Source organism: Bufo bufo, chromosome 1 (assembly GCF_905171765.1).
Source record: "Bufo bufo chromosome 1, aBufBuf1.1, whole genome shotgun sequence".
Lineage (NCBI taxonomy): Eukaryota > Metazoa > Chordata > Amphibia > Anura > Bufonidae > Bufo > Bufo bufo.
The window spans coordinates 59,335,077-59,407,165 of NC_053389.1; positions in this window are offsets into that span (position 1 = coordinate 59,335,077).

The window sequence follows — 72,089 nt, forward strand, 5'->3', positions numbered from 1 at the left end:
TGGACTAGACATAACATAGCTAGTACCCCAGAACGGGGTACTTGCAAATTGTTCTTGATTTGATGTTTAATATTTATTTTGCTCATACTTTGTACTATGCTTGGTTTGTATTCCGAAAAGCTGTCTGTAGGTGGTAATGTTTAGTTAATTATGTCCTGACTCAGCAGAGGGAATTAGATTTCCCCTCTGAGGGAGGTATCAGCCACTTTAATTAAGCTCTGCTTGTAGTTCAGGGCAAATGCTAGTTATGGTCCAGGAGCAACATCATTCCTGTTAAAAGAATAATCCATGAGGAAAAGCTGGAGAAGACAACTCTCCAGGATCACAAGGCCGTGTGTGTTAGCGAGGTCTTCACTGTTTATGGCCGTGGTGTGGCTGACCATTTGCATCCCTCAGCCAGAAATTGAGAGCTGATTGGGAGACTTTTTACATGTGCATGGTTTATATTCTTTGGTGCCTACCACACTAAGGACACTCCGAGTACTATCAGGCAGTAGTCCCCAAGATAAGGATCTGCTCTCCTATCACTACCTGGCCCTAGGGAGCATTGGTGTGAGGATTAGCACTGTAAATGATCATTGCAGCCAGAGCCACTACCAATTCCATCCTCCGCTCCTGTTCCTCCGGGGATTGCGAAGTATTGGATTTTCAAGGAGTGTTTCTTTAGCAAAAGATAGAGAAATAAAGGGGAATAAACATATTGCACATTAGTAATTATAACCAATAATCAATGACCGTTTGCACTCTACACCTCCAAAATCATTAAGCATACTGCCACATAGGATAGGTGTAATCCTAAAAAATGCTTTTATGCAAATAAGTTTTGCAGTGCACCCTGGGCAGAGCCACGTCATCCTGTGCACCTGTCTTCCTTTGCTTCATAATAGAAGCACTCGTTAGTATTCGCCCTTTAAGACACACTAGCAATCTTCCCACACTTTTGAGTATGTCTTATAGGGCGAAAAATATGTTACGTTTTATTTTAAGTGTTTTTCTTTCCCTACAGAGAAACATATTAAAAACAGCTGCAAAAAAAACTATAGCTAAAACATGCTGTATTTAAAAATATAATGCCATGGACACAAAATATGCATCCCAATTAAAAAAAAAACATTATCAAAAAACACACATACCGCTAGTTAAAAATTTCCTACAGACTTTCAGCTAACCTACAGAGTTGCTGTTTTCTATCATAAAAAGTGTATTAAAAAGCATGTTAAATAATGCATCAAAAATGTAAAAAAAACTATAAAAACTGAATCAAGCCATAGTGAAGTTTTGATGTATTTTTTTTTTAGCTTTTTTTTCTCCAATTCAAAGAGAGATTTCCAAAGTGAGGAGAAGAATTAAAGTGCAAATTATATGCACCCAGTATATAAATAAAAAAGGAAGACTGCACTAAAACTGCATGGATCGAATGAGGATTTACAGAATGATTTCCATTGGGATAGGACGCAGTCTAAAAAATAATCCATAAAAAAATTATGCGTCAAATCAGAAGCAGATGGAGATATATTTTGGACAAATGTGTTGCTATAAGTTCTATGAATGCCAAACGGTGTCTGTACAACTCTGAACTTGTACATGGCCATGGCCATATACAGTACATAAGAGCAAAGATGCCTGAACCCACCAATTTTGATAGGACCAGCCAACTATGGTATCTTATATTTAAGGAGGTGTGCCAACTCTCCCCTGACAGATGATGCCAAGGGAAAGATGGATCAAGCGTGTTTAATTTCAGCATTTGTTTTGATCCCTTGTTCTCATTGGAGTCAAGAGTAGTGTTGAGGGAACCCGAACTGTAAAGTTCTGGTTCGTAGCAAACTTTGCAAGTTTGGGTACCCGGACCCGAACCCGGACTTTGCCAGAAAAGTTTGGGTTTCAGTTCAGTGTTTGGGCATTTAATAAAGCTTTTGAAAGACTGCAGGGCAGCCAATCAACAAGCTTTTAAGCTGTGGGCACTTAGATGCCATCACAGCCATGCCTAGTAATGGCATGGCTGTGATTGGCCGATGGATCATGTGACCCAGCCTCTATACAATCTGGATCACGTGTAGCACCGCCCATCAGCTCTGAGTAGTGCAGGGACAGGAAGCAGGCAGCTGAAGCGAAGGAGAGTTTCAGGAATCTCATCTGGCTATTTGTCTTGTGGGTGACCTATAATAATTTTTTCTGGGTACAATACACCAGCTTTGTACCCCTGACACAAAAATATAATAATAAATCTGGCTGTTAATTCTGTGGGTGACCTACAGCGATTTTTTGTGGGTGCAATGCACCATTTTTGTACTCCTGACACAGAATTAAGAAAATTAAAATACTTAAATATTTATTATAAATATATTCCCAAATACCTTTCATTAGTTATAATGGCTCTTTTTGTCTAGGGAGCAATGATTAGAAGAAACAAAATGGCCGCTGTCCTAATCACACAGGAGGACAAGTTACTGAGAGAAAGAGCTGGCTCATCCGCCTCTCTGCTCTGACTGTCAGGGATTATGATCCTGACTAGTGTTGGGCACGAATATTTGAATAGCGAATATTAATCGCGAATATCGGCACTTCGAGAATTCGCGAATATTTAGAATATAGCAATATACTGTATATTCGTATTTTCGAATATTCGAGATTTTTTTCCATCTGAACCCATGATCCCTCCCTGCTTCTTGCTTGTGAGCCAATGAGAAGGCTGCAATGTCTTTGTCTGAGCTTAGCAACATCCCTAGCAACCAATAGGAAAGTTGCCTACCCCTTACTATATAAGAACCTCCCCAGCAGCCATTTTCTGCAGTTTTTTTTAAAGTTCTGACAGAGACAGCAGTGTCATTGCTGTGCTCTGTGCTTTCCAGTGTCATTACATTAGATAGTTAGCTTATATATATAATACAGATAGTCAGTGGGAGATAGTCAGTGTAGGTTAGATCCTGATATAGTGTAGCTGGTTCCAGTGCAGGGTGTTAGGAAGTGTGATAGGTTCTGCTGTCCATACATACATGCTACAGACATAGTGCTGTGATGTCACAAGTCACAACAATACTTAGTGCACCAGTAATATGTAGTCAGACCTGCTAAAATGTGAAGTTTCACGTATTGCGCCAAAATATGTGCATCATTAATTGCCTATTAGCGCAATCACAAATATGTTGGAGCACTCTATCTGCATATAAAGCCATTTTTAATGTTCTGCCGTGCCAACCATTTTCTCCAGTCTCAGGGAACTTCTAGCAGTTTGGAAAATGTAGCAAAAGTGACCCACGCCTGTATTGCACAAGCTTTATTCTACAAAATATTAGTGAAATATTGCAAATTCGAATATTGCCCCTGCCGCTCATCACTAATCTTGAATACAGTTTAGGGTCCATTCACACGTCCGCAAAATGGGTGCAGACCCATTCATTTTCAATGGGGACGGAATGTGCTGTCCGCATCCGCATTTGCTGATCCACATCCGCATTTGTGGATCCGCACTTCCGCATCCGTGCTTCCGTTTCCGCAAAAAAAAAATAGAACATGTCCTATTCTTGTCCGCAATTGCGGACAAGATTATGCATTTTCTATTATAGTGCCGGTAATGTGCGGTCCGCAAATTGCGAAATGCACACTGCCAGTGTCCGTGTTTTGCGGATCTGCAATTTGCGGATCCGCAGCACACTTACGGACGTGTGAATGGACCCTAATATGATATTTAGCTGAATCTTTGTGGGAATGAAGTTCATCAGGAAACATTAAGTACAGAGAGGGCAGGCTGTGGCAATGGAGACTGCACACAAGTGCTGCTGCTTATTAGCCACATCTGCTCATGAACTTCATTCCTATAGAGATTCAGCTAAAAATCTTACCATCTATAGTCAGGATCACAATCGCTGACAAGTAGGAGAGGAGGATGAGGCAGCTCTTAAGCTCAGTGTTGTGAAGTAATTTTTTCTGCTGTGTGATTAGGACAGGTTTTATATGTACTAATAGGATGGCGGCCATTTTATTTCTTCTAATGATTGCTCCCTAGACAAAACGAGCCATTATAACTAATGTAAGGTATTTGGAAATAAATTTATAATGAAGTAATATTTAAGAATTTTCTTAATTCTCGGAGAACCCCTTTAATCTGGTTGTTAATTCTGTGGGTGACCTATAGTGATTTTTTGTGGGTGCAATGCACCATTTTTGTACTCCTGACACAAAAATATAATAATAAATCCGTCTGTTAGTTCGATGGGTGACATATATCCATTTTTGGTGTGAGATACACATGCACTTTATACGTGACAGGAAAATTAATATAGTTAATCTGACTGTTAGTTCGGCCGGTGACATATACCCATATTTGGTGTGAGATAAACGTGCACTGCATATGTGACAGGGAAATTTATATAGTTAATCCGTCTGTTAGTTCGGTGAGTGACATATTCCCATTTTTGTTGTGAAGTACAACTGCACTGCATACGTGACAGGGAAAGTAATATAGTTAATCAGTCTGTTAGTTCGGTGGGTGACCTCAAAGAATGAGGAGAGCATCAAATAAGGGACGTGGCCCCGGTCGTGGTGCTGCTGGTGGAGCTTCTGTTGCAGGGAGAGGACGTGGTCGATCTGTGCCAGCTACACGTCCAAATAAAAACACCTTCCTCAGGTGCACGTAGGTGACAGGAAGTTCAGCGCCATTTTGTAGGCCCGAATACCGGTGTACGAATGGTGAGGCCAGAACAAGTAGAGGTGGTAGTAGATTGGATGGCTGTCAGTGCCTCCAGTTGCTTCACATTGTCTCCCACCGGGTCCCCTGCTGAAAGAGTTGGCACCTACAGCCCATGGGCATCTGTCTTTAACCTCACCCCCTTGCAAATTAGCCAAGCAGTCTGAGCCACAAGTCATGCAGCAGTCTCTTATGCTTTTTGATGATTCTTCTGGCGGGGTTTTCGTGGGCCATCCACCTAGCCCTGCCCCAGAAGTGGATGAGATTGACTGCACTGGTGCTCAACCACTTATAATTCAGGATGTGGACATGGGAGGACCACCGCAGCACGTCTCTGATGATGATGAAGGTGCCAACTGCTGTGGCTTTCTGCCGTGTGCAGACCTGCAAGGAGAGCAGGGGTGTAGAGTGGGTGGAAGATGATGTGGAGGATGACGAGGTCCTATACCCCACATTGAATCAAACTCATGCGAGTGACGCGAGCAGTTCGGAGATAGAGGTGGTGGTCACACAGCGCCAGCAGCACAGCAAAAAAGGGAGCAGGGTGCAAAAGCAGAGTGGCAGTCCCCTAGCCAGTATACCTGCTACTGCCCACCGCACCCACGGTCTGAGCACACCGAAGCCAGCTCCAAGGAGTTCCCTGGCATGGAGGTCTTCAGAGAATGTGCTGACGACAAGACGCGAGTGGTTTGCACACTGTGCAATCAGAGCTTGAAGCGAGGCATAAATGTACTAAACCTGAGCACAACCTGCATGACCAGGCATCTAAATGCAAAGCACAAGCTGCAGCGGATTACAAACCTGTAAAACCACGAAAGATGTCAGGCTCCTCCTGCTCCCTCTTCTGCTCCTCTTCCTCCCCCTCTGGAGTGACAGTGGCACCTGCCACCCCGCAAACAAAGGATGTTAGGATCCCGGAATTTAATATGGAGGGATCCTCATGGGATTTTGATCATCCCAGGTTATTATGTGAGTTTTTTGGCGGTCAGGGTGGTTAATTTAGCCATTGGTGCTGGGTGAAGGTCAAGGGTCTGGGATTGGATAGTTAGGGCACCTATGAAGGGTAGTTGCTGGGCAGATTAATTGTTGATGCCCAGCAACAGTTAGGGCATTGGGTGCTGAATTGTGGGGAGGGGGATTGTTTGTGTATATATTGCGGTGGCTGACGGTGATTTAGCTGTCAGCCAAGCCGCAAGTGTGGAGCTGCACTCTACAGAAGTATTAGAATGCATTGTAAAAGGGATTAGACCCTCAAAAGTTGAAGTCCCAAAGTGGGACAAAAAATAAAGTCCCCCCCCCCTCAAAAATGTAAAGTTTCAAGTAAAAATAAACAAAAACGTCATTTTCCCCAAATAAAGTTAAAAAAAATTGGTAGAAAATAGGGAAAACAAAAAAGTTTACATATTGGGTATCGCCGCGTCCGTATCGACCGGCTCTATAAACAAATCACATGACCTAACCCCTCAGATGAACACTGAAAAAAATAAAAACTGTGCTAAATAAACCATTTTTTTTGTCACCTTACATCACAAAAAGTACAACAGCAAGCGATCAAAAAGGCGTTCGCCCACAAAAAAAGTACCAATCTAACCGTCACCTCATCCCACAAAAAATGAGACCCTACCTAAGATAATCGCCCAAAAACTGAAAAAACTATGGCTCTCAGAATATGGAGACACTAAAACATGATTTTTTTTTGGTTTCAAAATTGATATTATTGTGTAAAACTTACATAAATAAAAAAAAAGTATACATATTAGGTATCGCCGCGTCCGTATCAACCGGCTCTATATAATTATCACATGACCTAACCCCTCAGATGAACACCGTAAAAAATAAAAGTAAAAAAACGGTGTAAAAAAAGCCATTCTTTGTCACCTTACATCACAAAAAGTGTAATAGCAAGCGATCAAAAAGTCACACGCACCCCAAAATAGTGCCAATAAAACCGTCATCTCATTCCGCAAAAATCATACCCTACCCAAGGTAATTGCCCAAAAACTGAAAAAATTATGGCTCTCAGACTATGGAAACACTAAAACATGATTTTTTTCTTTCAAAAAAGAAATCATTGTGTAAAACTTACATAAATAAAGAAAAAGTATACATATTAGGTATCGCCGCATCCGTGACAACCTGGTCTATAAAAATATCACATGATCTAACCTGTCAGATGAATGTTGTAAATAACAAAAAATAAAAACGGTGCCAAAACAGCTATTTCTTGTTACCTTGCCTCACAAAAAGTGTAATATAGAGCAACCAAAAATCATATGTACCCTAAAATAGTACCAACAATACTGCCACCCTATCCCGTAGTTTCTAAAACTTTTTTGGAGTTTCTACTCTAGGGGTGCATCAGGGGGGCTTCAAATGGGACATGGTGTCAAAAAACCAGTCCAGCAAAATCTGCCTTCCAAAAACCGTATGGCATTCCTTTCCTTCTGCGCCCTGCCGTGTGCCCATACAGCAGTTTACGACCACATATGGGATCTTTCTGTAAACTAAAGAATCAGGGACATAAATATTGAGTTTTGTTTGGCTGTTAACCCTTGCTTTGTTACTGGGAAAAATGGATTAAAATGGAAGATTTGCCCAAAAATTTAAATTCAGAAATTTCATCTCCATTTGCCAATAACTCTTGTGGAACACCTAAAGGGTTAACGATGTTTGCAAAATCAGTTTTGAATACCTTGAGGGGTGTAGTTTCTTAGATGGGGTCACTTTTATGGAGTTTCTACTCTAGGGGTGCATCAGGGGGGCTTCAAATGGGACATGGTGTCAAATAAACAGTCCAGCAAAACCTGCCTTCCAAAAACCGTATTGCATTCCTTTCCTTCTGCGCCTTGCCGTGTGCCCGTACAGTAGTTTACGACCACATATGGGGTGTTTCTGTAAACTACAGAATCAGGGCCATAAATATTGAGTTTGGTTTGGCTGTTAACCCTTGCTTTGTAACTGGAAAAAAATTATTAAAATGGAAAATCTGCCAAAAAAAGTGAAATTTTCTAATTGTATCTCTATTTTCCATTAATTCTTGTGGAACACCTAAAGGGTTAAAAAAGTTTGTAAAATCGGTTTTGAATACCTTGAGGGGTGTAGTTTATAGAATGGGGTCATTTTTGGGTGGTTTAGATTTGCTTCTAAACTTCTAAGCCTTGTAACATCCCCAAAAAATAAAATATCATTCCCAAAATGATCCAAACATGAAGTAGACATATGGGCAATGTAAAGTAATAACTATTTTTGGAGGTATTACTATGTATTATAGAAGTAGAGAAATTGAAACTTTTTAATAACTTATTTTTGGTAAATTTGGTATTTTTTTTATAAATAAAAATGTTTTTTTTTTTACTTCATTTTACCAGTGTCATGAAGTACAATACGTGACGAAAAAACAATCTCAGAATGGCCTGGGTAAGGCAAAGCGTTTTAGAATTATCAGCACTTAAAGTGACACTGGTCAGATTTGCAAAAAATGGTTAAGCCAAGTCCTTAAGGTGAAATAGGGCTGAGTCCTTAAGGGGTTAAGTTATATTGGTACATGGTTTTAATGTTTATTTGGTTTAAGCTGTTCTTTAATAAAACTGGTCGTGGCCAAAATCTTCACCATATAAAGTGTCCACGTGTCTTATTTATTCATGTTTTGATTTGGGCTATTGGTAAAGAAGGGATTTGCTGTATGCAGAGCGGTATATGATCTATAATCCCATGTTAGGATCCCGGAATTTAATATGGAGGGATCCCCATGGGATTTTAATCATCCCAGGTTATTATGTGAGGGTTTTGGCAGGAATTTTCCCGCCAAAATTGGTGGTCAGGGTGGCTAAATTTAGCCATTGTTGCTGGGTGAAGGTCAAGGGTCTGGGATTGGATAGTTAGGGCACCTATGAAGGGTAGTTGCTGGGCAGATTAATTGTTGATGCCCAGCAACAGTTAGGGCATTGGGTGCTGAATTGTGGGAGGGGGATTGTTTGTGTATATATTGCGGTGGCTGACGGTGATTTAGCTGTCAGCCAAGCCGCAAGTGTGGAGCTTCGCCCGCCCATTTTCACGGTATTGTCGCGACTGTTTTATTAGAAGGAGGGGTAAAGTCGCCCCCTGAAATGGTGAATGGACGAGTTTTATTCTGGTATTTAGGCCGAGTTTATGGCAGGTCTAATCTGTGGGATTAAGCTAGATGGTCTGAGCTTATGGCTGGGCCATTATTTGGTTATTAAGTTATAGCGGTGCATGGTTTTAATGTTTATTTGGTTTAAGCTGTTCTTTAATAAAGCTGGTCATGGCCAAAATCTTCCACCATATAAAGTATCCACGTCTCTTATTTATTTATGTTTTGATTTGGGCTATTGGTAAAGAAGGGATTTGCTGTATGCAGTAGGGATCGACCGATATTGATTTTTTAGGGCCGATACCGATACCGATAATTTGTCAACTTTCAGGCCGATAGCCGATAATTTATACCGATATTCTGGGTATTTTTATTTTTGAGGAAAAAAAAAAATTTCCTACACAAATCTGCTGAAAATTAATGTTTATTGTTAACGTGTATTACTATTTTATTTTTTTTGTAAATCTTTTTCATTTATACTTAATATTTTTGTGTTTTTTTTTTTTTACTAACTTTTAGCCCCCTTAGGGACTAGAACCCTTGTCCCATTCACCCTGATAGATCTCTATCAGAGTGAATAGGATCTCGCACTCTCCCTGCTGCCCTGTGCTCTGTGCACACAGCAGCATGGAGCTGACTATGGCAGCCAGGGCTTCAATAGCGTCCTGGCTGCCATGGTAACCGATCGGAGCCCCAGGCTTACACTGCTGGGGCTCCGATCGGAGGAGCAGGGGAGAGGGGATCCTGTGGCCACTGCCACCACTGATTAGAACTGGGGGGGGGGGCGCACTGCGCCACCAATGTTTTTACTATTGGGATGGGGGTGGGGGGCGCACTGCGCCACCAATGACTAATACTAGGAGGCTTGAGGGGAGGGGCGCACTGCACCACCAATGTTTTTACTATTGGGGTGGGGGGCGCACTGCTTGAGGGGGGGGGGGCGCACTGCGCCACCAATGAAGATACCTCTCTTTCACATACAGGAGGCGGGAGCTGGCTGCAGAATCACATAGCCAGCTCCCGACCTCTATGAGCGGTAGCTGCGATCCGCGGCACCTAAGAGGTTAACTACCGCGGACCGCAGCTGCCGTTCATAGAGGTCGGGAGCCGGCTATGTGATTCTGCAGCCAGCTCCCGCCTCCTGTATTTGAATTAATGAAAGACTCATCTTCATTGGTGGCGCAGCGGCCACAGCCCCTCCCCTCCTCTTGTCTTCCGTCCTGCCACTGGAGGCAGCGGCAGCAGCATCACAGGGGGAGGAGACACTGCTTCCTTCTCCCCTGTGCTGCGGAGGGAACACAGAACGCGCTGAGAGCAGCGCGTTCTGTGTTCCCAATACGTTATCGGTATATCGGCAAAATAGATGCCGATACCGATAACGTTCAAAATCCTCAATATCGGCCGATAATATCGGCCAAACCGATAATCGGTCAATCCCTAGTATGCAGAGTGGTATATGATCTATAATCCCATGTGGCAGCAACACCACCACCTCCACCACCGTCACCCAGCATGTCCACACTGTCCCATGGAAGCATACAGCTGTCCATTCCCCAAACACTGGAGAGAAAGAGGAAGTACCGCCTACCCACCCACGATCCCTGGCCCTGAATGCCAGCATTTCATAATTCCTGCACTTTGAAATGCTGTCATTCCGTCTGGTGGAGACGGAGACTTTTAAAAACCTTATAGCGGTGGCTGTACGTGTTCCCAGCCGCCTCTACTTTTCAGGCGAGCCATCCTTGCCCTGCACAACCAAGTGGCGGACAAAATCAGGTGTGCATTGCGCAACGCCATTTGTGGCAAGGTCCACATAACTACCGATACATGGACCAGTAAGACGGGCAGGGACGTTATATCTCCCTAACTGCACACTGGGTAAATGCAGTGGCGGCTGGGCATGAGTCAGATAGCAGTTTGGAGCATGTCCTACCGCTACCGAGGAATACAGGACATTTCTTGTTGCCTCCTCCTCCTTCTTCGCTTCCTCCCCTACCTCCTCCTCATCCAGTGAGCGAAACACCTTCACCACCAACTTCAGCACAGCCAGGGGGAAACGAAAGCAGGCTGTTTTGAAACTCATCTGTTTGGCGGAAAAAACCCACACCGTGCAGGAGCTGTGGACGGGCATGGATCAACAGACCAATGAGTGGTTGGTGCCACTGAGCCTCAAGCCTGAGCTCGCGGGCAAAATCTTGTAGGAGCTCTGGGGCTAGCCGGTTTAACGCACATCCCTTGCCTGGTGCATGTGCTCAATTTGGTGGTGCAGAGGTTCCTGAAAAATTACTCCGATATGTCAGAGCTGCTGCAGAAAGTGCTGGCCGTCTGTGCGCGCTTTCGGCGTTCTCTCCCTGCTGCTGCTCGCCTGTCTGCACTGCAGTGTAACTTCGGCTTTTCCACTCACCGCCTCATATGCGACGTACCCACAAGGTAGAACTCCACCTTGCACATGCTGGAGAGACTGTGCGAGCAGCAGAAGGCGATAGTGGAGTTTCAGCTGCAGTACGCACAGGTGAGTCGCTCTGCGGAACAGCACCACTTCACCACCAACGAGTGGGCCTCCAAGCGGGATGTGTTTGCTGTGTTGTGCTGTTTGGAGGACCACCACCAACATGGCCAGTGCCGATAATGCAGTCCTCAGCATTACCATCCCACTTCTCCTTGAAAAAAAACTTCGGACGATGATGCAGGATGAGAAGGAGGAGGATGATGATGAGGAGGAACTGTGTTCACAGCAGGGTGGCACCCAAAGCAACTTATGGGCATCAATGGAGCATGGCTGGGGGGATACAGAGGACACAGACGATACACCTCCCACAGAGGACCTCTTGTCGTGGCCTCTGGGCAGCCTCGCACACATGAGCATCTACATGCTGCAGTGCCTGCGCAATGACCGCCGAGTTGCCCACATTCTAACCAGTGCTGATTACTGGGTGGCCACACTGCTGGATCCCCACTACAAGGACAACGTGCTGTCCTTACATCTGTCACTAGAGCGTGATCGGAAGATGCGCGAGTACAAGTGCACGGTGGTAGACGCGCTGCTGGTGGCATTCCCACCTGACACTGAGGGCTCAGTGGAAGCACAAGGCAAAAGCAGAGGAGGAGGAGGAAGAAGTCACCAATGCAGCTGGGGCACCGCCAGCACCTCAGAAGGGAGGGTTAGCATGGCCGAAATGTGGAAAAGCTTTGTCAGCATGCCGCAACAACCAGCAGCACCAGCTGATATGGAACGTCTTAGCAGGAGGCAGCATTTCAGCAACATGGTGGAACAGTATGTGTGCACACGCCTACACGTACTGAATGACGGGTCTGCCCCCTTCAACTTCTGGGTCTCCAAATTGGGCACATGGCCTGAGCTTGCTCTTTACGCCTTGGAGGTGCTGACCTGCCCTGCAGCAAGTGTATTGTCCGAACGTGTGTTTAGCACGGCAGGAGCGTCATCACAGACAAAAGCAGCCGTCTGTCCACAGCCAATGTGGACAAGCTCACGTTTATTAAAATTAACCAGGCATGGATCCCACGGGACTTGTCCGTACCTTGTGCTGAGTAGACCAGTATACCGGCCGCATCCAGCCATTGTTATACTCCAGCGCACTTTCTTTTTGCATTCTCTTTTCTATTTCCCAATGTTTTGGGGTCTTACCAAATTTATAAAATAAATAAAATAAAAAAACAACAAAAACAGTGTTGGCTACCTCCTCCTCCTTCACCGCCGCTTCCACCTGCACCACTATGTCCAACGCCTCCTCAACCTCCTACTCCACTTTGACCTCCGCCTCCTAGTTCAAGATTATTTTTTTAAAATTTTTTCTATTCTATGTTATTTTAAGTCATTTCCCTATCCACATTTGTTTGAAGCGCAATTGTCCTGCTCTTACCCCCATTTTGCTTCCTTTTGCAGCCGTCTAGCCCTTACTACTACTATTGTACAGCCATTTTAGGCACCATTCACACGTCCGCAATTTCGTTCTGCATTTTGTGGAACGGAATTGCGGACCCGAAAAAAATAGAACATGTCCTATTCTTGTCTGCAATTGCGGACAAGAATAGGCATATTCTATTAGTGCCGGCGATGTGCGGTCCGCAAAATGCGGAATGCACATTGCCGTGTCTGTGTTTTGCAGATCCACGGATCCGTTGAGCCGCAAAACATGTTACGGACGTGTGAATGGATCCTTAGTCCACCAAAGTTCAGGTCCCTATTGACTTCAATGGGGTTTGGGTTCGGGTCAAGTTTGGATCCCGAACCCGAACTTTGACCCGAAGTTCGGTCGAACCCGAACATCCACGGGTCCGCTCATGCCTAGTCAAGAGGTTTTCTGGCAGCATCTTACTCCCCATTCATAACACACGCATCCTTGACTGAGCCAAAGTGTGCATGTGTATGACAGATGGGGAGGCATAGAATTCCATCATATGAGCATTTAGCCATCTGATATTGAAATTGCATGGCCACTTTTATTCAATTTCATAATAAGTAAAGGGAAGGTATTTGTTATTCAAGGTCAGGAGACTTTGAGGTACTATTTGTCCTGATGACACATCTTAAAGAAAAATTATTCTCTCTTTAAAAAATATATGTAAAAATTAAAAATTAAGAAATAAAAATCTAAAGAGAAAACACAATACAAACGGATTGAAGCATTGTGTCAGATAATAGTGGGAATTAACTAAAATATACATAAAAACGGAATAAATCCTACAACCTTTTCTTCTAAACATAAAAGATAATAGCCCAGATTTACTAATCCTATAGATGATGTAAGCTTAGACCGGCTGTCTAGAGCTGCACTAAATTTCAGTATCACTTTTATGCTGACGACACACAAATTTACCTCCCGACATAACCTCCTTACTATCCAGAATCCCACAATGCCTATCTTCTATAACTTCCTCCTTCTCCTCTTGATTTCTAAAACTTAACATGGATAAAACAGAATTTATCATCTTTCCCCCTTCTTGCTCAACCCCCCCAACAGACCTATCTATCACGATCAATAGCTGCACACTCTCCCTGGTCAGCCCGCTGCCTTGGAGTAACCTTGGATTTTGCCCTCTCCTTCAGACCGCACATCCAAGCCTTTTGCACTACCTGCCACCCCCAACTCAAAAATATCTCCCGCATACGTGCATTCCTCAAACAGGAGTCTACAAAAATGCTTGTACATGCCCCCATTATCTCCCACCTAGACTACTGTAACATCCTCCTCTGTGGCCTTCCATCTAGCACTCTCGCACCCCTCCAATCTATCCTGAACTCTAGTGCCTGACTAATCCACCTATCACCCTGTTACTCCTCTGCCTCTCCCCTCTGGCAATCCCTTCTCTGGCTCCTCATTGCAATTAAAATCCTAACAAATACATACAAGGCCATCCACAACCTGTCCCCACCACACATCTCTGGGCTACTTTCCCGATACACCCCCACACGTAATCTCCGATCCTCACAAGAACTCCTTCTCTCCTCTTATCACCTCTTCCCACAATCACCTCCAAGATTTCTCCTGTGCATCCCCCACACTCTGGAACTCTCTACCTCAACATATCAGACTCTCACCTACAGTAGAATCCTTCAAAAGAAACCTGAAAACCCACCTCTTCAGACAAGCCTACAACCAGTGAACCTGCTGCCTCTATACCACTATGACCAGCTTTATCCTCACCTACTGTGTCATTCCTAAATACCTTGTAGATTGTAAGCCCTCATGGGCAGGGTCCTTTCTCCTTCTGTACTAGTTTGTAACTCGTCTAGTGCTGGCCGGACCTGGGGCTGAAAGCCTGGGGGAAGGCCAGGCATGACTATGCTTGGAGGAAATGATAGTGGGGGTAGGCGAGCATAGGGTTAATAGGGGGCAGGAAAGGGCAGTGTTTTAGGGGAGGGGGTTTAGGTGTTATATAGGGGTCGTTGGGGTGGTAAAAGGTGCCATTTTGGGGACAGAGAAGCGAGCAGCGCCCACCCACCCATGGGCTGCAGGATTCCGAAAAGTAACGGGGTGTTTGGGCAGGTGGGGGTTGTGTGGCTATGGAGGGGGTGGAGTTTTATTTGGCCGAGCAGGGCGGTGTTTTTGTCATGGCGGCCAAGGTGAGGGGTCTTTGGAGTTAGTGGTTATGGTGGCTTTGCCGTGGTGGGGAGGGAGCCAAAGGAGGCTCTGGACTCCCCAGGGATTGGTTTATGGAGTGGCGTATGGCGGGTATCTGCCCTCGTTGTTGCCCAGGGTTACCGGTTCTGCCTCTGAGCTGGCGTTTAACGGCTAGAGGTAATTTAAAAGGAGGGGCGGGGCAGTTACCCGTCAGATTTGCGGGGCTCCAAGGACTCCCCCCATGATTGGTAACAGGCTTTAGGTTGGGTTTATGTTCTGGAGGCAGGCCTTCTGGTGGGAAGGCCTTGGGTACGGGGTTATTTAATATTTATGTTATTTATGTTAATAAAATGGCTGCTGTGGCCAATAAAATCCACCTTTTGTGTTGTGTCTTATTTGGAAAGGGGGTATTGGCAGGGTGAACGAGTTGACAATACGATAGTCATGTTCATGCTTAGTGCAATTGTCTGTATTATGTATGTATACTCTTTTTCATATGTACAGTGCCATGGAATGAATGGCGCTTTAATAATAAATAATAGTGATGAGCGGCAGGGGCTATATTCAAATTTGCGATATTTCGCAAAGATTTGAGCAAATATTCGTAATATATTCGCGAATTCGAGATCTCCATTCATTATTTTCTTCATTTCAAAAATCGGCAATGTAATATTTGCGTATTGTGCATGCGCAAAACTGGCGTGGCCTAGTTTAGCAACTGTTGTAAAATTACCCAAAGTTTGTTGAGTTTAGAAAACATGGTTGGCAGCAATTTTCGCAACAGTGAGGAAGAACTCCTGATCACTGTAAGTAATTTGACATTACAGCAGTGTATTTGTTTACATTTCACATGCATGTCAGAACAATCGCTTTATATGCAGATAGAGTGTTGTAAAATATTTGCGATTGCGAAAATCGTCGCTAATGATGCGAATATTTTTTTGCAATACATACAACTTCATATTTTATCAGGTCTCAGTATGTAATATTACTACGTTAATTGCAGGTATATCACGAAAGGCAAAACCTTTGTACATACAATTACTGGCACCGCATATCAGATTGGTGCACTAGTATTGTTGCGACACCACAGCACTATGTCTGTAGCATGTATGTATGGACAGCAGAGAAATATCGGTCACATGCACATTGCACATCCATTTTCCTGCCACACACTATATCCCCCCCCCCCCTCCACACACACACACACAGTCTATAGATTAGAGTTTGTGTCCTGTTGGGCAATGGTCAGGACTCAGGAGAAGCTTTCTTTGTCTTACTGCCAGTATTTGCTGGTTCATTTAGAGTTACCCAGGGTGCACCACGGGGAGGCGAACCAGTTTTACACCCCATACCGTACCGTCACTTCAATAGACAGGTACATCTTTGCTCAGCTGGCCAATACCCAATTGCTCAGCCTACACAAACATACAATCGTAATACAGTCCAAACTTATAATGGTAACAATAAATCTAATATTTCCCCTTCAAAGACTTAAATACTTTTTGCTGTTTTGTTGAGGACATTACTTTCAATACTTGTATAAAAAAAAAATTGGGATTATATGCTTGCGTTTTTATCCTGCAGCGCATGTTGGAGCAGGGCTATGACAGGACCCGGGTCCAGTCTGAGAAGCAGGCCATTGTAATGGGAATCCGTTTCAAGCTATGGAGGAAGTTCAACAGCAGGGACCCTAGGATAGCCATACTAAAGAATTGGTCCGATCTGAAGAGGAGGGACTCTGAGCAGATCAGAGAGATCTGTGATAGAACATGCCCAGGTACAATGCTTACATTACTTTTGTATCTCTCGCCAACACTCTGTAATGTATATATACAGTTATTTCATCCCTTTACAAATGATTACTTAGTACCTGGTGTGACACGTAGCAAATCAGCCGGTTACATCAGACATCTCTACCTCGCCATGAGTATATATATATATATTTATACACACAGCGAGGTACAGATGTATGATGTAACCGGCTGATTTAGTGCGTTTCACCCACACATAAATATATATATATATATATATATATATATATACACTGCTCAAAAAAATAAAGGGAACACTTAAACAACACAATGTAACTCCAAGTCAATCACACTTCTGTGAAATCAAACTGTCCACTTAGGAAGCAACACTGAGTGACAATCAATTTCACATGCTGTTGTGCAAATGGGATAGACAACAGGTGGAAATTATAGGCAATTAGCAAGACACCCCCAATAAAGGAGTGGTTCTGCAGGTGGTGACCACATACCACTTTTCAGTTCCTATGCTTCCTGGCTGATGTTTTGGTCACTTTTGAATGCTGGCGGTGCTTTCACTCTAGTGGTAGCATGAGATGGAGTCTACAACCCACACAAGTGGCTCAGGTAGGGCAGCTTATCCAGGATGGCACATCAATGCGAGCTGTGGCAAGAAGGTTTGTGTCTGTCAGCGTAGTGTCCAGAGCATGGAGGCGCTACCAGGAGACAGGCCAGTACATCAGGAGACGTGGAGGAGGCCGTAGGAGGGCAACAACCCAGCAGCAGGACCGCTACCTCCGCCTTTGTGCAAGGAGGAACAGGAGGAGCACTGCCAGAGCCCTGCAAAATGACTTCCAGCAGGCCACAAATGTGCATGTGTCTGCTCAAACGGTCAGAAACAGACTCCATGAGGGTGATATGAGGGCCCGACGTCCACAGGTGGGGGTTGTGCTTACAGCCCAACACCGTGTAGGATGTTTGGCATTTGCCAGAGAACACCAAGATTGGCAAATTCGTCACTGGCGCCCTGTGCTCTTCACAGATGAAAACAGGTTCACACTGAGCACATGTGACAGAGTCTTCAGACGCCGTGGAGAACGTTCTGCTGCCTGCAACATCCTCCAGTATGACCGGTTTGGCATTGGGTCAGTAATGGTGTGGGGTGGCATTTCTTTGGAGGGCCGCACAGCCCTCCATGTGCTCGCCAGAGGTAGCCTGACTGCCATTAGGTACTGAGATGAGATCCTCAGACCCCTTGTGAGACCATATGCTGGTGATGTTGGCCCTGGGTTCCTCCTAATGCAAGACAATGCTAGACCTCATGTGGCTGGAGTGTGTCAGCAGTTCCTGCAAGACGAAGGCATTGATGCTATGGACTGACCCGCCCGTTCCTCAGACCTGAATGCAATTGAGCACATCTGGGACATCATGTCTCGCTCTATCCACCAACGTCACGTTGCACCACAGACTGTCCAGGAGTTGGCAGATGCTTTAGTCCAGGTCTGGGAGGAGATCCCTCAGGAGACCATCCGCCACCTCATCAGGAGCATGCACAGGCGTTGTAGGGAGGTCATACAGGCACGTGGAGGCCACACACACTACTGAGCCTCATTTTGACTTGTTTTAAGGACATTACATCAAAGTTGGATCAGCCTGTGGTGTGTTTTTCCACTTTAATTTTGAGTGTGACTCCAAATTCAGACCTCCATGGGTTAAAAAATTTGATTTCCATTTTTTTATTTTTGTGTGATTTTGTTGTCAGCACATTCAACTATGTAAAGAACAAAGTATTTCAGAAGAATATTTAATTAATTCAGATCTAGGATGTGTTATTTTTGTGTTCCCTTAATTTTTTTGAGCAGTGTATATATATATATATATATATATATACACAGTACAGACCAAAAGTTTGGACACACCTTCTCATTCAAAGAGTTTTCTTTATTTTCATGACTATGAAAATTGTAGATTCACACTGAAGGCATCAAAACTATGAATTAACACATGTGGAATTATATACATAACAAACAAGTGTGAAACAACTGAAAATATGTCATATTCTAGGTTCTTCAAAGTAGCCACCTTTTGCTTTGCACACTCTTGGCATTCTCTTGATGAGCTTCAAGAGGTAGTCCCCTGAAATGGTTTTCACTTCACAGGTGTGCCCTGTCAGGTTTAATAAGTGGGATTTCTTGCCTTATAAATGGGGTTGGGACAATCAGTTGCGTTGAGGAGAAGTCAGGTGGATACACAGCTGATAGTCCTACTGAATAGACTGTTAGAATTTGTATTATGGCAAGAAAAAAGCAGCTAAGTAAAGAAAAACGAGTGGCCATCATTACTTTAAGAAATGAAGGTCAGTCAGTCAGCTGAAAAATTTGGGAAAACTTTGAAAGTAAGGGCTATTTGACCATGAAGGAGAGTGATGGGGTGCTGCGCCTGCGGTGGACGTAGGGAACGGGAACCCCTGTAATCACACAATGTTCAGAATTTAGACAAACAACTCAGAACTTATAACAAATGCAAATTAAGTGGTGGATGTATATAATGTAATGATGGACTGGGCCTTTTACTGGAATCCAGAATAATGATTGCAGTTTATGTATTGTAGGGATTTGCACTGGTAGGCAGGGTAAGCGGACGCAGTACAGAGGCAAAAACCAGTTTGTAAAGCAAAACTTCAGTGTTTATTCACACATAAGGTATAGCACAAAACGCAAGTCACTTTGCAGTCTTGGTGTTTGTTAACACACACGAAAAGTTCATAAAGCAAGAAAGTCACCTTATCTCCTGGATGTGAGTTCACACCCTGCTGGCAGTTCTGCCTCGTCAAGTCTATAAGCAGGCTTTAGGAGGCCTGTTTCCCTTACACCCGGGTCTCAGCCCTCCAACTGGGCACAAGCCTCAGATCCAAACACAGAGATCCCCTGTGCCTATCTCAGCTGTCTTTTAAAGGCAGCTAGGTGTTCTGGCCGCCAATCAGTCCAGCAGCACACACTGGGAGGAAAATACCTGTTTTCCCAGACAATACCCTTCACTGTGTCACAGTATACATACACACACACATATACCAAAAAAAGAAAAGCAAAGGCAGCACACTGGTACCCGTGTTAAACAGTGGGTAATTTATTAACCCATATGATAGCAACGTTTCAGCTAACTCCATGGAGCCTTTGTCAAGCCATAGTACATAGTGCAAAGTCAGGTGCTTAAATAGCATACATGATTAACATGGTGATTACATGATTAAGTGTCAATATCCTTAAAAACAATTTCAAAATCCATGATTCCAAAGTGATTTGAACAAAGTATACATTGTTTTTTTTATCAAACATATCCAAACAATCATATATAAAGTGCAATGTGCTAATATTACATAAATAAATATATGTGTAACAATCCATATCATAAAATACCCTTCATTAACAAACATCCAATCTCAGGTGTACATAATTGTGCATATTAAAAACAAATAGCTCATTATCCAAGATTCTCACATGTAGCTTCAGATGGCAGGACCTAATCGGCGTCAAAGAAACCATACTGCGCAGGCGTGGAGTACTTCTCATCCCGCGAGATTAACATATCGCATAGAGGACATACGAAACCACAACCAAGATGGCGACCCAGTAGTAGATATCAACTGAGCATGCTCAAGCCCATAAGGAGGTGGATACAATCTTCCGATCACATGATCCTGTCACATGACCGCCATTCAAAACAGAGCAGTTCATTCCACAATATTCATTTTGAAAAGGAAAACGGGCTGAAATATAAATCGGGCTAATAGCATCCCGCCATCATCACCCTCTAAAATCGCCCTCATAGCCTTACATATCAATAATTCATCAGTTACAGGTGATGTATTTGCCATGTATATTACGTCATGGCACACTCACCATACCATACACCGCCACATACTTATCCAGGGGGCACAAAGTCACCCCTCAGGGGTCACCTGGCTGAAGACAATGTGCCCTATTGGGTAAAAGGTATGTCAGTGTTGCTATTACGCGACCTTGCATCTCAATCCCTCTCCTGGATCACTCTGTCACACCCACTGTTTGACACGGATACCAGTGTGCTGCCTTTGCTTTTCTTTTTTTGGTATATGTAGCAAGACCTTAGTCCTTGGTCTTTTTTAAGGTATTGCACCGCTTATTTGTTTGTGTGCCGCTCTTCAACTCTTTTTTTTGCACACACACAAACATACAGTACAGACCAAAAGTTTGGACACACCTTCTCATTCAAAGAGTTTTCTTTATTTTCATGACTATGAAGGCATCAAAACTATGAATTAACACATGTGGAATTATATACATAACAAACAAGTGTGAAACAACTGAAAATATGTCATATTCTAGGTTCTTCAAAGTAGCCACCTTTTGCTTTGATTACTGCTTTGCACACTCTTGGCATTCTCTTGATGAGCTTCAAGAGGTAGTCCCCTGAAATGGTCTTCCAACAGTCTTGAAGGAGTTCCCAGAGATGCTTAGCACTTTTGCATTCACTCTGCGGTCCAGCTCACCCCAAACCATTGGGTTCAAGTCCGGTGACTGTTGAGGCCAGGTCATCCACCACTTAATTTGCATTTGTTATAAGTTCTGAGTTGTTTGTCTAAATTCTGAACATTGTGTGATTACAGGGGTTCCCGTTCCCTACGTCCACCGCAGGCATTCGACAGAGGATCTGGAGGTGGTGGTGTTGTCTGCCGAGGAGGAGGGAGAGGAGGAAGAGCAGGCTGGACCCTCCCAACAGCAGCAGCATGAGGCGCCAACCCCACCTGGTGTGGGCAAAGAGGTGGAGGTGGAAAAGGCTGGACCCTCCCAGCAGCCGGATTCCCCCCCCCCCAACTCCTGATGACGGTGAAAAAGAGGAGGTTGTCACCAGCTCCTGCCAGGAGGGTAAATGTGCACATAGCAATATAATTCTGTATCCATGCCTCTTTATCTGAATTGGAAGTAATTTTCATTTTTTTTTTTATCCTAACAGTACTGATTAATAAAAAAAAAAATGAGGCAGATGTAGCAGAAGCACGAAGCCGGCATGCACGAGATACGGAAGCTAATGTGCAAGCAGATGCCGAAGATGGAGGTGCTGCACCGCAAAGGGATGCAGGAGATGTTGGACCTTCATGACCAACTAAAAAAGTTGCCTTAGAGCCATGTTTGTAAATCAATATTTTTTTTCAGTTCTAACGTGTGCTTCCGTTTTTTTTATATTGTTTCGTTTTCGTGTAATTTTAAACAATAAGGTTTCAGTAAGGCCCCTTTAGTCCAGGTTGAAACTCATCAGGATAAGGACAGACAGCAGCAACAGAAGGTAAATGGTAACGGTGTAGTATAAGGCCTACACATAGCTTGGCCAAAATCATCAGGACAGACAGCAGCAGGTAAATGGTAATGGTGTAGTATAAGGCCTACACATAGCTCGACCAAAATCATCAGGACAGACAGCAGCAGGTAAATGGTAATGGTATAGTATAAGGCCTACACATAGCTGGGCCAAACTCAGCCAGAACAGACAGGAGTCAGTTCTTTGTTTGTAGCAGGAATATGTTCCCAGGAATGGGCACCCGCCCGACTGAGGCAACACCAAAAATAAACTTATACACCTCTGACAGCAGGTTCTTTGTCTACAGTCGTGGCCAAAAGTTTTGAGAATGACACAAATATTAGTTTTCACAAAGTTTGCTGCTAAACTGCTTTTAGATCTTTGTTTCAGTTGTTTCTGTGATGTAGTGAAATATAATTACACTTACTTCATACGTTTCAAAGGCTTTTATCGACAATTACATGACATTTATGCAAAGAGTCAGTATTTGCAGTGTTGGACCTTCTTTTTCAGGACCTCTGCAATTCGACTGGGCATGCTCTCAATCAACTTCTGGGCCAATTCCTGACTGATAGCAACCCATTCTTTCATAATCACTTCTTGGAGTTTGTCAGAATTACTTGGGAGTTTCCAGGCCATGGACCCAAAATCAAAACGTTTTGGTCCCCGAGCCACTTAGTTATCACTTTTGCCTTATGGCACGGTGCTCCATCGTGCTGGAAAATGCATTGTTCTTCACCAAACTGTTGTTGGATTGTTGGAAGAAGTTGCTGTTGGAGGGTGTTTTGGTACCATTCTTTATTCATGGCTGTGTTTTTGGGCAAAATTGTGAGTGAGCCCACTCCCTTGGATGAGAAGCAACACCACACATGAATGGTCTCAGGATACTTTACTGTTGGCATGACACAGGACTGATGGTAGCGCTCATCTTTTCTTCTCCGGACAAGCCTTTTTCCAGATGCCCCAAACAATCGGAAAGAGGCTTCATCGGAGAATATGACTTTGCCACAGTCCTCAGCAGTCCATTCACCATACTTTCTGCAGAAGATCAATCTGTCCCTGGTGGTTTTTTTTTTTGGAGAGAAGTGGCTTCTTTGCTGCCCTTCTTGACACCAGGCCATCTTCCAAAAGTCTTCGCCTCACAGTGTGCGTGCAGATGCGCTCACACCTGCCTGCTGCCATTCCTGAGCAAGCTCTGCACTGGTGGCACTCCGATCCCGCAGCTGAATCCTCTTTAGGAGACGATCCTGGCGCTTGCTGGACTTTCTTGGACGCCCTGAAGCCTTCTTAACAAGAATTGAACCTCTTTCCTTGAAGTTCTTGATGATCCTATAAATTGTTGATTGAGGTGCAATCTTAGTAGCCACAATATCCGTGCCTGTGAAGCCATTTTTATGCAACTCAATGATGGCTGCACGCGTTTCTTTGCAGGTCACCATGGTTAACAATGGAAGAACAATGATTTCAAGCATCACCCTCCTTTTAACATGTCAAGTCTGCCATTTTAACCCAATCAGTCTGACATAATAATCTCCAGCCTTGTGCTCGTCAAATTTTTTACCTGAGTTAACAAGACGATAACTGAAATGATCTCAGCAGGTCCTTTAATGACAGCAATGAAATGCAGTGGAAAGTTTTTTTGGGGATTAAGTTAATTTTCATGGCAAAGAAGGACTATGCAATTCATCTGATCACTCTTCATAACATTCTTGAGTATATGCAAATTGCTATTATAAAAACTTAAGCAGCAACTTTTCCAATTTCCAATATTTATGTAATTCTCAAAACTTTTGGCCACGACTGTAAAGCAGGAATGTGTTCCCATGCATACAAATTGCAATATATTCCTTTGACAATTTTTATTTCTAAGGATTTTTAAGATTGAGAAGCCTACAAAAAATGTGTAATATATTTTTTTTTTTTTGAGGGCAAGACGTATTGTCTCTGATCCTGACATATTAGACAGTACCCTAAACAAGATGGTGGATAAATTCCGTAATCTGGGTTATCCATCAAACCTTTTACAACAAAATAAGGACATTGCTTCTAAATTGGACAGGACTACTACTCTGTCCAAGAAGAATACATATGTCAAACCAGCCAGGATTCCCTTCATCTCCACTTACACTGAGCAAAGCACAGACATTGCGAACATTATTAGGCGCCACTGGAATATATTGGGTGGGTGCCACAAGACTGTCGCAGAATTCCACTCCCCCCCTTTAATGTCATACCGAAGGTCTAAAAGTTTACAAGACCAGTTGGTTAAAGCTGATGTTGGAACAATGAAAGTTAATAGACAGACAACACTGACATCAACGGGCTTGGGGTGTTATCCCTGCTTAGCCTGCGTTAATTGCAGGTCTATCACGAAAGGCAAAACCTTTGTACATCCAACTACTGGCACCGCATATCAGATTCGACATCACCTGACCTGCGATTCCAGTTATGTGATTTATGTGCTCACATGTCCGTGCAATTTAATATATGTCGGTGAAACCACCACTGACTTCAAGACGCGATTCAATAATCATCGATACACCATTAGAAAGAAACGGCTTGATTTACCGGTTTCAAAGCACTTTACTGAGTTGAAACATGTTGAAAGGGATTTAAAATGGTGTATTGTTGATCACGTACCAATGCCCAGAAGAGGTGGTCTAATTTACTAAAGAAAAGAGAATTGCAGTGGATCCATTCACTAAATGCTTTGAAACCATATGGTCTGAATGTTGACTATAAGATTGTTCTCATGAAGGGTTGGCTTGCCCCTGTTCTCTGTTGGTCTAGACCGCATGTTTTCTGTATTCTTGTGGTTTGTTGTGATGGATAGTGTTGAGCACGAATATTCAAATAGCGAATATTAATCGCGAATATCGCAACTTCCCTAATTCGCGAATATTTCGAATATAATGCTATTTATTCGCTATTTCGAATAGAAACATAGAAACAAAGAAACATAGAATGTGTCGGCAGATAAGAACCATTTGGCCCATCTAGTCTGCCCAATATACTAAATACTATGGATAGCCCCTGGCCCTATCTTATATGAAGGATGGCCTTATGCCTATCCCATGCATGCTTAAACTCCTCCACTGTATTTGCAGCTGCCACTTCTGCAGGAAGGCTATTCCATGAATCCACTACTCTCTCAGTAAAGTAATACTTCCTGATATTACTTTTAAACCTTTGTCCCTCTAATTTAAAACTATGTCCTCTTGTAGCAGTTTTTCTTCTTTTAAATATTCTTTCCTCTTTTACCTTGTTGATTCCCTTTATGTATTTAAAAGTTTCTATCATATCCCCTCTGTCTCGTCTTTCTTCCAAGCTATACATGTTAAGGTCCTTTAATCTTTCCTGGTAAGTTTTATCCTACAATCCATGTACCAGTTTAGTAGCTCTTCTCTGAACTCTCTCCAAAGTATCAATATCCTTCTGGAGATATGGTCTCCAGTACTGAGCACAATACTCCAAATGAGGTCTCACTAGTGCTCTGTAGAGCGGCATGAGCACCTCCCTCTTTCTACTGGTAATGCCTCTCCCTATACACCCAAGCATTCTGCTAGCATTTCCTGCTGCTCTGTGACATTGTCTGCCTACCTTTAAGTCTTCTGAAATAATGATCCCTAAATCCCTTTCCTCAGATACTGAGGTTAGGACTGTATCACTGATTTTATATTCTGCTCTTGGGTTTTTACGTCCCAGGTGCATTATATTGCACTTATCAACATAAAATTTTAGTTGCCAGATTTTTGACCATTCCTCTAGTTTTCCTAAGTCCTTTTCCATTTGGTGTATTCCTCCAGGAACATCAACCCTGTTACAAATCTTTGTGTCATCAGCAAAAAGACACACCTTACCATTGAGGCCTTCTGCAATTTCGCTGATAAAGATATTAAACAATATGGGTCCCAGAACAGATCCCTGAGGTACCCCACTGGTAACAAGACCTCAGTCTGAATATACTCCATTGACTACAACCCTCTGTTGCCTGTCCCTCAGCCACTGCCTAATCCATTCAACAATATGGGAGTCCAAGCCCAATGACTGCACTTTATTGATAAGCCTTCTATGTGGGACAGTATCAAAAGCCTTACTAAAGTCTAAATAAGCGATGTCTACTGCACCTCCTCCATCTATTATTTTAGTCACCCAATCAAAAAAATCTATAAGATTAGTTTGACATGATCTCCCTGAAGTAAACCCATGCTGTTTTTCATCTTTCAATCCATGGGATTTTAGATGGTCCACAATCCTCTCCTTAAGTATGGTTTCCATTAATTTCCCCACTATTGATGTCAGGCTTACTGGCCTATAGTTGCCCGATTCCTCCCTACTACCTTTCTTGTGAATGGGCACAACATTTGCTAATTTCCAATCTTCTGGGACGACTCCTGTTGCCAGTGATTGGTTAAATAAATCTGTTAATGGTTTTGCTAGTTCACCGCTGAGCTCTTTTAATAGCTTTGGGTGTATCCCATCAGGCCCCTGTGACTTATTTGTATTAATTTTAGACAGTTGACTTAGAACCTCTTCCTCTGTAAAGACACATGCGTCAAAAGATTCATTAGTCTTCTTTCCCAACTGAGGTCCTTCTCCTTCATTTTCCTTTGTAAAAACTGAACAGAAGTATTCATTGAGGCAGTCAGCTAGTTCTTTATCTTCTTCCATATACCTTCCTTCTTTAGTTTTTAATTTGGTAATTCCTTGTTTTAGTTTCCTTTTTTCATTTATGTATCTGAAGAATGCCTTATCGCCTTTTTTCCCTGACTGAGCTAATTTCTCTTCTGCCTGTGCTTTAGAAGCCCTTATAACTTGTTTGGCCTCTCTCTGCCTAATCTTATAAATTTGTCTGTCATCCTCGTTTTGTTTTTTTTATAATTTCTAAATGCTATCTTTTTGTTTTTAATGATTTTGGCCACTTCTGCTGAGTACCACAGTGGTCTCTTCCTTTTTTTGCTTTTACTGACAAGCCTAATGCAATCTTCTGTTGCCTTCAATAGTGCCACTTTTAAGTAGTCCCATTTCTCCTGGACTCCAATTAAACTGTTCCAGTCTGATAGGGACTCGTATACCACTAATCTAATTTTAGAAAAGTCAGTTTTTCTAAAATCTAAAACTTTTGTTTTTGTGTGGTGTGACTCAGTCACTGTACTTATAGTAAACCACACTGACTGGTGATCACTAGATCCCAAGCTTTCCCCTACAATAATATCAGATACCAAATTCCCATTTGTGAATACTCGTCATTTTTTAACATCTGAAAACATGATTCCTCCCTGCTTCTTTCTTGTGGGTCAATGAGTCATTGGCCCACATGCAACTTAAGCAGGAAGGAATCATGCTTTCATATGGAAAAAAAGACGAATATTCTAAAAAACGAATATATAGCAATATAGTGAATATATTCGTTATTTAGAATATTCAAATTTTTTTCCCAATCTGTACAGTTGTTCGCATACTCCTCCCCGACAAGCTTCCCCGTCACCATGGGAACGCCTGAGGGTTAGAAAATACCATTGGATCTGAGTTTACCCTGAGATCGTGAAAACTCAGATCCGATGGTATATTCTAACCTACAGGCGTTCCCATGATGACGGGGACGCTTGTCGGGGAGCAGTAAAGTGGAATAACAGTACACATTGAAAAAAAAAAGACAAATATTCGAAATAACAAATATATTCGCTATATTGCTATAACTTCGTTTTTTAGAATATTCGTCATATTCTAAAAAACGAAGTTATAGCAATATATAGCGAATATTCGTAAAATACACATATAGACTGTAATTTAGCTAATATAGTGCTATAATCTTTTTTTTATAGTCTAATTTTTTTTTTGTCTCTTCTGAACTGGTTTTGGAAAAAATTTACACTATTAAAAAAAAATACTATAGCCCTATATTAACTAAATTGCAGTCTATATGTGTATTTTACGAATATTCGCTATATTGCTATAACTTCGTTTTTTAGAATATTACGAATATTCTAAAAATCTAAATTATAGCAATATAGAGATTACGGTATTCGTAAAATACACATATTAGCCATAGCCATAGCCAACCAATAGGAAAGTTGCCATTTACAGTTAAAAGAAAATCGCAATACGTGAAAAATTTAATTGCATATTATTCGCGATAAATAGAATAATGATGAATAGTCGATTTCGACTAATATAAGATGAATATATTTAATAGAATATTCGTGAAATATTGCGAAATCGAATATGGCACCTCCCGCTCATCACTAGTGATGGACAAATTATTATACATATCGTGTATGATTTTTTAATCAAAATATTATTTGAATTTAATTCTGTATGTCTATGTTACAGATGATGTGTCACGGAGATTAGTGAGGAGAAGACAGAGGCTGACTCAAGACTTGGAGTTTGCGTCCCGTTACCATTACAATATGCAAATGGTTTATACATTTTTTGGACGGATATTTATTTATTCATTCATTGCCGGCGAGCCCTTATGGAGGAGAAGCCTCTGGAGCGATGGTGATATGTGGGATTTGGACGTGAATGCGACATGACCCTGCATTGACGTGCTGGCCTGTGTGTATACAGGATGCGGATGCGCTCACCTGGTCCCATACAGCCACCCCCCCACTAGTTGCAGGTAGCTCGTTAATAGAGCTCTGCATTGGGACACACTGGCATGTTTGATTTGGTTTCAGTCACTAGGATGTGCGATACGCATGCGCTAGATGATCCACGCGATTTTCCCTTATCTAATATGCCTGCCTTGACATCTTGAAGACAGGGCGCATTCTCACAGACACACCTGTTACAATGATGTGATGAAAGCTGCATACGTCATCCTGACATGCGCATTTTCGCATGGGGCACGCCGAAGCAGGCAATGGGTAACTGGACGCCGCCATACTCCTGTTTTCTCCTCCCTCTTTCCTCCGTTTGATATATCATCCAGTAAGCACTCGTCACTTTCTTTAATTGATTGCACATGACACACAATCATGATATTTATGATAATTTATGTATTTGTATTGAGAATCATGTTTGCTGTAGAGCTTTTTTGCAGATGTAATACATTTTTAATCATGTATTGTAATCACTCCCACATCAGATATGTATCATGTTGGTATATTTATTACATGTCACTTTTTATTCTCATCATTGATTGACACTTGATTGTAATTTGGCACATTGATTGAGTTTGTTATATATACTGAGCACTTTGTCTTTACACATTGCTTGAGGAAGGCTCTAGCACTGAGCCGAAACGTTGCATTGTCTTATGGGTGAACACATTTTTTTTTCATTCTATTTTCTGGAGTGCTGCCCGTTTTTAGATTTTCTATATACAGGGTTTGCTTATCCCCAATTGGGCCTTTGCACCCACCTGTCTTTTTCCTTGACGGTTCTACCACTCTTTCTTTCTCTCTCTCTCTCTCTCTCTCTCTATATATATATATATATATATATATATATATACAGTACAGACCAAAAGTTTGGACACACCTTCTCATTCACAGAGTTTTCTTTATTTTCATGACTATGAAAATTGTAGATTCACACTGAAGGCATCAAAACTATGAATTAACACATGTGGAATTATATACATAAAAAACAAATGTGAAACAACTGAAAATATGTCATATTCTAGGTTCTTCAAAGTAGCCACTTTTTGCTTTGATTACTACTTTGCACACTCTTGGCATTCTCTTGATGAGTTTCAAGAGGTAGTCCCCTGAAATGGTTTTCACTTCACAGGTGTGCCCTGTCAGGTTTAATAAGTGGGATTTATTGCCGTATAAATGGGGTTGGGACCATCAGTTGTGTTGAGGAGAAGTCAGGTGGATACAAGACTGATAGTCATACTGAATAGACTGTTAGAATTTGTATTATTGCAAGAAAAAAGCACCTAAGTAAAGAAAAACGAGTGGCCATGATTACTTTAAGAAAGGAAGGTCAGTCAGTCAGCCGAAAAATTGGGAAAACTTTGAAAGTAAGGGCTATTTGACCATGAAGGAGAGTGATGGAGTGTCGCGCCAGATGACCTGGCCTCCACAGTCACCGGACCTGAACCCAATCGAGATGGTTTGGGGTGAGCTGGACCGCAGAGTGAAGGCTAAAGGGCCAACAAGTGCTAAGCATCTCTGGGAACTCCTTCAAGACTGTTGGAATACCATTTCAGGGGACTACCTCTTGAAGCTCATCAAGAGAATGCCAAGAGTGTGCAAAGCAGTAATCAAAGCAAAAGGTGGCTACTTTGAAGAACCTAGAATATGACATATTTTCAGTTGTTTCACACTTGTTTGTTATGTATATAATTCCACATGTGTTAATTCATAGTTTTGATGCCTTCATAGTCATGAAAATAAAGAAAACTCTTTGAATGAGAAGGTGTGTCCAAACTTTTGGTCTGTACTGTATATATACAGGTGAAACTCGAAAAAAATTTATATCGTGCATTTTCAGTAATACAACTTAAAAGGAGTTTGATTAATGCAGCATAAAATTAGAATTTTGTGAAAAGGTTCAATATTCCAGGCTCAAAGTGTCACACTCTAGTTAGCTAATTAATCCATACCCCCTGAGCAAAGGGTACCTGAGATTGTGACTTTGGAGTTTTCATAAGCTGTAAGCCATAATCTTCCAAATTATAACAAATAAAGGCTTGAAATATCTCGCTTTGCATGTAATGAGTCTCATATATATTAGTTTCACCTTTTAAGTTGCATTACTGAAATAAATGAACTTTGCACAATATTCTAATTTTTCGAGTTTCACCTGTATATATATCTATATATCTATATATATATATACTGTATATATATATTAAGCATCCAAGGGGTGAGGTTATTGATGGTAAGTATGTAAATCCCGGAGGTAAATGACAACCAGTGATGTTAGATCGCTGAGTTTGTGGTAGCTGGAATTTGGCTCCCGGATTTAGGAGTGAATGAAGAGTTTGGGTGGGAAGGTCACTCCCATACTCCATCTTGTGTGTTACCACCTCACACAGCTGGAAGTTAAAAGACACACTGTCAGTGTGTGGGTGGTGTTGGTCTGCAGAGGACTTGGGAGCATTCCTCTCCACAGTGTTCCAGAGAAGGAAAAAGACAAGACTCTGCACAAAGGTGACTCCTGTATTTCTGCCTGTTTAAAAATGAACTGTTATATGACACATGAGGGCTGAAGATAAGTGCTTTATGTGACTGAACTTTGATGGGCTGAACCCAAACCATTCTCTTGGAACAATTTTTGTTGTTGTTTCTCCAATAAAACCCTTATGTTGCACCCAATCCTGCCGACTGCCTACCATTTGTAAAGCTAACTCCCACAATATATATAACGATATACACTGCCTGTCCAAAACAAAAGTCGCCCCAAGAAAAAAAAAGGGTCACGCACTCTAATATTTCGTTGGACCGCCTTTAGCTTTGATTACGGCACGCATTCGCTGTGGCATTGTTTCGATAAGCTTCTGCAATGTCACAAGATTTATTTTCATCCAGTGTTGCATTAATTTTTCACCAAGATTTTGCATTGATGATGGTAGAGTCTGACTGCTGCTCAAAGCCTTCTCCAGCAGATCCCAAAGATTCTCAATGGGGTTAAGGTCTGGACTATGCTCCCTGAACCACTCTTTCATAATTTGAGCCCGATGAATCCTAGCATTGTCATCTTGGAATATGCCCGTGCCAATAGAGAAGAAAAAATCTTTTGATAGAATAACCTGGTGATTCAGGATGTTCAGGTAGTCGCTGACCTCATTCTTGGAGCACATACTGTTGCCGAACCTAGACCTGACCAACTGCAGCAACCCCAGATCATAGCACTGCCCCCACAGGCTTGCACTAGGCACTAGGCATGATGGGTGCATCACTTCATCTGCCTCTGTTCTCTCTTCTTACCTTGATGCCCAACACTCTGGAACGGGGTAAATCTGGACTCATCAGACCACATGACCTTCTTCCATTGCTCCAGAGTACAATCTTTATGCTCCCTACCAAATTGAAGCCTTTTTTTCTGGTTTGCCTCACTGGTTAGTGGTTTTCTTACGGCTACGCAGCTGTTCTGTCCCAATCCCTTGAGTTCCCTTCACATTGTGCATGTGGAAATGCTCTTACTTTAACTATTAAACATAGCCCTGAGTTCTACTGTTTTTCTTCGATTTGATTTAACCAAACGTTTAAGTGATCGCCGATCACGATCATTCAGGATTTTTTCCCCCGTCACATTTCTTCCTCGAATAAGATGGGTCCCCACTATCCTTCCAGTTTTTAATAATGTGTTGAACATCCTGAACGACCGGTTGCCATACTGATTTATACATGCCTGCTTTATATACCCTGTAATTGCACTGGATCATGATGATCATATGATGATACAAGATTAAAATCTAACAGCAAAGAAAAATACTGTGTGCCGCAATTTTCTACTACTTGATTATGACTAACAAGTCCTTGCTGGCACCAGCAATAACGGTGTGCGGTACTCCAAATTTAACAGATAGAACTGTTGAAGAGACTGTAAAAAGAATGGATCAAAATCCCACCAGAGCAGTGTGGGAGACTAGTGATGTCCTGTGGCCCCAGACGTGCTGAAGTCATTCAAAGCAAGGACCTATACACTTCCTACTGATTGGTGACTGTTGTAACCCTGAAAATTTTGTTAGAATCTTTCTCTGTGCTACAGTCATTGCTGTTCTCTAATTATGATCATAAAGTTTTTTGAAAAATAAAGGTTTTATGTAGATATACTTTGGCTATTTTTGAAAACACTGTTCTAATGGCATGGTGTACCCCTTACAAAAAATCCTTCAACTGATGAGCAATGTAGATGACATTATTTCTGAAAAAATCAAATGTTCATAAATTGTTCTCAAATTTTGATCGCCACTGTAAATACAAACTCAGGTGATTATTCAATGAAAACTATTAATAAGTGAATTACAATTAATGTGTTTGATTAGTATTGTGTCTAAAAATAAACAAAACAATACTGTTTAAAAAACAATTACATAATATACAAGTATCCATACTGTGAAGAGATTAATAACTTCAATTAAACTATGTGAATTCATAATATGTGCTTAATTCATCATAATTACAAATTTAAAAAAATGTCCAAAACCAATTGTGTCATTAAAAAAATCAGGTGTACCAATTAAAAACATAATGGAGGGGGCCAAGAACTAATCAGCATGGATCCGATATAGCATCCCGTTTGGTTAACTGCACATGTCGGCACATAGCTTCCGCATTACATAAAGAAACATGAGATGCAATCACATGATTGCATCGAAGGACGAACGCACACAGGCCGCAAGCGTCCATAGACACGGCGGTCACATGATAACAGATCACGTGTTCGTGCCTGAAATGGAACGCACGCTGAGCCGCAAGCGCCTCACGTCTATGCCGTCACATGTTCAAAACCACGGAAATGAATAGACCAACTCGCAAACTGGTGACCTTGCTTCAAGAACATTATATATTCAAAAGTTTATATTGCAAAGTGAAAAGATGTGATTATATATAAAAATAGCATGTGCTATAAAATATAGATGTATATATAGATATATACATGTGACAATTACGCTACATTCCCAAAACCGGATTACCGCATGGATCAGTAAAATGCCAGTCACACCCAACCATGTAGAGAGGTCAACATGGAAGTCAGGCATCCTGTTCAGGAAGACAGACAGCACCATGTTCGAACCTAAATCCTGAAAAAAAAAAAAATAATAATAATAATAAAATGTAATTAGGTTCCTCAATCAGTCCTGTACAATGTTAACTGCACAAGACCTTTTGACAAGGGAAGCCCACATGCGGTTCCCACCTAGCTTTAGTAAGAACCACACCAGGGCCACCCAAAACCCAAGTAAAGAAAAAGTATAACATATAAAATGAAATAAAGTAAAAAAAAATTTGGGGGAGAATGAGGCGTAACACCGCATGATTGTATTTTATTCAAATGATTCTTTATATATATATATATATATATATATATACAGTATATATAATATATATATATATATTGACAATATATGATGAACAGAGCACATGCGCAAAAATGAAGCATGAGCACCGGTTTAAGAGAATTCTAATACTCGATAGTTGACAAGGTCCTAGGGCGAATAAGTGGTCCATGCTGGTTGTCCTCAGCAGGATCAGGACATACAGCAGCAGGTAAATGTTTACACTGGAAAATAAGGCCTACAAATAGCTCGACCAAACTCAGCAGGATCAGGAGATACAGCAGCAGGTAAATGGTAACGCTGGAGTATAAGGCCTACACATAGCTCGACAAAACTCAGCAGGATCAGGACATATAGCAGCAGGTAAATGGTAATGCTGGAGTATAAGGCCTACACATAGCTCGACCAAACTCAGCAGGATCAGGGCATACAGCAGCAGGTAAGTGGTAATGCTAGAGTATAGGCCTACACATAGCTTGACCAAACTCAGCAGGATCAGGACATACAGCAGCAGGTAAATGGTTACGCTGGAGTATAAGGCCTACACATAGTTCGACCATACTCAGCAGGATCAGGAGATATAGCAGCAGGTAAATGGTAATGCTGGAGTACAAGGCCTACACATAGCACGACCAAACTCATCTGGGTCAGGAGATATAGCAGCAGGTAAATGGTAATGCTGGAGTACAAGGCATACACATAACTTGACAAAACTCATCAGGATCAGAACATATAGCAGCAGGTAGATGGTTATGCTGGAGTATAAGGCCTATACATAGCTTGACCAAACTCAGCAGGATCAGCACATATAGCAGCACGTAAATGGTAACGCTGTAGTATAAGGCCGACACATAGCTTAGCAGGATCAGGACAGACAGCAGCAGCAGGTAAAGGTAACGGTGAAGTATAAGGCCTACACATAACTCAGCATGATCAGGACAGACAGCAGCAGCAGGTATATGGTAAGGGTCAAGTATAAGGCCTACACATAGCTCGGCCTAACTCAGCAGGAGCAGACAGCAGCAGGTTCTTTGTTTACAGCAGGAATGTGTTCTAAGGAATGGGCCCCCACCAGACCGGGGCAACACCAAAAATAAACTTAGACACCTCTGACAGCAGCAGGTTCTTCATCTAGAGCAGGAATGTGTTCCCAGGAATGTGCCCCTACCAGACCGGGGCAACATCAAAAATAAATTTAGACACTTCTGACAGCAGCTGGTTCTTTGTTTGCAGCAGGAATGTGTTCCCAGGACTGGGCCCCCACCAGACCAGGACAACACCAAAAATAAACTTAGCCACCTCTGACAGCAGCAGGTTCTTTGTTTGCAGCAGGAATTTGTTCCCAGGAATGGGTCCCCACCAGACCAGGGCAACACAAAAAATAAACTTAGACACCTCTGACAGCAGCAGGTTCTTTGTTTGCAGCAGGAATTTGTTCCCAGGAATGGGTCCCCACCAGACCAGGGCAACACCAAAAATAACCTTAGACAACTCTGACAGCAGCAGGTTCTTTGTCTAAAGCAGGAATGTGCTCCCATGCATACAAAATGCAATATTTTTCTTTGAGAATTTTTTTTTCAAAGGTATTTTAAGTTTGTAAAGCACATCAAGTCTGGAGAAGAACATTGAGGTAACGCAGCCTGCCGCTCCGTGTGCTGATTCCTCCAAGCCAGAGGGCAGCAGGACTGGCGGGGTTTAGCAGCGGCTCTCTCATCCTCCTTTTGTCTGTGAGGAGGCATAGGTACCGCCACTCGCCCCACCCATACATGATCAGCGCCATACACACGCTGGGCTCCGGCCATCGGCAGCACCCAGCCGTCCCCTGCCCGTCTGAGCACAGAAGCCAGTGAGGAGCCAGCTTGCCTCGGCCCGGGTCTGGAAGTGTCCCTGGCTCTGCCGCCTGGTTCAGTTCCCCTCCCCTCAATGATGACTCAGCCATGGTCCCCGGATACTGCCTCCCGTGCGCAGCCTGGATCATCGATCACAGGTCAGGCTGCTGAATAAGCCTTTAGTTGTGATGCTTGGCTACACACAGGGGTAGTGTCACTCAGCCCGGGACAGATATCACCGGGAAGGGGCTGACAGGGGAGCACAAACACTGTCATCCAGCAGAGTGGAGTTTGTAGTCTGTTCTGAAGCCACCATGTGTTCTCAAGTTACATAGAACTGGAGTTAAACGTACCCCACAATACAAATGCAGCTCTGCTTCATCTTTGTGGACTTGACATAGAAAATCAGATCCTGTAGGTTCATGAAAAACGTAAAGTAATCCGGTCCTATACAATGCAGATGTCTGGAGGGTGAGAAGATTTCAGGGCTTCCAGGGAGAGATGGGGTAACATACAGTACAGACCAAAAGTTTGGACACACCTTCTCATTCAAAGAGTTTTCTTTATTTTCATGACTATGAAAATTGTAGATTCACACTGAAGGCATTAAAACTATGAATTAACACGTGTGGAGTTATATACATAACAAACAAGTGTGAAACAACTGAAAATATGTCATATTCTAGGTTCTTCAAAGTAGCCACATTTTGCTTTGAGTACTGCTTTGCACACTCTTGGCATTCTCTTGATGAGCTTCAAGAGGTAGTCCCCTGAAATGGTTTTCACTTCACAGGTGTGCCCTGTCAGGTTTAATAAGTGGGATTTCTTGCCTTATAAATGGGGTTGGGACCATCAGTGGCGTTGAGGAGAAGTCAGGTGATACACAGCTGATAGTCCTACTGAATAGACAATTAGAATTTGTATTATGGCAAGAAAAAAGCAGCTAAGTAAAGAAAAACAAGTGGCCATCATTACTTTAAGAAATGAAGGTCAGTCAGTCAGCCGAAAAATTGGGAAAACTTTGAAAGTAAGGGCTATTTGACCATGAAGGAGAGTGATGGGGTGCTGCGCCAGATGACCTGGCCTCCACAGTCACCGGACCTGAACCCAATCGAGATGGTTTGGGGTCAGCTGGACTGCAGAGTGAAGGCAAAAGGGCCAACAAGTGCTAAGCATCTCTGGGAACTCCTTCAAGACTGTTGGAAGACCATTTCAGGGGACTACCTCTTGAAGCTCATCAAGAAAATGCCAAGAGTGTGCAAAGCAGTAATCAAAGCAAAAGGTGGCTACTTTGAAGAACCTAGAATATGACATATTTTCAGTTGTTTCACACTTGTTTGTTATGTATATAATTCCACATGTGTTAATTCATAGTTTTGATGCCTTCATAGTCATGAAAATAAAGAAAACTCTTTGAATGAGAAGGTGTGTCCAAACTTTTGGTCTGTACTGTACATAGTAACATAGTATATAAGGCTGAAAAAAGACATTTGTCCATCCAGTTCGGCCTGTTATCCTGCAAGTTGATCCAGAAGAAGGCAAAAAAAAAAACTGTGAGGTACCAGCCAATTTTCCCCACTTAAGGGGGGAAAAAATTCCTTCCCGACTCCAATAAGGCAATCAGAATAACTCCCTGGATCAACGACCCCTCTCTAGTAGCTATAGCCTGTAATATTATTACACTCCAGAAATACATCCAGGCCCCTCATTAAATCTTTTATTGTGCTCCCCATCACCACCTCCTCAGGCAGAGTGTCACAGTCGTTACCTCTGGCTGTGACCTTCCGTCCTTGCTCGTTCGGCGCTCCTCGCTGAAGTTTTGTTTCTGTGTGCTATTTGTGGTTCTGTATGGGTTAACTCCCCTGTGTGTCTATTAGGAGTTAATCCTCTCTGTCTGCTCCATGGGTGTGGCCTCTCTGCTGCACCCATGGAACCTGTATATAAGGCTGAGGTTTCCTCAGTTCTGTGTCAGCTCTCCTGGTGTGTGTTGTCTTGTCCTGCTCCTGGTTTGTACTCACTCTCCCATGCTGCTGACCCATGGGATCCGTGTCTGTTTGTCTGTCTGTGCTCTGTGGGTTTCCTACTTGTTCATTCCCGTCCTCCTTAACGTTCTCTTTCCTGTCTTTCTGTTAACTGTTCTGCCAGTTATGTTTTAGTTACTTTGTGTGTATTCATATGTCTGTGTTCAGCAAGCCTTTGCAGCAGAGTGGCATGCGCAAGGCCATGCAGTTTACTACTGGTGGAGCAAGTCCTTCTCTGCACATTGCCACTCCTGCTCCCTTGTGTGAACTCCTGCTTGTATTATTAATTGACCTGTTTTGTATTTGCCTGTCTGTTATGTTTGACTATGTGCCGTCGGTACCTTCTGGTACCTGTTGTCCATTCGTTCCTGCTGTCACTGTCTAGTTCACGCTCCAGAGTGGACCCTGGCAACTTCCTGCTGCAAAGCCTATCCCTACCTTCTGGGGCCCTAGTGAATACCAGGAGTTGCTTAGTCATGCCCCTCTGGAGTATTACTAGACAGTGGCGCAGTGGGGGTTTTCTCCCACTGTGCTGACGGTACATAGAGCTCATGTTTTGTCTGTGCTGCCTTCCCTGTTTTTTTGTTTGTGCAATAAACTCTTCTGTGTCTGTACCTGATTTCCGTTTGTTTATTGCTTGACGACGCGGTGGTCTCTCCTGGGACCTCCAACTCGTGACACAGAGAGTTCCATAGTCTCACTGCTCTTACCGTAAAGAATCCTCTTCTATGTTTGTGTACAAACCGTCTCTCCTCCAGATGCAGAGGGTGTCCCCTCGTCACAGTCACAGTCCTGGGGATAAATAGATGATGGGAGAGATAGTAACATAGTAGTAACATAGTACATAAGGCCGAAAAAAGACATTTGTCCATCCAGTTCGGCCTGTCATCCTACAAGTTGATCCAGAGGAAGGCAAAAAAACCCTGTGAGGTAGAAGCCAATTTTCCTCACTTTAGGGGAATAAAAAATTCCTTCCCGACTCCAATCAGGCAATCAGAATAACTCCCTGGATCAACGACCCCTCTCTAGTAGCTATAGCCTGTAATATTATTACACTCCAGAAATACATCCAGGCCCCTCTTGAATTCCTTTATTGTACTCACCATCACCACCTCCTCAGGCAGAGAGTTCCATAGTCTCACTGCTCTTACCGTAAAGAACCCTTTTCTATGTTTGTGTACAAACCTTCTTTCCTCCAAACGCAGAGGATGTCCCCTTGTCACAGTCACAGTCCTGGGGATAAATAGATGATGGGATAGATCTCTGTACTGCCCCCTGATATATTTATACATAGTAATTAGATCTCCCCTCAGTCGTCTTTTTTCTAACGTGAATAACCCTAATTTTGATAATCTTTCAGGGTACTGTAGTTGCCCCATTCCAGTTATTACTTTAGTTGCCCTCCTCTGGACCCTCTCCAGCTCTGCTATGTCTGCCTTGTTCACTGGAGCCCAGAACTGTACACAGTCCTCCATGTGTGGTCTGACTAATGATTTGTAAAGTAGTAGGAATATGTTCTCATCACGGGCATCTATGCCCCTTTTGATGCAACCCATTATCTTATTGGCCTTGGCAGCCGCTGCCTGACACTGTTTTTTGCAGCTTAGTTTGCTGTTTATTAAAATTCCTAGATCCTTTTCCATGTCAGTGTTACCGAGTGTTTTACCATTTAGTATGTATGGGTGACTTGCATTATTCCTTCCCATGTGCATAACTTTACATTTCTCAGTGTTAAACCTCATCTGCCACTTATCTGCCCAAGCCTCCAATCTATCCAGATCCCTCTGTAGTAGTATACTGTCCTCTTCAGTGTTAATTACTTTACACAGTTTAGTGTCATCTGCGAAAATTGATATTTTACTATGCAAGCCTTCTACAAGATCATTAATAAATATATTGAAGAGAATAGGGCCCAATACTGACCCCTGAGGTACTCCACTAGTGACAGTGACCCAATCTGAGTATGTACCGTTAATAACCACCCTCTGTTTTCTATCATTGAGCCAGTTACTTACCCACTTACAGACGTTTTCTCCGAGTCCGAGCATTCTCATTTTATATACTAACCTTTTATGAGGTACAGTGTCAAATGCTTTGGAGAAGTCCAGATACACGACATCCATTGATTCGCCGCTGTCAAGTCTAGTACTTACCTCCTCATAGAAACTGATTAAATTAGTTTGACATGACCGATCCCTCACGAAGCCATGCTGATATGGCGTTATTTGCTTATTTCCCATAAGATGCTCTAACATAGCATCTCTCAGAAAACCTTCAAACAGTTTACCCACAACAGATGTTAAACTTACCGGCCTATAGTTTCCAGGCTCTGTTTTTGGACCCTTTTTGAATATTGGCACCACATTTGCCATGCGCCAATCCTGTGGGACATTCCCTGTCAGTACAGAGTCCGCAAATATCAGAAATAAGGGTCTGGCTATGACATTACTTAATTCCCTTAGGATACGGGGGTGTATGCCATCCGGTCCTGGCGATTTGTCTATTTTGATTTTTTTAAGTCGCTGTTGTACTTCTTCCTGGGTCAGACAGGACACTTTTAATGGCGAATTTATTTCAGCATTCAGCATTTCATCTGACAGTTTATTTTCCTCAGTGAATACATTGGAGAAAAAAATATTTAACAGCTTTGCTTTCTCCTCGTCGCTCTCTGCGACTCCCCCCTCATTACTCTTTAAAGGGCCGACACCTTCAGATTTATACTTTTTAACCACCTCAGCCCCCAGTGCTTAAACACCCTGAAAGACCAGGCCACTTTTTACACTTCTGACCTACACTACTTTCACCGTTTATTGCTCGGTCATGCAACTTACCACCCAAATGAATTTTACCTCCTTTTCTTCTCACTAATAGAGCTTTCATTTGGTGGTATTTCATTGCTGCTGACATTTTTACTTTTTTTGTTATTAATCGAAATTTAACGATTTTTTTGCAAAAAAATGACATTTTTCACTTTCAGTTGTAAAATTTTGCAAAAAAAACGACATCCATATAGAAATTTTGCTCTAAATTTATAGTTCTACATGTCTTTGATAAAAAAAAAATGTTTGGGTAAAAAAAAAATGGTTTGGGTAAAAGTTATAGCGTTTACAAACTATGGTACAAAAATGTGAATTTCCGCTTTTTGAAGCAGCTCTGACTTTCTGAGCACCTGTCATGTTTCCTGAGGTTCTACAATGCCCAGACAGTACAAACACCCCACAAATGACCCCATTTCTGAAAGTACACACCCTAAGGTATTCGCTGATGGGCATAGTGAGTTCATAGAACTTTTTATTTTTTGTCACAAGTTAGCGGAAAATGATGATTTTTTTTTTTTTTTTTTTTTTCCTTACAAAGTCTCATATTCCACTAACTTGTGACAAAAAATAAAAAGTTCTATGAACTCACTATGCCCATCAGCGAATACCTTGGGGTCTCTTCTTTCCAAAATGGGGTCACTTGTGGGGTAGTTATACTGCCCTGGCATTCTAGGGGCCCAAATGTGTGGTAAAGAGTTTGAAATCAAATTCAGTAAAAAATGACGAGTGAAATCCGAAAGGTGCTCTTTGGAATATGGGCCCCTTTGCCCACCTAGGCTGCAAAAAAGTGTCACACATCTGGTATCCCCGTACTCAGGAGAAGTTGAGGAATGTGTTTTGGGGTGTCTTTTTACATATACCCATGCTGGGTGAGATAAATATCTTGGTCAAATGACAACTTTGTATAAAAAAATGGGAAAAGTTGTCTTTTGCCAAGATATTTCTCTCACCCAGCATGGGTATATATAAAATGACACCCCAAAACACATTCCCCACCTTCTCCTGAGTACGGAGATACCAGATGTGTGACACTTTTTTGCAGCCTAGGTGGGCAAAGGGGCCCATATTCCAAAGAGCACCTTTCGGATTTCACTCATCATTTTTTACAGAATTTGATTTCTAACTCCTTACCACACATTTGGGCCCCTAGAATGCCAGGGCAGTATAACTACCCCACAAGTGACCCCATTTTGGAAAGAAGACACCCCAAGCTATTCCGTGAGGGGCATGGCGAGTTCCTAGAATTTTTTATTTTTTGTCACAAGTTAGTGGAAAATGATGTTTTTTTTTTTTTTTTTTTTTTTCATACAAAGTCTCATATTCCACTAACTTGTGACAAAAAATAAAAACTTCCATGAACTCACTATGCCCATCAGCGAATACCTTGGGGTCTCTTCTTTCCAAAATGGGGTCACTTGTGGGGTAGTTATACTGCCCTGGCATTCTAGGGGCCCAAATGTGTGGTAAAGAGTTTGAAATCAAATTCAGTAAAAAATGACGAGTGAAATCCGAAAGGTGCTCTTTGGAATATGGGCCCCTTTGCCCACCTAGGCTGCAAAAAAGTGTCACACATCTGGTATCCCCGTACTCAGGAGAAGTTGAGGAATGTGTTTTGGGGTGTCTTTTTACATATACCCATGCTGGGTGAGATAAATATCTTGGTCAAATGACAACTTTGTATAAAAAAATGGGAAAAGTTGTCTTTTGCCAAGATATTTCTCTCACCCAGCATGGGTATATATAAAATGACACCCCAAAACACATTCCCCACCTTCTCCTGAGTACGGAGATACCAGATGTGTGACACTTTTTTGCAGCCTAGGTGGGCAAAGGGGCCCATATTCCAAAGAGCACCTTTCGGATTTCACTCATCATTTTTTACAGAATTTGATTTCTAACTCCTTACCACACATTTGGGCCCCTAGAATGCCAGGGCAGTATAACTACCCCACAAGTGACCCCATTTTGGAAAGAAGACACCCCAAGCTATTCCGTGAGGGGCATGGCGAGTTCCTAGAATTTTTTATTTTTTGTCACAAGTTAGTGGAAAATGATGATTTTTTTTTTTTTTTTTTTTTTCATACAAAGTCTCATATTCCACTAACTTGTGACAAAAAATAAAAACTTCCATGAACTCACTATGCCCATCAGCGAATACCTTGGGGTCTCTTCTTTCCAAAATGGGGTCACTTGTGGGGTAGTTATACTGCCCTGGCATTCTAGGGGCCCAAATGTGTGGTAAGGAGTTTGAAATCAAATTCTGTAAAAAATGACGAGTAAAATCCGAAAGGTGCTCTTTGGAATATGGGCCCCTTTGCCCACCTAGGCTGCAAAAAAGTGTCACACATGTGGTATTGCCGTACTCAGGAGAAGTTGAGGAATGTGTTTTGGGGTGTCTTTTTACATATACCCATGCTGGGTGAGATAAATATCTTGGTCAAATGACAACTTTGTATAAAAAAATGGGAAAAGTTGTCTTTTGCCAAGATATTTCTCTCACCCAGCATGGGTATATATAAAATGACACCCCAAAACACATTCCCCACCTTCTCCTGAGTACGGAGATACCAGATGTGTGACACTTTTTTGCAGCCTAGGTGGGCAAAGGGGCCCATATTCCAAAGAGCACCTTTTGGATTTCACAGGTCATTTTTTACTGAATTTGATTTCAAACTCCTTACCACACATTTGGGCCCCTAGAATGCCAGGGCAGTATAACTACCCCACAAGTGACCCCATTTTGGAAAGAAGAGACCCCAAGGTATTCGCTGATGGGCATAGTGAGTTCATGGAAATTTTTTTTTTTTGTCACAAGTTAGTGGAATAGGAGACTTTGTATGAAAAAAAAAAAAAAAAAAAAAAATCATCATTTTCCACTAACTTGTGACAAAAAATAAAAAATTCTAGGAACTTGCCATGCCCCTCACGGAATACCTTGGGGTGTCTTCTTTCCAAAATGGGGTCACTTGTGGGGCAGTTATACTGCCCTGGCATTTTCCAGGGGCCCTAATGTCTGGTAAGTAGGTAAATGACCTGTGAAATCTGAAAGGTGCTCTTTGGAATGTGGGCCCCTTTGCCCAGCTAGGCTGCAAAAAAGTGTCACACATCTGGTATCTCCGTACTCAGAAGAAGGTAAGGAATGTGTTTTGGGGTGTCATTTTACATATACCCATGCTGGGTGAGAGAAATATCTTGGCAAAAGACAACTTTTCCCATTTTTTTATACAAAGTTGGCATTTGACCAAGATATTTATCTCACCCAGCATGGGTATATGTAAAATGACACCCCAAAACATATTCCCCAACTTCTGCTGAATACGGAGATACCACATGTGTGACACTTTTTTGCAGCCTAGGTGGGCAAAGGGGCCCAAATTCCTTTTAGGAGGGCATTTTTAGACATTTGGATACCAGACTTCTTCTCACGCTTTGGGGCCCCTAAAATGCCAGGGCAGTATAAATACCCCACATGTGACCCCATTTTGGAAAGAAGACACCCCAAGGTATTCAATGAGGGGCATGGCGAGTTCATTGAAAAAAAAAAATTTTGGCACAAGTTAGCGGAAATTGATTTTTTGGATTTTGTTCTCACAAAGTCTCCCTTTCCGCTAACTTGGGACAAAAATTTCAATCTTTCATGGACTCAATATGCCCCTCAGCAAATACCTTGGGGTGTCTTCTTTCCAAAATGGTGTTATTTGTGGGGTGTTTGTACTGCCCTGGCATTTGAGGGTCTCCGCAATCATTACATGTATGCCCAGCATTAGGAGTTTCTGCTATTCTCCTTATATTGAGCATACGGGTAATGAGATTTTTTTTTTCCGTTCAGCCTCTGGGCTGAAAGAAAAAAATGAACGGCACAGATTTCTTCATTCGCATCGATCAATGTGGATGAAAAAATCTCTGCCAAAAAAAGAAAAAGGAGGGGAAAGGCGTCTGCCAGGACATAGGAGCTCCGCCCAACATCCATACCCACTTCAGCTCGTATGCCCTGGCAAACCAGATTTCTCCATTCACATCAATCGATGTGGATGAATAAATCATTGCCGGGATTTTTTTTTTTATATATACAAAGTGTTTGCCAAAGTATATGAACACCGCCACCTCCTCAGCTCATATGCCTCGGCAAACATATCTTTTACTGCAGAGGAGAAATCTCGTCTTGCAGCGCCGCATACACCGACTTGCGTGTAATCTGACAGCAGCACAATGCTTCTGTCCGAATGCACATCAGTGCTGCAGCTGGTCGATCGGTTGGTCCACCTGGAAGGTAAAAAAAACAAAACAAAAAAGAAAAAACCAGGCCGCAAAGCAATAACTTTATTAACTTTAGAACAGAACATATTAACTTTTTTAAACTTTTTTAACTTTTTTACTTACCGGTAATTTTTTTTTTGTTTAGTTTTTTTTACCTTTATAGAACAAACCTCTCCTTCCCCATGGGACAATGTGCAAAGCGCAAATCGCCCAAAGATGTGGCGAAGTACGTTATGCACTTTATCCCAGGTGAAAGGAGAGGTTTGCAGCAGCTGAGAGTAAAAGGGCCCTAATAGCCCTGTGTGCCTGTCCTGTGAGATGCAATCCCTATGCTAGGTGTACCTGTGTGTGGTACTTCCGGAAACACTCTCCATAGCATAGGGCAGGGTGGTCAGCACAGTCAGGACAGAAATAGCGGGTGTCACGCCTTATTCCACTCCTGCTACAGACACGACATCTTTTTCGGGGTGACGGTTGGGTTGAGGTACCAGGAACGACACTGGGGAAATGTCGCTCGTGTAGACGGCTAACTACACTGGGGGATGGGGCCACGGAACCTCCTGGGTAAAGGAGGTTCTCGATGATCTCTTCCTGGAATTTGAGGAAAGATCGTGTTCTCCCAGCCTTACTGTAGAGAACAAAACTATTGTACAGCGCCAATTGAATTAAATATACAGACACCTTCTTATACCAGCGTCTGGTTCTGCGGGAAACTAAATACGGAGACAACATCTGGTCATTGAAGTCCACCCCTCCCATGAGCGCATTATAGTCGTGGACACAGAGGGGCTTTTCAATGACACGGGTTGCTCGCTCAATTTGGATTGTCGTGTCTGCGTGAATGGAGGAGAGCATGTAAACGTCACGCTTGTCTCTCCATTTCACCGCGAGCAGTTCTTCGTTACACAAGGCAGCCCTCTGCCCCCTTGCAAGACGGGTGGTTACAAGCCGTTGGGGGAAGCCCACGCGACTAGTTCGCGCGGTGCCACAGGCGCAAATCCGTTCTAGAAACAAATGCCTAAAGAGGGCCACACTTGTGTAAAAATTGTCCACATAAAGATGGTACCCCTTGCCGAATAAGGGTGACACCAAGTCCCAGACTGTCTTCCCACTGCTCCCCAGGTAGTCAGGGCAACCGACCGGCTCCAGGGTCTGATCTTTTCCCTCATAGACACGAAATTTGTGGGTATAGCCTGTGGCCCTTTCACAGAGCTTATACAATTTGACCCCATACCGGGCACGCTTGCTTGGGATGTACTGTTTGAAGCCAAGGCGCCCGGTAAAATGTATTAGGGACTCGTCTACGCAGATGTTTTGCTCGGGGGTATACAAATCTGCAAATTTCTGGTTGAAATGGTCTATGAGGGGCCGAATTTTGTGGAGCCGGTCAAAAGCTGGGTGGCCTCTGGGACGGGAGGTGGTGTTGTCGCTAAAATGCAGGAAACGGAGGATGGCCTCAAATCGTGCCCTGGACATAGCAGCAGAGAACATGGGCATGTGATGAATCGGGTGCGTTGACCAATATGACCGCAATTCATGCTTTTTTGTCAGGCCCATGTTGAGGAGAAGGCCCAAAAAAATTTTAATTTCGGAAACTTGGACTGGTTTCCACCGGAAAGGCTGGGCATAAAAGCTTCCCGGGTTGGCGGATATAAATTGTGTGGCATACTGGTTGGTCTCTGCCACGACTAAGTCCAAGAGCTCCGCAGTCAAGAACAGCTCAAAAAATCCCAGGGCCGAACCGATTTGAGCCGTCTCAACCCGAACTCCAGACTGGGCGGTGAAAGGGGGAACTACAGGTGCGGCTGAAGTTGGTGACTGCCAATCAGGGTTTGCCAGCACCTCAGGGATTCTAGGGGCTCTACGGGCCTGTCTTTGCGGTGGCTGCGACGGGGTAACTAGTGCACGTGCCACCGTACCAGCTTCAACTGCCCTTCTGGTGCTCGCCACGTCACCATGTTGTACGGCAGTGCTGGTACTAGGTCCAGGGAGGGCTGCGCTGCTGGTGTATGCCTCACCACGTGATCCGGCAGCGACAGCCCCACTCTGCTGCTCTTGAAGCGGATCCTGCATAACCTGTGGTCTAGCGACATGGGGCCGGGTACGCCTGGTGCTGCCAGGGACCTCCACCTCCTCGTCCGAACTTTGGGTCAGAGAGCCACTGCTTTCCACAGGTTCATATTCTGACCCGCTAGATTCATCAGATGAGGGTTCCCACTCCTCATCCGACTGGGTCAGAATCCTGTAGGCCTCTTCAGAAGAATACCCCCTGTTTGACATTTTGGACTACTAAATTTAGGGGTATTCCCTGAGACTACCCAAGAAAAAAAGCAAACCTGTCTTACAAAGGGGAGGCTAGCGAAGTACCGGAGGCCGCTGCGGTTGATAAAAAATATCAAAACTGATTTTTTTATCGCCGCAGTGCGTGTAAAATGAATGTGCAGTGATCAAAAAATATATATTTTTTGTCACTGCGGTGGGGCGGGCGTGGGTGAACGCACGTGTGGGCGACCGATCAGGCCTGATCGGGCAAACACTGCGTTTTGGGTGGAGGGCGAACTAAAGTGACACTAATACTATTATAGATCTGACCGTGATCAGTTTTGATCACTTACAGATACTATAAAAGTACAAATGCTGATTAGCGATACGCTATTCAGCGAATAAAAGTGACTGCGGTGCGGTGGGGTGGGCGCTAACTGACGCTAACTACCTAACCAAGGGGCCTAAACTATCCCTAAAACCTAACAGCCAATACTAGTGAAAAAAAAAAAGTGACAGTTTACACTGATCACTTTTTTTCCTTTCACTGGTGATTGACAGGGGCGATCAAAGGGGTGATCAAAGGGTTAATTGGGGTGCAGGGGGGTGATCTGGGGCTAAGGTGTAGTGTTGGTGCTACTCACTGTGAAGTCTGCTCCTGTGCTGGATCCAACCGACGAAAAGGACCAGCACAGGAGCAGACAAGCCATATAACAGATCATATTTACTAATATGATCTGTTATATGGCTTGTGATTGGATTTTTTAAAAATCGCCAGCCTGCCAGCCAATGATCGTTGCTGGCAGGCTGGTGACTAACTTGTTCTTTAACTTTTGCCGGCCCGCGATGCGCATGCGCGGGCCGGCTTGGAGCGAAATCTCGCGTCTCGCGAGATGACGCGTATATGCGTGACTGTGCGCAGCGCTGCCACCTCCGGAACGCGAATCTGCGTTAGGCGGTCCGGAGGTGGTTAACATTTATATAATTGAAGAACATTTTAGGGTTAGTTTTACTCTCTTTGGCAATTAATCTCTCGGTCTCTAGTTTGGCCGCTTTTATTTGTTTTTTACATGTTCTGTTTTTTTCCTTATTGTTTTTCAGTGCTTCCGTGCTACCCTCCTGTTTTAGGGTTTTATATGCTTTCTTTTTGTCATTTATTGCTTTCTTTACAGTTCTGTTTATCCACATTGGTTTCTTTTTGTTCCTTAACCTTTTATTCCCATACGGTATGTACCTCTCACAATGAGATTTTAGGATGTTTTTAAAGATATCCCATTTTTTTGCTGTATTTTTATTTTTGAGGACTTTGTCCCAGTTAGTTAGGCCTATGGCCTCTCTTAGTTGGCTAAATTTAGCTTTTTTGAAGTTTGGTATTTTTGTTTCTCCCTGTAGAAACGCTCTTTTTAATGATAATTGGAAGGTTATTACTTTATGGTCACTATTTCCCAGGTGTCCCCCAACCTGCACGTCTGTTGTTCTGTCAGGTCTATTGGTTAATATTAAGTCCAGTATGGCCGTCCCTCTAGTCGGGTCCTGAACCAGTTGGGAGAGATAATTGTCTTTGGTTATTGCCAAGAATCTGTTTCCTTTATGAGATATACAAGTTTCAGTTTCCCAGTCTATATCTGGGTAGTTGAAGTCCCCCATAATAACCACCTCATTATGATTTGCCGCCTTGTCTATCTCGTTTAGTAGTAGATTTTCTGTGGACTCTGGTATATTAGGTGGTTTATAGTAGACTCCTATTAGTAATTTATTGTTGTTTTTAGCTCCATGTATCTCTACCCATAGTGACTCCACATGTTCATGTCCCTCACTTATATCTTCACGGAGTGTGGGCTTTAGACAAGACTTTACATAAAGGCAGACCCCTCCACCTCTCCGGTTTTGACGATCCTTTCTGAACAGACTGTAACCTTGTACATTAACTGCCCAGTCATAGCTATCATCCAGCCATGTCTCAGTTATTCCCACTATGTCATAGTCCTCCTCACACATCACTAATTCCAGTTCACCAGTTTTATTAGTCAGGCTTCTGGCATTAGTATACATACATATGAGAGGTTTATGTATATTTTTTACCCTACACCTTTCCTTCTGAACTGTTCTTGTCCCTCCTTCCATTTCTCCCCCAGTCCCACTACCTTGCCCCCGGTCTCTATCTGCACTATCTTCCCCTTCTATAGTGTAATTACCCTCCCCCCCAGTCCCTAGTTTAAACACTCCTCCAACCTTCTAGCCATCTTCTTCCCCAACACAGCTGCTCCTTCCCCATTGAGGTGCAGCCCGTCCCTACGATAGAGGCTGTAGCCGACAGAGAAGTCGGCCCAGTTCTCCAGGAACCCAAACCCCTCCATCCTACACCAGTTCTTGAGCCACTTGTTAATTTCCCTAATCTCCCGCTGCCTTTCTTGTGTGGCCCGTGGTACCGGTAGTATTTCGGAAAATACTACCTTTGAGGTCCTTGCCCTAAGCTTTTGCCCTAAATCCCTGAAATCATTTTTAAGGACTCTCCACCTACCCCTAACTTTGTCATTGGTTCCGATATGGACCATGACCGCTGGATCTTCTCCAGCCCCTCCCAGTAATCTGTCAACCCGATCCGCGATATGTCGAACTCTAGCGCCAGGAAGACAGCACACTGTTCGGCGATCACGGTCTTTGTGACAGATTTCCCTGTCTGTTCCCCTAATAATTGAGTCTCCCACTACCAGCACCTGTCTGGCCTGCCCTGCTCTCCTGGTCCCCTGCTTACCGGAGCTGACATTCCCCTGACTGGCAGAGGAAGTGTCCGGCTGCGGCAGTGCCGTCCCTGGACTGATATCCCCCTCATCTGCCAAACGTGCAAACTTGTTGGGGTGTGTCAGATCAGGGCTAGCCTCCCTGGCACTCTTCCCTCTACCCCGCTTTCTAAATGTTACCCAGCTAGCTACCTCACTTTCCTCAGCCTCCTCTCTGTCACCCTCTCCCTCATCTACCCCAAAGATCTCTGTACTGCCCCCTGATATATTTATACATAGTAATTATTAGTTCTTCCCTCAGTCGTCTTTTTTCTAAAGTGAATAACCCTAATGTTGATAATCTTTCAGGGTACTGTTGTTGCCCCATTCCAGTTATTACTTTAGTTGCCCTCCTCTGAACCCTCATAGATAGATAGATAGATTCTAGCAGGATGGGCAACATGTATGTATCTATCTACCCCATCTCTCCCTTGATGCCCTGCATTATTCTTATCCTCCAGACATCTGCATTGTATAGGTACGGATTACTGTACGTTTTTCATTAACCTAAAGGATATGATTTTCTATGTCAAGTCCACAAAGATGAAGCAGAGCTGCTTTTGTTTTGTGGGGTACGTTTAACTCCAGTTCTATGTAACTCAAGAACACATGGTGGCTTCAGAACAGACTACAAACTCTGCTCTGCTGGATGACAGTGTTGGTGCTCCCCTGTCAGCCCCTTCCTGGTGATATCTGGCCCGGGCTGCGTGACACTACCCCCTGTGTATAGCCAAGCATCGCAGCTAAAGGCTCATTCAGCAGCCTGACCTGCGATCGATGATCCAGGCTGCGCACGGGAGGCAGTATCCGGGGACCGTGACTGAGTCATCACTGAGGGGAGGGGAACTGATCCTGGCGGCAGAGCCAGGGACACTTCCAGACCCGGTTCGAGGCAAGCTGGCTTCTTACTGGCTTCTGGGCTCAGACTGGGTGCTGCTGATGGCCGGAGCCCAGCGTGTGTATGGCGCTGATCATGTATGGGTGGGGCGATCGGCGGTACCCATGCCTCCTCACAGACAAAAGGAGGATGATAGAGCCGCTGCTAAACCCCGCTAGTTCTGCTGCCCACTTGTTAGCAGGAATCTTCACATGGAGCAACAGGCTGCGTTACCGCAGTGCTATTCTCCAGACTCGATCTGCCCGATATGGACACAGAGAGCAGACCGGTGTGGGCAGCATGTGGAGCGCTGTGTGCCGAATAGTATCTGAGAGATCTATTTTCCAATATGGTTTATGTATGGAGGGCAGTGTCCAGAGATCACACAGAGGACTATAGGGTACACTATACTAGGGCTGAAACGATTAATCAATTGAATTGAGTAATTCGACACAAAAAGCCAATGTGGTCAAGTTCCCTTGCCATTTAATAAAGACTGTTTCTACTAATGTTTATACACTACTGTTCTGTCACCAGTTATTGTAATGGGCTTAATGTGTAATATATATACATTTGCAAGAAAAAGTATGTAAACTCTTTGGAATGATATGGATTTCTGCACAAATTTGTCATAGAATGTGATCTAAACTTCATCTAAGTCACAACAATTAGACAATCACAGTCTGCTTAAACTAATAACACACAAAGAATTAAATGTTACCATGTTTTTGTTGAACACACCATATAAACATTCACAGTGCAGGAGGAAAAAGTATGTGAACCCCTAGACTAATGACATCTCCAAGAGCTAATTGGAGTGAGGTGTCAGCCAACTGGAGTCCAATCAATGAGATGAGATTGGAGGTGTTGGTTACAGCTGCCCTGCGCTTTAAAAAACATACACCAATACTGGGTTTGCTTTTCACAAGAAGCATTGCCTGATGTGAATGATGCCTCGCACAAAAGAGCTCTCAGAAGACCTACAATTAAGAATTGTTGACTTGCATAAAGCTGGAAAGGGTTATAAAAGTATCTCCAAAAGCCTTGCTGTTCATCGGTCCATGGTAAGACAAATTGTCTATAAATGGAGAAAGCTAATCTCCCTAGGAGTGGCCGTCCTGTAAAGATGACTGCCAGAGCACAGCGCAGACTGCTCAATGAGGTGAAGAAGAATCCTAGAGTGTCAGCTAAAGACTTACAAAAGTCTCTAGCATACGCTAACATCAATGTTAGCGAATCTACGATACGTAAAACAATGAACAAGAATGGATTTCATGGGAGGATATCACAGAGGAAGCCACTGCTGTCCAAAAAAAACATTGCTGCACGTTTACAGTTTGCACAAGAGCACATGGATGGTCCACAGCAGTACTGGCAAAATATTCTGTGGACAGATGAAACCAAAGTTGAGTTGTTTGGAAGAAACACACAACACTATGTGTGGAGAAAAAGAGGCACAGCACACCAACATCAAAACCTCATCCCAACTGTGAAGTATGGTGGTTGAAGCATCATGGTTTGGGGCTGCTTTGCTGCGTCAGGGCCTGGACGGATTGCTATCATCGAAGGAAAAATGAATTCCCAAGTTTATCAAGACATTTTGCAGGAGAACTTAAGGCCATCTGTCCACCAGCTGAAGCTCAACAGAAGATGAGTGTTGCAACAGGACAACGACCCAAAGCATAGAAGTAAATCAACAGAATGGCTTAAACAGAAGAAAATACGCCTTCGGGAGTGGCCCAGTCAGAGTCCTGACCTCAACCCGATTGAGATACTGTGGCATGACCTCAAGAAAGTGATTCACACCAGACATCCCAAGAATATTGCTGAACTGAAACAGTTCTGTAAAGAGTAATGGTCAAGAATTGTCTGATCTGCAACTACAGGAAACGTTTGGTTGAAGTTATTGCTGCCAAAGGAGGTTCAACCAGTTATTAAATCCAAGGGTTCACATACTTTTTCCACCTGCACTGTGAATGCTTACATGGTGTGTTCAATAAAAACATGGTAACATTTAATTCTTTGTGTGTTATTAGTTTAAGCAGACTGTGATTGTCTATTGTTGTGACTTAGATGAAGATCAGATCACATTTTATGACCAATTTGTGCAGAAATCCATATCATTCCAAAGGGTTCACATACTTATTCTTGCAACTGTACATATATATAGACCTGGTGTATCTTCCCCCACTCTGCATTGGTGATGTAGGGGAGTGGGTGTGATGGCCCGGAAGTGCCTTGGTCCAGCAGGTACTCTTTCACCGCCCGTCACTGCTCCCACAACCTCTCCAGCATGTGGAGGGTGGAGTTTCACCGCGTCACACTGTCCACAATCAGCCTGTGAGGTGGCAGGCTGTTGTCCTACTGCAGTTTGGACAGGGACGTGGTGGCGGTTGGGGAGCGTCGGAAGTGGCTGTCAATCCTCTGTACCCTTTGCACAATGTCGCTCAACCTTAGGTATGTGCGTAGGAACTTCTGTACCACGAGGTTGAGGACGTGTGCCATGCAGGGCACATGTGTAAGACTGCCAGCATGGAGGGCGGTGAGGAGGTGCTGCCGTTGTGACAGACAACCATACCTGCCTTCAGGGTGTCAGCCACTTGTGGACCTGAGCCTGGAGGGTGGCCATAACATCAGGTCCAGTGTGTCTCCGTTCCCCTAAGCTGACAAGCTGGAGCACGGCATGACATCGTATGTGCCCCACTTTTGTGTAGCTACGGGGACGCTTGCTGGGGTGCTCATCAGTGGTGGAAACAGTGGCTTGAGGGAGAGCAGCAGTTCTCCCCTAGACATCCCGGGGCGACACCACAAACGGAGATGACGCCAGATCCGATGATCCCTCCCCGGCGCCTCGGAGGGACACCCAATGGGCTGTGAAGCTGATATAGCATCCCTACCGAAGACTGCTGGTCTAGGCATCCGATGTCAGATGCACCCTGTCGCTGACAGCATGATCCAGTGACAGGGATACATTCTGCACAATGTGCTGGTGTAGGGCAGGGACGCCGATCCTGACAAAGATATGGCGACTGGAGACAAGCCACCTGGGTTGGGCCTGCTCCAACATCTGCTGGAATGGATTGCAGTCCACAAACTTGAAGGGCAGCAGATGTTTGTCGATAACACTTGCCAGAAGCCCATTGAGTGAACACACCTGTCAGTCCTCGGGTGCGTAGGCCGTGGTGCGTTCAAATGCCTCGGCGACCGATGGCTGGCGCCGGACGGCAGTGCAGGCGACAGAGGAGGGTGCAGAGGAGACAGAGGTTTGGCTGCCGGTACCAGTACCTCTAGGAGATGGAGTGGGAATGCATTGTTGGAAGGGGGTGGGGTGGCTGCAGGACAGTGGCAGGAGCTGCTGTCCCCTGTGCACTACTGCTGGAGCTTCTGCGACCATTCTGCATCTGGTCCCACTCCCGCCAGTGGTTGACTCTCAGGTGCTGGGTAGGGGCAGTGGTACCCAGCTGAGCAACAGACCTCCCTCTCCTCACCCTGGCATGGCACAGCTGACAGATGGCGATTGTCGGAACGTCTTCTGCCAGGGTGAAGTAAGCCCAAACAGGCGACTTACGCATCGACCTCCTGTCAGATGGGGTGGTGCTGGCTTGCGCCTGTTCGGGCTCGGTGTGCACAGGTGGAGGTGGCACCTGCTGCTGCTACAGCCGCCTCCTGCTGCCATTACCAGTGGAGCCCCTTGCCTCGGGTGCCTACCTTACTCATCAGTGATGCTGTCACCTGACAAGGGAGGTGGCACCCATTCTTGGTCACCCTCCTCACGTCGCCTGCATTGTCAGATCCAAGGTCGACCAGTGGTGGACTGAGGGGAACAGCAGACGTGGAGCCCCTGACCTGGCTCCACTCTCCTCTGGCTGACTCTTGGGTCTGACTAGGTGCGGGGGTTCTGCGGCTAAAACCACCCACACAAGTTGGAAGGGATGTCACTGGGGTACGGACGGGCGGTACCCCCTTCTCCTCGATCCCTTCCAAAAGGTCCTGAGCATCTGGACCTAGCTGCCACTCACTCTCCTGCATTACCTCCCCCAAGATGTCCCTCTCACTGTCGCTGTCAAACAGCAGTAGGGATGGGTTTGAGGGCTGGTCCTGCAGGAGGCGGACGCCCCTGCCAGCTGCTCCCGCTCCTCAAAGCTTGCAGTGGTCCAGCACTGGAACCGACTGCCCTACCACGACCACGGCTGACGGCATGCCCACTTCCACTCATGATGGGCACACAATGTTTTTAAACACCCCAAAAAATATAGAAAGAAAATTAAGAGGGAATTTGGGCTAACTTTATTGGGTTCGGGAAAATGGGGCAAAAATGAAATAAAATAGACACAAAACCCTAAGACAATGATAGAAAACCAGACAGCAAAAGATTATTATTATTTTTTTCACAGACGAACGATGCTGACGCTAATCCTTCCCTAGCACATGAAACCCTAAGACAGTGACACTAAAACAGCAAGCAAAATACTTATTTTTGTTTGTTTTTTTAGTTTTTTTTTTCACAGATGAGCGACGATGACAATAATCCCTCCCTAGCACACAAAACCCTAAGACAATGACACTAAAACAACAAGCAATAGACTTTTTATCAGCTACACTATTCACTAACTAAGCTACACTGAGTATCTCCCCTTAACTATCTGTATTATATATTTGAGCTAACTAACTAACTAACTATATAATGTCCCTAACACACTGCACTTGAACCTATCAGCTACACTATTGACTAACTAAGCTACACTGAGTATCTCCCACTAAATAACTATCTGTATTATATAATATATATGAGCTATCTAATGTAATGAGTCTGACACAGCAAAGCACAACACTCCTCTGTCTCTCACAGCTGCAAAAAACAGCAGGAAATGGCTGCTGGGGAGGTTCTTATATAGTAAGGGGTAGGCACTTTTCCTATTGATTGCTAGGGATGTTGCTAAGCTCTGACAAAGATATTGCAGCCTTCTCATTGGCCCACAAACAAGAAGCAGGGAGGGATCATTGTTGCTGTTAAAAAAAAAATCGATGAAATATATATAGCGCTATATACTAAATTTTCACAAATTCTCGAAGTGCTGATATTCACAATAAAAATTAGCAATATGAATATTCACGCTCAACACTAAGAAATAATAATAATTGATCATAGGGGCTCAGGCTGGAGGATACATGTGGTGCAGGGACAGAAAATGTATAACTCTATACCAACTATTTTTTGGTTTATTTTGCAACAGATTTTATGCCAAATTGCTTCAATTTTGGTGCATGTTACGCCCTGCCCCTTCTCATGAAGCCTCATCCCCTTGCCTAGCGTAATGGAAAAAGGTGTAGAAACCCTAGATGTGCCAAATTGGGCCACTTTGCACCACTTTTTAGACAGAATTTTGGTGCAGGCACATTATCTGGGCCAGTATGAATGCTGTATCACACAACAATTTCGAGAGGGTGTGAGAAAACAGGCTTTTAACCCAACATCGAGACTGTGTTATAATGTTTCTTGCCAACTAGGGAATGTTTGTCTTGTGAGAAGGGAGAGGTTTTCTCAGAAAGAAGACAAAGACTGGAAATAAAATGGAAATAAACTAAAGTATAGAAAATCCAATAACCACAAAAGAAATGTCAAAGTAGCTTTTAATAGGAATATACGGCCAAAATGTTATACCGTTTACTCCATGACTCACAAATTACTAATTACATTTCATACAGTTGAAAAATCTCAAACAATATATCCATTCTGCTGAGGCCCCATTTCTGTGGTTTTCCTCTTCACTGTAAAGATGTTCATGTCATGGTCCATTATAGTAGATATGGTGGAGTGTCATTATTGCATGTCAATGTATAGTGCACATGTATAGTGGTCCGTGTTTCCTGCTGGCCGGAGCCAGGAACTGAATGACGTCTCTTAACCTGTATTATTCATTTCAATCTCTGCTCTTTCGATCCGTATAGGGTTTTCCCAGGAATCTTTACAATTTAGTTACAGTGGCATGCGAAACTTTGGGCACCTCTCATCAAAATCACTGTTACTGTTCTGTCTTGATACACGTTCACACAGTGTGCAGTTTGACATTCAGCATAAACCATTTCTGTCTTCCAAATAAGAGGACTGTTCTTTGTAGTCTAACCTGTTTATTGGCAAAACAGGATTGTTTACCGTATTTTTCGCTTTATAAGACGCACTTTTCCACCCCCAAAAGTGGGGGGAAAATGGCCGTGCGTCTTATAAAGCGAATACTTTGCTGGCCGCTATGCTGCACAGCATGGCCAGCGAAGTATCAGTGTGAAGGGAGGAGGCGGGGCCCGGTGCAGTGACTCTACTCTAATACACCGGGCCCCACAACTGTTAAACATTCAATCTGATCTATATAATTGTATACGCGCTGTACGGTACTTACTGTAGTACCGGAAGTATAGCATTAAGACGGCGCAGCGCCTGCCGCAGCTCCCTCCTCATGCGCCGCCTGCCCCAGCTCCCTCTGTCATGCGCCGCCTGCCTGTTCATTCATAAAGTGAGATAAGCAGGCAGGCGGCGCATGAGGAGGGAGCTGGGGCAGGCGGCACATGACCGAGGGAGCTGGGGCAGGCGGCGCATGAGGAGGGAGCTGCGGCAGGCGGCGCATGACCGAGGGAGATGCCGGTCTGCGCCGTCTTTATGTTATACTTCCGGTACTACAGTAAGTACCGTAGAGCGTATACAATTAGATATAGATCAGATTGAATGTTTAACAGTTGCGGGGACGGTGTATTAGAGTAGAGTCACTGCACCGGGCCCCGCCATGAGTATCCCCGCCTCCTCCCTCCACACTGAGGCATCTGATGGGTGATCTGTAGATGACACTTATGGGGATCTGTGGATGACATAAGTGTCATCCACAGAGCCCCATAAGTGTCATCCACAGATCCCCCATCAGTGTAATGCACAGATCCCCCCTCAGTGTCATTCACAGATCCCCCCTCAGTGTCATTCACAGAGCCCCATAAGTGTCATCCACAGATCCCCCATCAGTGTCATCCACAGAGCCCCCCTCAGTGTCATCCACAGAGCCCCCATCAGTGTCATTCACAGATCCCCCATCAGTGTCCCCCACAGATCTGCCCATAACAGTGCGTCATCCACAGATCCCCGTAACAGTGCGTCATCCACAGATCCCCATAACAGTGCGTCATCCACAGATCCCCATAACAGTGCGTCATCCACAGATCCCCATAACAGTGTGTCATCCACAGAACCCCATAACAGTGCGTCATCCACAGATCCCCATAACAGTGCGTCATCCACAGATCCCCATAACAGTGCGTCATCCATTAGTTCAAAACCTACCAAAAGCACACCTTTAGTTTAAAAATATTTTTTTCTTATTTTCCTCCTCAAAAACCTAGGTGTGTCTTATCATCAGGTGCGTCTTATAAAGCGAAAAAAACGGTAATTGGTAAAACTACAAGAATACAAATAGCATGTATCAGTATAAAGTATAGCTAGCATGTATTACAACATTTGCATTAACACTGAAGCACATGGTAAAATGGCTGCCTGTACATAAGATTACATGTCTAGCTAACAGTAGTCAGGGCCAAACTGGCCTGCCGGGATACCGGGAAATTTCCCGCTAGGCCGGCAGGCCTGAGTGCTGCAAGGCCGTGGCCCTGGTGACAAGTGGGTCTGGCCGGCGGCAGGGCACAGCAGCAGGAGATGAGCGCTTCCATTGTGGAAGCGCTCATCTCCATAGTCATCTGTATCGCCGTCCTCAGGACGGCGATACAGATGTCTATGCTGCGGCAGGGGAGGGAGAGGTGTGTCCCCTCCTTCTCCTCTGATAGGCTGACAGCACTAGGCCGGCAGCCTATCAGAGGCCGGTCCAGGCAGCGCGATGACGTCATCTTTTTTTTTTTATATATAGGTACAATACTGGCACATGATAAGGGGGGACTACTGGGCTGGCACATGATAAGGGGGGACTACTGGGCTAGCACATGATAAGGGGGGACTACTGGGCTGGCACATGATAAGAGGGGACTACTGGGCTGGCACATGATAAGGGGGGACTACTGGGCTGGCACATGATAAGGGGGCTACTAGCACATAAGGGGGGCTACTGGCACATAAGGGGGACTACTGGGCTGGCACATGATAAGGGGGCTACTAGCACATAAGGGGGGCTACTGGCACATAAGGGGGACTACTGGCACATGATGGGGGGCTACTGGCACATGATAAGGGTGGCTACTGGCACATAAGGGGGCTATTGGCACATAAGGGGGGCTACTGGCACATAAGGGTGACTACTGGCACATGATAAGGGGGACTACTGCTATCCATCTGCCCCTTCTCCAAATCCTTATTATGAAATCTTTCTCATTAGGATAAAACACAACATCAGCTCCGCCGAGCCCCCGGCCAAAGTGTTGAAGTGGTGTCCGAGATCCCCAAGGGCCAAGCCAAGTAACTGTAAGTTTTTATGTGAAATATGTTTATGTTTGTAGTTGATCTTTATTATCGATTTTACATTGCAGATTATTTTATTTTTTTGCAGCATATGGGTGAGATTTTATAAATATTTTTATTATTTGGTCAAAACTATTATTACTGCCTTAGAATATCTGAAATAGCTGGTCAAGTAAAATGTTGCATGCAACAATCATTAAATAGCGCCAAAAAATTGAACCATAATCTTCACAAAGTGAAAATCGAAAAGCTTTATTGATAATATATAATAAATACATACATAATAATAAAAGGCAGCACAAAGGTGGCCAACAAAAAAGGGGCGGGTCAAAGGGCTTGGTAAAACACTGTCTGAGCATGCTGAGAGTTGTAGTTTTGCAACAGTTGGAGGCATCCTGGTTGGGAAAACACTGTGATAATATGAACAATGGGGGTTCTACAAAAGAGCTATAATGGGGCAAAGTTCATATTCGTGTTTACACACGTGTTTTAAAATGAATGCTTTCTCCTATAATATAATCAAGTAAATAATGACGCAAAGCTGTGGGGCTGGTATGCAACTTTTTCCAGGGCTGGTTTTTATCCCCAGTCCGGCCCTGACAGTAGTAACAACTCCCTGAGTAACAATTACAACTAGCTGAACAGCTCTGCATAACATCATATCCCTGAAACAAAGGTAGATCTCTCACCAGATATGATTTTACAAGGATGGTGAAGTTTAAGAAGGAGATATGCAAAAGGACAGCTCTGCTGATGTGTCCTGGAGACTGGAGGCTTCTCTTTCCCAGGGTGCTTTGCACTCCCACAGTGCAGTGCACCACCCACAATGAGAGATACTAAGACTCTGGCAGAATGAACCAGAATCACTTTCTAACCCTGCTGGGCAGAACAGTTACTGTGAACAGTCAAGCAAGTTGAAGATGAAATGATCTCCAAAAAGCATAAAGTTAAAGATGAAACACACTTTTCAACATTTTAAGCAATATCAGTGTATTATTTGGGTTTTGTACAATTTTAGTATGAAAAAAGGAAGTACCTTTCAAAAGTATGGGAACCTACAGAGACTGATGTCTCAGACCTTAAAGGGTCTTAGTATTAAACTGGCTGACAATAGCGATGTGCTAATGTCAGCTGCACCTAACTCTGCTATTCTAATGATTATCCGTGCCCCCGTTACTGTAGAATTCTTACTTTTATAATATGTAAATGAACTTCTAGGAGCAGGGGGGTGTTGCTCCTGCACCTAGAGGCTCCCGTCTCCCACCTCACAGGCTGCCAGCTTCCTCCACCGCGCCTGCGCAGAATACCGAACGGCGTGAGATTTCCCCAGGGTAGAGGGCAGGCAGAAGGATGCGAACGATGCCTGGCCCTGTCAATCAACACTTGGAAGGCGTGACTTGAAGTGGGAGATGGGAGCCTCTAGGTGCAGGAGCAACGCCCCCCCCCCTTGCTCCTAGAAGCTCATTTGCATATTATAAAAGTAAGAATTGCTAATGTCAGCCAGTTTAATACTGAGAATTCTAGTGACAGAAACCCTCTAAACAGCCTGTTAGAGTTAAAGGGTTGTCTCACTTCAGCAAATGGTAATTATTATGTAGATGACTTTAAAACAAGCACTTACTATTGTATTGTTATTATCCATATTATTTCCTTTGCTGACTGGATTCATTTTTCAACCACTTTATATACTGCAGGTTTCCATGGTTAAGACCACGGAAAGGCCGTTGCCTCATTATGATCAGACCAAAAACGATCAGCTGGATAATTTTTCATAGTAAAAACATTCATTTTTATTTTATTTTTATTTTTTTTAAGTTGTATGGGTTTTAATACATAAAATAAAAAAATCATAATAAAGTCTCTTAATAGTTTATTAGAAATAATGCAGACAATTAAAAAAATCCCCATCAATTCCAATACAGAACAAGTACAGAGCTCAGAACTAAATTATTCCAGGATGTCGTAATGGTTCGTTAATTCGACAATGGTTAATCAATTCGACACACGTCCCCAGGTAGGGGACATAACAGGGATTAAACTGATAGGAATAGTACTAGTTAAGACACCACTAATATAGGGTGTCACAGCACATTGCTCCGTGCACGCGCAGTGCCCCAACTTGGGAGTAAGAGGACCGACCAAGCTGCTTTTTCCAACTCCAGGTTCCTTAAATCAATTCAGTTTGGTGTATCAGAGTTTGGTCTGTCACTGTGAAGGCAGTCGAAGGTACCCGGGCTAAAAAAAATTTCACAAAAGGCAATCCCTGATATGGGACGTAACAGGGATTAAACTGATAGGAATAGTACTAGTTAAGACACCACTCATATAGGGTGTCACAGCACATTGCTCTGTGCACGCGCAGTGCCCCAACTTGGGTGTAAGAGGACCGACCAAGCTGCTTTTTCCATCTCCCGGTTCCTAAAATCAATTCAACACAAGTCCCCGGATAGGGGACGTAACAGGGATTAAACTGATAAGAATAGTTAACACACCACTCATACCGTGTGGCAGAGTACATTGCACGGCGCACGCGCCGTGCCCCAAATTGGAAGTAACAAGAAGGACGCACACAGATAAATCACATTTCTGTAAGGAGTTTGTCAACTTTTAACAACTGTTAAGACCACCCCATCACTGTCGCGAACATAAAATTTTCAGTTCGTGAACGGCGAACGTGAATTTCTTCAAATGTTCTCGAATGGGCGAACCGCCATAGACTTCAATAGGCAGGCAAATTTTAAAACCCACAGGGACTCTTTCTAGCCACAGTAGTGATGGAAAAGTTGTTTCAAGGGGACTAACACCTGGACTGTGGCATGCCGGAGGGGGATCCATGGCAAAACTCCCATGGAAAATTACATAGTTGACGCAGAGTTGGGTTTTAATCCATAAAGGGCATAAATCACCTAACAATCCTAAATTTTTTTGAACAACGTGGTTTAAAACATCCAGTGTGTGTATACGATCAGATATGATGTTGTATCGATCAGGTAGTGTAAGGGTTACGCCCGCTTCACAGACATTGACAGACCAAACTCCCCTTTTAATGCACTGCAAACAACCGCAAACAGTCTATTTGCCCAACCGCAAACTCCCCATTTGCACAAGGTTGGATACCAAGCTAGCCATGTCCCGTTGATGTCATTGAAGGTTTCTTCCTCCACCCAGCCACGTACAACACCAAGGGTCCCCGAAAGGTGAATTGAATTGATTTTTCAAACGGGGAGATGGTTAAAATAACGCTGGCTCCCTCCCCTTTGTTTGAATCCACGGTCACTGCGTCTGCGCCGTGCAATTTACTCTCACACCCGATATGAGTGTTATTTTCTGTAGTTCTCTCTTCTCATGAGTTTAATCCCTGTTACGTGCCCAATCTGGGGTCCATTTATTGAATAGATTTTTTGAATGGGGAGATGGTTAAAAAAACGCTGGCTCCCTCCCCTTTGTTTGAATCCACGGTCACTGCGTCTGTGCCGTGCAATTTACTCTCACACCCGATATGAGTGTTATTTTCTGTAGTTCTCTTCTCATCAGTTTAATCCCTCTTACGTCCCCAATCTGGGGTCCATTTATTGAATTGATTTTTCGAACGGGGAGATGGTTAAAAAAACGCTGGCTCCCTCCCCTTTGTTTTAATCCACGGCCACTGCGTCTGCGCCGTGCAATTTACTGTCACACCCGATATGAGTGGTATTTTCTGTAGTACTATTCTCATCAGTTTAATCCCTGTTACGTCCCCTATCAGGACGTGTATTGAATGGATTTTAGACAACCGCAAACAGTTGTTAAAAGTTGACAAACTCCTTGCAGAAATGTGATTTATCTGTGTGCGTCCTTCTTGTTACTTCCAATTTGGGGCACTGCGCGTGCGGCGTGCAATGTACTCTGCCACACGGTATGAGTGGTGTGTTAACTATTCTTATCAGTTTAATCCCTGTTACGTCCCCTATCCGGGGACTTGTGTTGAATTGATTTTAGGAACCGGGAGATGGAAAAAGCAGCTTGGTCGGTCCTCTTACTACCAAGTTGGGGCACTGCGCGTGCACAGAGCAATGTGCTGTGACACCCTATATGAGTGGTGTCTTAACTAGTACTATTCCTATCAGTTTTATCCCTGTTACGTCCCATATCAGGGATTGCCTTTTGTGAAAAAAAATTTAGGCCGGGTACCTTCGACTGCCTTCACAGTGACAGACCAAACTCTGATACACCAAACTGAATTGATTTAAGGAAACGGGAGATGGAAAAAGCAGCTTGGTCGGTCCTCTTACTCCCAAGTTGGGGCACTGCGCGTGCACGGGGGAATGTGCTGTGACACCCTATATGAGTGGTGTCTTAACTAGTACTATTCCTATCAGTTTAATCCCTGTTATGTCCCCTACCTGGGGACGTGTGTCGAATTGATTAACCATTGTCGAATTAACGAACCATTATGACATCCTGGAATAATTTAGTTCTGAGCTCTGTACTTGCTCTGTATTGGAATTGATGGGGATTTTTTAAATTGTCTGCATTATTTCTAATAAACTATTAAGAGACTTAATTATGATTTTACAACTTAAAAAAAAAAAAAAAAAAAAGAAAATGAATGTTTTTTCTATGAAAAATTATCCAGCCGATCGTTTTTGGTCTGATCATAATGAAGCAACGGCCTTATCATCTGGGGTGTGGCAACATTGCAAACACACTCATAGAGGTGATCATCGCTTCATTGTGATATGCAAGCCCCTTCACCACAACAAGGTAACGATCACGAAGGGGAATTGACACTTGTATGTGCCTTTTTTTTTTTTGCAGCCACAGTGTTGTAGCAGCGGCCGGAAAAATTGATGTTTTCCAGGCAGAAAGGTGACTAAAACATTGTGGCTTGAACCCTAGTTGGTGGCGGAGAATTCACGAAAGTCATCCGGTATGCAGACATTAAATACAGCAGCGTGGGGACCATTTTGAGGCCAAGGCATGTCATCAGGCCTTTTGTTAGTCAAACATATCCCCCACTGTCAGTCCCTTCGGGATCCATGCCTCATTCTGTAGTGTACGGGGACTGTAATGCCCGTCACTACAAAAGTGTCACTTGGTGTGCTGTCGTCCCTCCTTAATTATGGGGAAGTTGGTATATGTCATTTTTATAAATTGTCATATAATGTAATGTTATGTATTTCCCTGTTACTATGACACTTGCATGTACAGGCCTGCTAGGGGTGTCATTCCTGCTTCTAGTCACTAGAGGGAGCTAGAGAGCCCTAGTTTATATAAGGCCCAGTCAGGGAAGAAAGGGGAGTCTAGTCTAAAGTCAGTCTACAGCAGTTGGAGTTTAGACTATGTCTGAGTCAAGTCCAGGCCTGAAGCCTGCGGACCAGGAGAGGGTATTGTAGTCCCTGTAACCGGGTTCCAGATCCAAGGAGAAGGTTCCCCTCCTGAATTTATATATGCAGAAGCAGGAAGACCACTGTTAAACAGCCTGGAAGTCAGAAGTTTCTAGAGTGTGCTGAAGTTTCTAGAGGCTGAGGAAGCTGAGGGAGAGACAGAGGCATGTCAAGGAAAGCAAGAGGTACTCAAGATAACAGAGGAGGTACTTTAGAAAGAGAGAACCAAGGATATACGCCAGAGTTAAGGTATTGGGCCTTGGAGAAGATTTTCTATGTCCCAGGATCAGTCAGGAATAGAGTGCAAGCTCCTGTACTGCAAGTCCTGTGTTTCACTCTGAAGTCACCTTGCTTAATCTGTATTGCCTGCATCGACCGTATTGAAAAATCAACTGTATGCAAAGGAACTGTGCTTCCGTTAATGTCTCTATATGGAAGCTACTAAAGTTGGAGTTTTGTTTTAACATCACGTGGTTCCTCAGTTATTCCTGCTATCAGCAAACGGCGTGCCACCGTTTAATTGGCACTGGCGTCACGAACATTTTCCTACCATCACCTGCCTATGCAGAGAGTCAGCCGTCTCAGGTTAGTGTCTATTGCACTACTACACCCAGGAACACATTTCTACACACAACTTGAGTACGCTGCAATTCATCTTAAGAAGGTGAGGTAATCAACACTTTTTTGACCGAGGCGACTTCTCTTGTCAGTGACAATGCCTCCTGCTGCACTGAAGTTCCTTTCTGACAGGTCACTTGAAGCGGGGCAGGCCAGAAGTTCTATCGCAAACTGGGATAGCTCAGGCCACAGGTCAAGCCTGCACACCCAGTAGTCAAGGGGTTCATCGCTCCTCAGAGTGTCGATATCTGCAGTTAAGGCGAGGTAGTCTGCTACCTGTCGGTCGAGTCGTTCTCTAAGGCTGGATCCAGAAGGGCTGTGGCGATGTGTAGGACTGAAAAAGCTCTGCATGTCCTCCATCAACAACACATCTGTAAAGCGTCCTGTCCTTGCCGGCGTGGTCGTGGAAGGAGGAGGATTACTTTCACCTCTTCCCGTGTTAGTTTCCCGTTGTGCTGTGACATCACCCTTATACGCTGTGTAAAGCATACTTTTTAATTTATTTTGGAACTGCTGCATCCTTTCCGACTTGCGGTAATTCGGTAACATTTCCGCCACTTTCTGCTTATACCGGGGGTCTAGTAGCGTGTCCACCCAGTGCAGGTCGTTCTCCTTCATCCTTTTTATACGAGGGTCCCTCAACAGACATGACAGCATGAAAGACCCCATTTGCACAAGGTTGGATGCCGAGCTACTCATTTCCCGATCCTCATCCTCACTGATGTCATTGATGGTCTGTTCTTCCCCCCAGCCACGTACAACACCACGGGTCCCAGATAGGTGACAACAACAAGCACCCTGGGATGCCTGCTGTGGTTGGTCTTCCTCCTTCTCAAAGCCACATTCCTCCTCTGACTTCTCTTCCTCATACTCCTCTTCCAGCGTTGCCGCAGGTCCGGCAAGCGATGATGACAAGGCTGTTTCTGGTGGTGATGGTGACCACAACTCTTTATCTTCCTCTTCACGCTCATCTACAGCCTGATCCAGCACTCTTCGCAGGGCACGCTCCAGGAAGAAAACAAATGGGATGAGGTCGCTGATGGTGCCTTCGATGCGACTGACTAGGTTTGTCACCTCCTCAAAAGGACGCATGAGCCTACAGGCATTACGCATGAGCGTCCAGTAACGTGGCAAAAAAATTCCCAGCTCCGCAGAGGCTGTCCTAGAACCCCGGTCATACAAATACTCGTTGATGGCTTTTTCTTGTTGGAGCAGGCAGTCGAACATTCCGAGTGTTGATTTCCAATGTGTCGGGCTGTCGCAAATCAAGCGCCTCACTGGCATGTTGTTTCGCCGCTGAATATCGGAAAAGTACGCCATGGCCGTGTAGGAACGCCTGAAATGGCCACACACCTTCCTGGCCTGCTTGAGGACATCCTGTAAGCCTGGGTACTTAGACACAAAGCATTGTACGATGAGATTTAACACATGTGCCATGCACGGCACATGTGACAACTTGCCCAAATTCAATGCCGCCAACAAATTGCTTCCATTGTCACACACCACTTTGCCGATCTCCAGTTGGTGCGGGGTCAGCCACTGATCCACCTGTGCGTTCAGGGTGGACAGCAGTGCTGGTCCGGTGTGGCTCTCTGCTTTCAGGCAAGTCAACCCCAAGACAGCGTGACACTGTCGTATCCGGGATGTGAAATAGCCCCTGGGGAGCTAGGGGGATTCAGTCGATGTGCAGCCAGACGCCGCAGCAGAAGAGGACTCAGCCGAGGAGGTTATCGAAGAGGATGGAGTAGGAGGAGTAGAGGAGGTGGCAGTAGGCCTTCCTGCAAGTTGTGGCGGTGTCACCAACTCCGCTGCAGAGCCACGCATTCCATGCTTGTCAGCCGTCAGCAGGTTGACCCAATGCGCAGTGTACGTGATATACAGTACCTACCCTGACCGTGCTTTGCAGACCAGGTATCAGTGGTCAGATGGACCCTTGCCCCAACACTGTATGCCAGAGATGCCATGACTTCCTTTTCAATAACAGAGTAGAGGTTTGGGATTGCACTTTTTGAAAAAAAAAATTTGTCCGGGTATCACTGTGGTGTCCCAATAGCGCCAAATTTTTTGAAGGCCTCAGACTCCACCAGCTGGTATAGTAAAAGCTGGCGGGCTAAGAGTTCCGTAAAGCCAGCTATCAGACGCCGGGCAAGGGGGTCACTCTGTGACATTGGCTTCTTACGCTCAAACATTTTCTTGACAGACACCTGACTGTGGGCAGATGAGATGGAACTGCTGGAGGTGAGAGGCGGAGTGGCGGGTGGTTGAGAGGGGGCAAGTTGGACAGCAGTGGTTGACGTGGCTGAAGATGCTGGACCAGGAGGAGGATGGTGGCTTTGAGTTTGTGTGCTGCTTGTACTCATGTGTTGATCCCATTGGCTGATGTGAGATAATGTACCGAGCAGTTGTACCGAGGTGGGTGTTGGACTTCCCACGACTCAGTTTCTTTTGGCACAGGTTGGAAATGGCATTGCTGTTATCAGAGGCAGACACACAAAAAAAATGCCACACTGCTGTGCTTTGCAATGACGGCATTCTGGTGGTGGCAACAGCATGCGTTGATTGGCGTGCTGTCTGGCTGACTCCGGGTGCCGATACATGCTGTCTGACTGTGCCACTAGCTCCTTGCGACGACCTCCCCCTGCTTCCAACTCGTCTCCTCCTTCTCTCTGTCTCCCCTTCTGAACTTTCCCCCTCTTCTTCTTCTCTTCGAGCGGGCACCCACGTGACATCCACGGACACATCGTCATCATCAACCACTTCACTTGTATCTGACACCTCAGCAAAGGAAGCAGCAGCGGGTACAACATCAACATCATCATCATCATCATCATCACACTGTACGTCCATGTGTGTAATCCTGCCTGACTGAGACATATCCCTGTTATCTACATCCTCTGGCAATAATGGTTGCGCATCACTAATTTCATCCAACTGATGTGTAAATAACTCCTCTGACGGATCAAGTGAAGCGGCTGTGGTGGCTGTGGTGGTAGTGATGGTGGTGGCGGCGGGTGGGAGAGTGGTAACTTGAGAGCAGGTGACCGAAGCTGAGCTGGAGGAGGATGGTGCGTCAAGGTTCTTAGTGGAAGCTGTTGAAGATTGGGTGTCCTGTGTAAGCCAGTCAACTATGTCCTCAGAATTTTTCGGGTTCAGGGTACGTGGCCTCTGAACACTGGGCATTATTCCAGGGCCAGTGGAAATCACAGCATCACGACCACGACGGCCCCTGTGGGGTGGCCTGCCTCTGCCTGTTTTTTTTAAGATAAGTGGTACTATGCGTGCAAGGTACTGTGCCACCCTATATAAGTGGAAGGCAGTGGGCACAGTACAGTCTGTGTGGGCCTGACGCACACTGGCTTGCAACTGCGATTATATCACAGAGAAAAAATAAATTGACTTTAGTTTTATCTGCAAGGTATTGTGACACCCTGTAACGGTATGAGTGGTGGCCTGGCCAGTGGCCACAGTACAGTCTGTGTGGGCCAGACATTTACTGGCTTGCAACTGTGATTATATTTATTACAGAGAAAAAATAAATTGACTTTAGTTTTATCTGCAAGGTATTGTGACACCCTGTAACGGTATGAGTAGTGGCCACAGTACAGTCTGTGTGGGCCAGACACTCACTGGCTTACAACTGCGATTATATTTATTACAGAGAAAAAAATCAATTGACTTTAGTTTTATCTGTAATGTATTGTGACACCCTGTAACGGTATGAGTGGTGAGTGGCCAGTGGCTACAGTACAGTCTGTGTGGGCCAGACACTCACTGGCATGCAACTGCGATTATATTTATTACAGAGAAAAAAATTAATTGACTTTAGCTTTATCTGTAATGTATGGTGACACCCTGTAATGGTATGAGTGGTGGCCTGGCCACAGTACAGTCTGTGGGCCAGACACTCACTGGCTTGCAACTACGATTATATTTATTATAGAGAAAAAATAAATTGACTTTAGTTTTATCTGCAAGGTATTGTGACACCCTGTAACGGTATGAGTGGTGGCCTGGCCAGTGGCCACAGTACAGTCTGTGGGCCAGACACTCACTGGCTTGCAACTGCGATTATATTTATTACAGAGAAAAAATAAATTTACTTTAGTTTTATCTGCAAGGTATTGTGACACCCTGTATGAATGGTGTGCACACAGTACAGTCTGTGAGCCTGCAGCCTCTCACTGTCTGGCAACTGAGATTATATTAAAAAAGTTATAATAAATTGACTTTTTTTTATCTGCAAGGTACTGTGACACTCTATATGAGTGGTGTGCACACAGTACAGTCTGTGGGCCTGCAGCCTCTCACACACGGGCAGGCAACTGCAATATATATATATATATATAAAAAAAAAAAAGCTGACTGATGTACCAGCCCTAAAAAGGGCTTTTTGGGGTGCTGTCAGGACGCTGTCCTTACAGCAGATGAGTCTTTGGACACAGAACACTGCCCTAGCTAACGCTTTCCCTATTAAATCAGCAGCAGCAGCATTGTCCCTCCTCTCACTAAGAATGCAGCTTCCGAATGAATCTAAAATGGATGCTGTCCAGGAGGTGGGAGGGTCTGGGAGGGAGGGTCTGCTGCTGATTGGCTGGAATGTGTCTGCTGACTGTGATGTAAAGGGGCGGACCGAACATCGCATATGTTCACCCGCCGCGGCGAACAAGCCATGTTCACCGTGAACTGTTCGCTGGCGAATAGTTCGGGACATCACTAGTCACCGTAACTAAATGGGCGGGCTTTAGCGCTACCATAGCCTGGGTATGCCCCTGTCTAGCATTCCCATAGTGAGACCTGGTAGGTCACTGGATCTGCTAAAAAAGCCCTGATCGCAGAGAGCAAGGGAGAGCATCACAGCATAAAAATGCTCCGATGCTCATCTCAGAGGGCCTGAGTGTGCGAAGAGGGTGTTATGTCTGAGTTCAGACAACCCATTTGAGAGTTTAGGACAATATTGGAGAGGGAGAGTGCAGGGAGAGTGTAAGAGACTGCTGAACTACAGACTCTGCTACCATTTTTCGCCGTGTGCATAACACGAGTCATAGCTAATCCATTCTGTTAGCTGTAGAGTTACTGTGCCGTCAGTATTACATACAGGTCTAATTTATTGCCATGTACATGGAACATGTGTGCAGTGCACCAATATTCATAGTTAATCCGTTCTGTTAGCTGTAGAGTTACTGTGCATAAGTATTACAGGACACTGTTACTTTTAGGCAGATTAGCATGGGTATACCTGATTTATAGCGATTTTTGACAAATTCATTTGTAACAAATCGAATAACTTGTCGAACTTCGGCCAAATAGAATTTTTCAAAACTTCGCTCATCTCTAGCTGTGATACTTGCCAAAGGGGGTGCTACTAGGTAATAACCATGCAGGGTGACCAAAGTTTTGCTTTAGGCCCTTTTCCTTTTTTGTTATTTTGACAATGTAAAAGATGAAAATAAAAATGTTTTTTGCATACAAAGGGAATGTCTGTGAAGGTTCTCATTTATCCAGGTCATGGTATATCTGTAAAGAATAAATCAAGGCAACTGGACTTACTGTAGATTTCTTGAAAACGTTTCACTAATTCTTCCAACGAGCTTTCTCAATTCTGAGTGACTGTACAAGAATTCTCTGGGAATAAATATGTAACTGAATCAACATCTGGTAATTATACCCAGCATGGGGTCAGAGGTCATTATACCCAGCATAGGGTCAAAGGTGTTGATCCCATTATCCTTCTCTATTTTTACATAGATGGCCTCCTTACACCCCGTTTGTACCAATCGGCCTCCTTATCCAAAACACGTACTTGACTGTCTTCAAAGCTGTGACCGGTTTCTTTTAGATGTAAGTACAGGGCTGAATCTTGAAGATAAAAACCTCTGGTCAAGATTCAGCCATGTACTTACATCTAAAAGAAACCGGTCACACTTTTGAAGACAGTCAAGTACGTGTTTTGGATAAGGAGGCCGATTGGTACAAACGGGGTGTGAAGGAGGCCATCTACGTAAAAATGGATAGGCCAAGCTTGAATAGAGGTGGAGGGGGGGGGGGGTTAGACATCTATTGTCTGCCCCATACAATGCTATCTTGACACCTTTTTCTGGGAGGTCATTATCACATACTGACTTCAATTAGGATAATGGGATCAACACCTTTGACCCTATGCTGGGTATAATGACCTCTGACCCCATGCTGGGTATAGTTACCAGATGTTGATTCAGTTACATATTTATTCCAAGAGAATTCTTGTACAGTCACTAAGAATTGAGAAAGCTTGTTGGAAGAACGAGTGAAACATTTTCAAGAAATCTACAGTAAGTACAGTTGCCTTGATTTATTTTTTACAGATGTACAAAGGGAATGTGTCATCTTTAACGTTATGCCTTTTGGAGATCATTTCATCAGTTGCTTAACTGTTCACAGTAACAGTAATTTTGACCAGGGGTGCCCACATTTTGCATGCCACTGGACACCCAATATGTGTGTATGACCTACTGAAAGACTCAGACCTGCTTCCTGCTGCTCCAATGTTGCAACCCTGGCTCCCATACAGCTACCTCCTGGTCTCTGGCTTGTTTACTTCTGGCTGGGTTGTGGACATGGTCACCTGCAGAGTTGTAGCCAGTCACTAGCTTCAGTGATGATATACCACTTGGGTGCTTGTGCCCATGTCCATACTTCGACTAGAAGTAGACAAAACAAGGCCTGTAAATGTCTTTACAGGATCCAGGGTGCAAGACCGGTGTAGCAGGGAGTAGGTGAGTCTTTCATTAGGTTATGCACGCTAGTGGCCATAACTAAATTATTAAGATTCCCAGAAATTATTAAAGGGTTTCTACCACCAGAATTTCACCTGTCGGACCGATCCATGCGCCGTAATCGGCGCAGGCACAGT